This window comes from Lissotriton vulgaris, chromosome 11 (assembly GCF_964263255.1).
Source record: "Lissotriton vulgaris chromosome 11, aLisVul1.2, whole genome shotgun sequence".
NCBI lineage: Eukaryota > Metazoa > Chordata > Amphibia > Caudata > Salamandridae > Lissotriton > Lissotriton vulgaris.
In genome coordinates, this window is record NC_141699.1 from 675,636,488 (window position 1) to 675,708,576 (window position 72,089).

The following is a 72,089-nucleotide window of genomic DNA, read 5'->3' on the forward strand; positions in this document are numbered from 1 at the left end:
GGTACAAATGAAACTCTCAACTCCTTGTTGTGCCCCGATTGCTCAGCCTTGATATCATGAGATAGGTATGCAGTTTTTAGCACATGAATTGATATGGGATAAGACTGATTACACGTTCGAACAATGAATTGATATTAACTTCTAATGCATCATTGATTACTGTATTTATTATTGAAGGTTGGAATTGTCGACACTAATGGTACTTGCTCACAATGAATTATCGATATGATTTTGTTGCACCTGTCGCACTTTTTACTATGAAATCAATGACCACTGACTCTGTTATGTTTTCCACAAATAAATACACCGCCCCCCCCCCCCATTTACAGTTCCAGCCTGCTCCGTGGCCGGCCCACGGGGTTGTAGGCCCGTATTTGGGCACCAACATTTTTATTAAGGGTTTTTGAAAAAGCAAACGTAGTTGTAACGCGTAGATTGGTAAGTTTCGAAGAAATGGCCACTGTTTCCGTTTTTTTTTTTTTTTAAAAAGCAGGTGAAATCAAGCAGCTCAATTAGTTAAGGGTTAAAAAGTATAGTACGCAGAAACATTGAAAATATGAATGGTCCAAGTTTGTTGTATGTGTTTTTCATTTTTGTACAGCATAAAGCAATCGATAAAGATCCTGGTATTTAGCCTCTACTTTATATGCTACCTGTATCAGGGAAGTTGTTTTAAATGCCCCTAAGCCACCCCGAACGAATGTCACCTGGCCCCCCTAGTACGAACGAAAACTACCCTGTACCACTGTAAGTTATCTCTCTTCCTCAAAAATGAAAAAAATTACTTTCTAGGACGTTTTGTACATTGATGATTTTCATATGATCTATTTATTAAAGTAATACTCATCTCTCCGCATGAAATTAATTTTCAACATGCTACACAAGTCAATCTCATCTGCCCAAAGTTCTTTTGCAGATTTGGGACCGTTTCCCTTGCCTCTGACTCACTTATTGCTAAGTCATTGATGGATATTTTTGCCGAAAGGGGATTATCCACCAAATCTCGAAGTTGTGCTTTAGAATAATTAAGAGGGTGCCACCTCTCTATGTGCCGATGCATGGTATGTTTACCATAGCTATATTTTTTTTCGGTCCCTCTCGAGAGTTTTTTTTTTTGCAGATGAGGCAGGTAACGAACCTGGCATTAACTTTCTTTTCATGAGAAGGAAAAGAAAAAAATTGCCAGATAAAATTCACTTTCACATGGAACGTTCTTGGCATTTCTTTCAGAAACTTTTACATCACTGTGTCATTTCTTTGTCTATCCTGGTTAAAGCAATGTCATATAAATAATTGTTTAAAAAGTTTTTTTTTAACGTGTTTACTTTGTTGGAGCGTTGTATATATTTATAAGTTATTAAAGTGTTATAATCCTACTACTTTATTGGAGTGCTATATATTTTTAATGTGACTCATAATTGTGAAGACTTTGATGTACAAAAAGGCATCCCTGGAATCTTCCGCTTCAGGCTAGGTCCCACACACCCTTACAGTGAGAATCCCCTCCCCAATCACAATACAGGATCGTTATCAGATAGTAGGAACGCGTGTGCTGTGACGGATCTCATGAGGTGGCGACCTTGATCTACTGTAACTCCTTTGAACAGGGGTGATTCTTTACAGTTGGGGCCATAAACTACATCCGCAGGGCTAGGTGATAGCCTGGGACCGGCCTGGACAATCAGAGGAAGATGAGTGTCAGAGGGTGCGGTAGTGAACAGGGTGAAAGGGAGGTGTCGGGCGGGCACAGGGTGTGATACTCAGGGAAGAGCAGCGCAGATGGGGGGAAGTTTATGGCCCATGCATGAGAGAGAGAGCACGGGTGACCAGTGCGTGGGGGAGATGCTTGCGAGGGTGGGGAGCCATGCTGAGGATCTGCGGCGTACAGAGAGTGGGTCTGGTCAAGACATCTAAAATGGCTGCCGTACACAACAAAAGTGTGGCATTTTCTAAAAAAGGCAAGATGGCGCAGACAATGTTTATCAATACGGATTAATTTATTACAATTATTTTTAACAATATATTTATTCGCAGTGTCAAAATGGCGGTCAACACTTCCTGATTTCCTTCGAATCGAACGTTAACAGACGTCACGCAGCAAAAAAAAAAACGCTCACGCGCAGCCGCTGGAAGACAAGTATCAACATATATGAACCTCCTCAACCACCCTCCGAAAACATAGGGGGTCAGGATACGTCTCCCGTACCCCCTTATACCCATTTCTCACCTTGTTTTTCCTCCATCTTGTAATTTAATTAAATCGAAACACAAAATGGCGAATTCCCATTGCGTTACCACTTTGCGCTTCTACCGCGAAAAATCTAATTTTTTTTATTTGCCCCACGGGACCCTTTAATAACCCCAACATCATTCCTAGGGGGTCAAGAGGGGTCTACCTTGCCCCCTTTCATTAAATTCCCCCTTCGTTTTTCTCCTCCTCTTGTCTCTCGATCCTACCGAGAGACAAGATGGCGGCCGCTCCGGACTGTTTAGAATGTTGACAGACACCGGAGAGCCAATCAGCTTCGCTTTGCAAAGCTCCGTTACGCGAAAAGTACGCGATCTGGAGCGCTATCCAGGACGCTGTCACAGATATATCTGTTTTTTAAAACGTTAATTTCTCAAAATCCACTGGAGCACATATATTGAGACCCAGCAAAGGCACATCGGGCTACCAGTCCCTACGATTCGCTACCCAGTTCGCGAACCGGAAAGCGCTTCTTCCGCAAAAAAATCAATATTTTTTTATTTGCCCCACGGGACCCTTAAATAACCCCAACATCATTCCTAAGGGGTCAAGAAGGGTCTACCTTGCCCCCTTTCATTAAATTCGCCCTTCGTTTTTCACCTCTTCTTCTCTCTCGATCCTACCGAGAGACAAGATGGCGGCCGCACCGGACTGTTTAGAATGTTGACAGACACTGGAGAGCCAATCAGCATCGCTTCGCAAAGCTCCGTGACGCGAAAAGTACGCGATCTGGAGCGCTAACCAGGACGCTGTCACAGATATATCTGTTTTTTAAAACGTTAATTTCTCAAAAACCACTGGAGCACATATATTGAGACCCAGCAAAGGCACATCGGGCTACCAGTCCCTACAATTTTGCCAAGTTTGGTGTAAATCCATTCAGCCGTTCGAGCTAAAAGTGAGGCCAAACGCCCTATGGAAATTAACATGGGAAAAACGCGTTTTGGGACCCCCCTTTTTTCTCGGCCCCCCCTTAACGAAACCCCCCCAGATTTTCAGGGGCTGCTCAGAAACAAAATGTGCCATTTTCCTGAAAATTTCTGCCGATTCCGTCCACAAACGCCAAAGTTATTAGACATAGAATTTTCAAAAGTCCCATAGAGAAAAAATCCTAACTATATATACCTACTGGCTATCGCCAGTAGGTAATATATATATGTATATATATTGCCTACTGGCAGTTGCCAGTAGGTAGTTATAATTAGGATCTAGTTTCCATAGGAAAAGCCTTTCTTTACTTGCATATAACTTTTTTGTTGTTTGACCAATCTTTAGGAAATTTTTCCCCAAAAATGTCAACGTAGGTTCTGTGTGTCATGGAAAGTTACGTTTTCGGGTGATCTGTGCAGTGGGGACCGACAAATAGGGGCACAAAGAAAAGGGTGAGTTTGTAATGTTAATTCCCATAGGAACACAGGGTCGAACCTACAGCCCAAACCGCTGGACGGAATTACACCAAATTTGGCAGAATGGTAGATGTTGTTATGCAGATTGTGCTTTTTGTTATTTTGTGCAAATCAGTCCAGTAGTTTTTGAGAAATTTGAGCTGAAATGTATGGATATATCTCTGAAAAACTGGAGGGGGTCCCTCTATTTATCAAAAGAATATTTTGAAAGACCTATTGTGTATTACCCCTCATAACTCAAGATACTAATTCAAAAGCAACCACTTGATAGAAAAATATACAAAATGGACATAGAAATGAAACCAATTAAAAATGTGTACAATTTATTACATCAAAAATGTTGTTATGATATCAAAAATACAATGCCATACAATAAAAAATTTTAAAAATGTGACAGTCCACATAAAGAACAATAAAATACACTGAGATAAAAGTTGTCGACGCAGCGTTTCGGTTTTGTTTTATAACACCTTCATCAGGACAAGGTTCTTTGTATTCCTGGAAATCTGTGCTAAAAATGAGGACGAGGGAGCCACCGTCTTAAATTGCAGGATCGCCTGAAGCCAGTTTTATGGTCTTCGGGAGACTTGTAGCTGGATAATTATGATAGACAGCCACTGAATTATATTGATGGATATTCTGGAGGTTGTGATCCATCCAATTTACACTGTAGGTCTCATTGGTAGTACCTTATCGTGTGGTAGCGGCCTCCCTGCTCTCCTCGTACCTCGTCTGTTCATATGGAGTCGACTCCATACGAACAGACGAGGTACAAGGAGAGCAACAGTGTAAATTGGCATCACAGAGCTGGTATTATTGAAGAAATCCAGTCACCTTACATTCATGGGAAGTGGCTACCTCGTCCTCATTTTTAGCACATATTTCCAGGAATACAAAGAACCTTGTCCTGATGAAGGTGACATTCATTGTATTTTTGATATGAAACAACATTTTTGATGTAATAAATTGTACAAATGTTTAATTGGTTTCATTTCTATGTCCATTTTGTATATTTTTCTATCAAGTGGTTGCTTTTGAATTAGTATCTTGAGTTATGAGGGGTAATACACAATAGGTCTTTCAAAATATTCTTTTGATAAATAGAGGGACCCCCTCCAGTTTTTCACATATTTCTCCTGGTCCCTAATTGGACACCAAAGGAGTCCTCCCTCTTCTTTGAGATTTGTAACTTATGGATATATCTCTGGCCATTGATATTTTGCTGTGCTTTTTGCGATTAATCGCGGATGCACACACCATCAGGAATTCTGTGATCAGCTGGACGCAACCTGAACAGAAAGTTGTGGCCACAATTTTATCATTTGGGAATGGTTCCCGGGGCTGATAAATTTGTGTGAAAGCTAACATAAGGGGCCAGGGTGTGTTAGTGACACAAATTATGTGTCCAAAATGTATTATTTTTTTTCATCATGCACGATATTCGCGATAACGACGTGACCGCCATTGCAGCTCCCTGTGTACCATCTTGGAGACATTGTGAGTATCACTTCCACACCTCGAATTTTGGTGGAAATATACAAAAATATATCAGTGAATTAATATTACACATTATATTGAGATTCTGATAAATGTTTTTATAGAGTTATTGAGACAGAGATTTATCAAGTGTGATGGTTAGAATTATACACATCCCAACGTCACACAGTGCGCAAATTAGGCAAGGGGGGTCGACCGGGACGCATACTAGCACAGAAAATATGCACTGAACACAAACAGCACATTGTAACGCAAATAGAGGATGGTGCCGGACAAATGCACTATGACACCTAGGGGATATTAGCCACGTTTGTGGATGCATACAATGATTTTTATAAAACACAACATACAGCCACTGATCCCGAGATCTTGCAGAACATAGAAGACATAGCACTAGTATGGCTATCAGACTCCCATCGTGAATACCTAGCTCAGCTAATAACGGAGGAAGAAACGCAACTGGCTATAAAAGCATTACTGAATGGTAAATCGCCAGGCCCTGATGGGTTCACCGGGGAATTTTATAAAGCATATTCAGAACTACTGGTACCGCATCTCCTTGAAATGTATGATGAGGCCTACAACAACAAGATCCTACCTCAGACACTACGTGAGGCGCCTATTGTAGCGCTGTTAAAACCAGACAAATGTCCTATAAAAGCAGACTTCTATAGGCCGCTATCGTTAATAAATACGGATGTAAAAATACTAGCAAAGATAATAGCCACGAGATTGCAGCCACTTATGTCCACGATAATCCTCCCCGATCAATCAGGTTTTATTCCTGAAAGATCTACCACACATAACTTGAGAACAATATTTGCCCTTTTACACCAGCTGAACCCGGACCTGCAGGCAGTGGCGGTCCTCTTGGATGCCGCCAAGGCCTTCGATTCCGTTGAGTGGGCCCATATGTACACGATTCTACTACGAATCGGATTACCCCCAATGCTTGTGAATTGGATTGGCCTCTTATACACTAAACCCACCGCACGGATCAAAGTCAACAGGTATATATCAGATAGCATACCTATACAGCGTGGCACTAGGCAGGGCTGCCCGCTGTCCCCTCTACTGTTCTCGATTGCGTTAGAACCTCTTGCCTGTAAAATACAGCAGAACTATGCACACACTGCACTGAGATTTTGTCTACGTCCTATTAGTATATCATTGTATGCCGACGATATGGTCTCATATCTCCGGGACCCCGAGGTTAACCTATCACCGCTATTGCGTGAATATGTGAAATTTTGGCGACACTCGGGACTGCAAATAAATTGGAGCAAATCCGCAGTGATACCACTGAATGGGAGCACGAAAGCCCCACAAATGGACTTCCCCCTCGTCTGGCAGGAAGATCCCATTAAGTATCTGGGGATCTGGGTATATAGGGATTCTGAATTGGTACTTAGACACAATTATGGAGTTGCAAATAACGGCATAGAAATGCAGATAAATAGATGGATTACACTCCCTCTATCATTGGCTGATCGTATATCACTAATAAAAATGGTATTATTACCTAAGTTGTTGTATCTATTTATCAATATACCGATAACACCCCGACCGCCATATTTACCAGAATCAGCACAAATCTTATTAACTTGATATGGGTCGGTAAACAAGCCTGAGTGAGCCTCCAAACACTATCCCTTCTATATAGTACGGGCAGTTTTGAGGTACCTGATGTCTATTTATATTATTTATGTGTGTATGCACATTACTCATACTACTGGTACCACCCAGTGAAATATCTGCTACATCTTGCGGTGGAAGATGGTGTCCCATACCACTGTCTAGCATACTTCTACATATGCGGCCCCATCTGACCATGCAGGAAATAAATACAATACAAACTACCTCCCAGGCGTGGCAACGAATTAGCCAATTAGCAAACAAAACACCGATATACGCCCCGAATTTCCCACTAGCTAGTCATCCCGGGTTATCTGTCTGTAACGCAAGAAAAAAATAACATGTCACTGCTAAAACAAGTAGGTATAACTCAATTGGGCGACCTCTACCATAATGGCACTTTCATAACCCCAGATGATCTGTCATACATCAGTAATCAATTGTTGCTCTTTCAGTTCTTGTATCATAGATTGAGAGCTGCCGTTAGGGTATTATATCCATCCTTCCCTACCGAGCCTCCTATCCTACAACCACTACAAACCCTGATAACCACAACCACTCACCTACATATAATATCACAACTGTATAAGTTGGTGCAAATAGAAATTGGAGCTTGACACCCAGAAAGCTCGTGACAGATGGAACAAATTGTTAGACACCCCTCTCACTGACGAAGACTGGACTGCTTGCTGCACACTGCTTACATTGCTCACACTCAATGGCAACCTCCGTCTAATTCATTATAAATATATACACCAAATATACCATACCCCGGCCAAATTATGTAAATATGGTCTGAGGGACAGCGCCTGTTGTAAGAGATGCGGGATGGATCAGGCAGATTTTGCACATCTTGCATGGTGTTGTGGGAAGGTGAAGACGTATTGGGAGACTGTGACTCACCTCTTGGGTTTGATTGTATCTTGCACGTTATCCTGCATGCCACAACTGTGTTTACTAGGCCTACATATACCTTTGCGGTCTGTGAAGAAGAAACTAGTGGCATTAATGTTACTACTTACCAAGCGGAGGGTGGCGATGTACTGGGATAGTAGAGGGGCTCCTGCATTGGAAGATTGGATAATGGACGCAATATACTGTAGAGACAAATTTTTAATGTACGCGGAAGAACTGCCTACTGATTCCAAACCCACAGATAATTGGTAACCACTTACTGTTTATTTGCGTGAACATCCTGATCTGCTTAAGACAAATCGCTAATACTAATATTTGATTGTTTAATACGCTACTGTTCTGTTTTATGACTGCTCAGCCGTGTGATATAGGATATTGCGATGCATTGGACCTCTCAGTTTGATGTACATCATGTGATAGTTACAGATGTGACCATTGTTATGACTTTTTTTTTTGTTGGGCAAAATCAATAAAAAAAAAATTCAAATAAAAAAAGATTAAAAAAAGTGTGATGGTTAAAATTAATTATATAGTTATAATATTTGTATGTGGTGGTGGCTATTGAATACCTGCTTTTGCTTTTTGCTTTCGTGCTATATCTATGGGGATCGTGATTACCAATGTCATCGCGATCTATGGCCTCACTGCTAAAACAGAAAATAGATTTCAGAGATGGTTGTTCTTGAAATACACTAGAAAAACATGAGTTTGAAGTGTACAGTAATAAACCCCTAATGTGTAAAATACTACAATATGTGTGCATATATAGAAAGAGCGTGATAGTCGTGGTTAACAACATGGTCATGACTCCCGAATAACACAGAAAAGGGAAAATAGGTCATAAAGATGGATTTCAAAGAAACTTAGGGGTCGATTATGATTGCGGACGGATTGCTTCCACCGGGCTGGCGGTAGCCACTGCCGGCCCGGCGGAGGCAATCCGTCCGCCATCCTAACTGAAAAGACCCCCCGCCACATTAGGATGGCTGGGGGGTCAGCGGCGGACGGGAAGACCGTCCTCCGCTTTTCCGGCGCGGTCACCTTCCGACCGTGGCGGAAAAGCTCTAATATGGTGGCGGTGTCTATCAGACACCACCAGCCATATTAGGATGTGCTTTGGGACATGCCTTCCCGTGGCGGCAATGCCGCCACGGAAAGGCATACGGTCTTTGATTTGGGGGCCCATTGCGGGCCCCCAGGGTGAAGGGGGGGTGGGGGGTGCACATAGGGGGTACCTATGGTACCCACCTCCATTTGCATGCACAATGCTGCAGGCACCGCGCGGTGCCTGCCACTTTGTGCATGCAAATGCACAGCATGCACATTTAACTTTGCGGCGGGTGCTGCTTAAAGCAGCACCCGCAGCACCCGCCGCAATGTTAAATATAAGGGATGTGACCGCCAGGGTGGCGGTCACATCCTAATTCCACCGGAGGGACCGCCGCTGCCCCTGCGGATGGTCCCTCCACCTCGTGGGTGGCGGACGGACGCAGGTCCGTCCGCCATCATAATAGGACTCTTAGTACAAAAACATGAGTTTAAACATGTTTTTAAAGAAGAATGTATATGGTAATATGTGTAGGGCAATGTTTAGAATGGATTTTTGGATTTCATATTTTTGAATGTGCTGTGGCGGTTGAATGTCTACATTTGTTTTGCGATTTCACAACCTATTCGCGAGCATTGCGACGTCATCGCTAACATTACCAGAATCTAAAAAAAGGATCATTAGATAAAAAATTAACAATATTTTGTGTACTAGAGTGGGTCTGACAAGAGCCTTTATGTTGATTAGTGTGTATATGACAGCTACACATAAGACCAGATGCAGAGTTTCAGGTTACTTAGAAGCACCCTGTTGCCTTCGTCTGTAAAGTGCCCTCCATCCTTTATATAAATTCCATGCATGTCAAAACGCAGATTGTTGTTATAGATACAGCCCATGCGATGGTCTCTGAGGATTGCAGAAAAATTTTTATTAACATGTTTCCTGGCTTTGTCAATCTGTAGACAACATTGATTTTTTCACTTCCATTTCTGTCTTTAGCATATATTAGAGTATACCAAGACAGTGAAAGGGAAAAGCAACATCAGTTCTGCAAAGGCATCTTTCATTAGATTTTCCAGCCCTATCCCAGTCAATGCGCCTAGGTTATTGCCACCACATTGCACAATTAGGAGGTGAGGAGCTTGGCAATCCACAATGGATTTAACCGAAGCCAGCTGCTGATGAAAACTTAACCCTCTCTGGCCAAACCAAGTAATTTCCACATTTGCAAACCCAAGTCCCGGTCAATACCTCTGTTTTTGCAGCCTCTTTAGCCCAATAGACATAGCTGTGGCCCACAGTCCACACTCCAAGCATTTTGAAGTGAAGGAGCAATAGCAGTCAGGAGAAGGATGGAGCTGTATAAGGTAGCTTTCCAAATGAAAATTAGGTAAAATTGAGTTTTTTTTTATTGGATGCTGTCAGGATGAAAGTGAATAAAATTAGGGAATGTGTTGGATGACTTATAATGGAGTCCTATTATTGGCTGTTGTTTAAAAAAAGAAATGTAATACAGACACGGATATGCTTTTGATTCTGTGAAGTAGACCACACCACTGTATCTCATTTGGAAGCAGCATGTTCCTTCTAGACTGTGCTGTGAACTTGTGACCTATTGGTTCCACTGGGTTGCTAGGTACACCGAGCTAAAGGTTTAGTAGTTATGACACAATTTAAGTAATGATAAACTTTAATTTCCAACTGAGGACTATGTAGTAAACTATTGTTCAGTATTTACATTTAAAAAAACTGAAGCTAAATTTCAGTGTGGACTCAGAATTATTCAGTGATGATCGGGAAAACATTGTGCACATGCGGAGACAGGATCTTTGTTTTGAAACAGAGCGAAAGGGTTAACAGATGCTAACTATTTACATTTCAATTTGAGCATGACTCAAGCATATAAATGTAACTCGGGTGTGATTGAATAACAAAGAAGTAAAGAGAATTTGTTGATATACTGGGATTCATGTAACATTAACTAAAGTATTTCAGTTTTGGGAGAAAAATGTTTTAGGTAGTTGTGGTCATCGGGGAATCACTGATGAAGAAGCAGGTTTCAAAGGTCTACTTTGATTTTGCTTGTTATTGATCTATTGTTAGGATTGCCTTTTATCAGTAGAATAGGTATTGAGATGCTCTCAAATCATTGAGATTCTGAGTGGGACGTAGAAAAATGATGAAAGGGTGACACTCGTTCTTCTGAGTGGGACATAGAAAAATGATGAAAGGGTGACACTCGTTCTTCTGAGTGGGACATAGAAAAATGATGAAAGGAAGGATGACACCTGAGTGATTCCACATCGCATTTGACAGCAGTTGTAGTGGTTGATAAATTCTGCTCCGCCAGGGGAGTTGGCAGAGTTTGGGCCACTTTGCATTATGCTTCTAATGTGGAGTTCCAGCCGCACTATACCAATACCCACGTGGAAGAGTTTTTTCTTGTGCACAACCAATGGTAAGTTGGCAAGTGCAAGTGAGAGTTTGCATCCCCTAGCACGATTTTCAGGCACTAGGAGAGCACCCAACTAGATTTTTTAAATATGGGCAGTCACGAGCAGTTGCGACCGTTCGCTGTGAGAAAGCTGCCACTCGGGTAGAAAATCTACTTGAGTGGCAGCAAAACCAACTAGAGAAGAGTGCTCTCTGGCGTGCTGAGTGGTACGGTTTGCACTGATTTTTAAGTAAGGCATGACCTCTCAGGACTGAAAATCAGTGCAAGCTGTAGAAAGGAGGCAGACTCGTAATATGTATATATATTAATAAGTTTATTTCTAACAGCCCCACACCAAGACGGGAGGAATCTCATATGGCAGTTGGGAGTTTCAGAGGGACAGATAGAACTGTAGAATGTTGAGGGGCCAATAGGAGGGGAGAAGGTGTTAGGAATCGCCCTGCCCCCTTTCCATGACCATGTTGTTTTTGCGTCACATGACTTACCTGCCGTGGTTTAAATGCTGTGCACGCCCCTGCCTTGTTGCTTGGTTTCTTTTTCCCGTTTAGGGATTTGTCCAGGTCCTGGTTCCAGTTCTCCTTCATGGATTCCTGCGCTTGTGGCTCACGGGCTCGTGAGTCATTGCTGATTGGATTCGTCACTCCGGTTTTGATTCCTGTTCCTTTTTCACCCCCATTCAGTTTCCCTCGTTGTTTCCCTTGTCAAGCCTGTCCCTTCCTTGTTCCCGTTCTCATGGTCCCTTGGGTTTCCTCTTCTGTTGCTACTTGAGCTCCGCTGTGCCCGTTGTGTGGAGGTTGCTCTCCGGCTCGTCCTGGAACGACATTCTGTTGTGTGGTTACACCGCTGGTTCCCGTTCCCGCACCTTGTAGAGACTATCTACGTCATTTTGTGGACATTTGGACCATTTTCGTTTTGTGCTTCGACCGAGGGCAGCGACTGCTGTGCTTCGGTAATGAAAGGACCTCTTGCATCCCCCATGTAACCCGTGCTTCTTATTGCGATACTGATGGGGTTTTTTGTCTTCACAACTTTTTCCCCCTGAGTGAAGAATTGGGAGCCTGTTTAAACTGAACTTCATTTCTCCTGCTGTGTCTATCATAACTTCTCTGCCTTCAAGGACTACTCCTAGAGAGACGCTGGCCTCAAGGACCGGTAAGGAGGTCTATATTGTGTATTGCAAGTTAACGTGGTCATGGTTGGGGGTATGTGGGTATTGTAGTAATGAGTTTGAAAGGTAACACTGTGTTTTAATGTTCATAGGTGCAGATACATGGTGACAGTGAATGCCTATTCCCTTGACGGTTCTGATGAAGTGAACAGCAGTGTTCTTTTTGTTTTCTTTCTCCCACCCTCTCCCGGTGCTCTATTGCTTGCCCAGTGTGTTACTATCATCAGTGGGCAGCATTAAGGGTATTGGAGGTGGATTGGGCCATACATCGTTCCTGCAGTGTTATCGGCTGAGGTGGTACCTAACAGAAAACCAAGCCCACAAATTATATTACACTGCCTGAACGATTATGGACGATTCACTGGGTCCCACAGGGGGGCAACGAGTCCACCTACTATGCAGGATTTAATGGTAGCCATTGCTTCTCTACCGTCTCAGGTACAAGATCTAAGGCAAAAACATGTGGGGCTTAAGCAGGAATTGGGTTCAGTGAAAGCTTGGGGTCAAGGTTCTGTTGTGCAGCCTGCCACATTTCAGTATGATAGAGGGGCAGGCCAGGGTGCTAGAGAGGGGACTCCGATAGCTGTAACTGTTACCACACCTGTTCCTGTGCCTTTGGCAGCCCCCGAGAGGTTCTCAGGAGATACTGACAAATACAGCACTCTCATGAATCAATGTCATTTACATTTTATGTGTAGGCCCAATGCCTTTCCTGATGATTCGGCAAAGGTGGCTTTTATCATCTCGTATTTGGCTGGCACAGCGGTGTTGTGGGCAGTCCCTCTTGTAGACAACGATGACCGTGTACTGTATAGTTATCCTGCATTTAAAGAACTGATGAGAGGATTGTTCGCCAAGCATGCATTTATGCAGGCCAGCGATGCTGAGTTACTGAAATTACGGCAGGGCAGGCAGGATCTGTTAACCTACATATCCACGTTTAACCAGGTTGTGTCTGAAACCCAGTGGCCTATGGCCAAAAGAACCTAATTGTTTTCTCAGGGTCTATGTGAGTACCTCAAGGACATAGTGTCCCAGGTTGTAGATCCCCCACTCGATTGCGCAGCTTTTATCGATCTTGTGATCAAATTGAATCACAGATTGTCTGAGCGACGTGGGGAACGTAATCGTTTTCTGTCATCACGTGGGGGGTATTCTAGACCCGATGCTAAAGTGGTAGTGGAGCATAAGACAGCGCCTGAACCAATGGAAATTGGTGGAGTCAGAGGATCCTTGACCCCAGAGGAAAAGAAAAGGAGGAGAGAGAAAAATCTGTGTCTTTATTGTGGTCAGGGTGGTCATTACGCTAGGGAGTGCCCTGTGAAGCCGGCTAGTTTCCCAAATTGCAACGGAGTAGCATGTATTCAACAGAACGCTGGGCCCTGTTGTGTGGATGACACTGGGGGATCTTATGAGGTAATAGGTGTGGTGGAAAAAGTCCCCAGACATTTCATAATGTCTGCTTGTCTATTGCTTTCTAATAGCAATAGGGTGACAGTGTCTGTTTTGTTGGATTCGGGTGCTACGGGCAATTTCATCGATATCTCGCTGGCAGACAAGCTGATGATACCTTGTGTGACTAAAGGGCAGCCCGAACCTGTGCGGGCTATAGATGGGACTGAGTTGACATCAGGGTCCATTACTCGACAGACTGAACCTCTGTGTCTGTTGTGCGAGAACGGGCATTCTGAGTCCGTTTGTTTCGATTTAATCGATGCCCCTTCATTTGGTCTGGTTTTAGGGGGGCCTTGGCTACAAAAACATAATCCTAAGATAGATTGGGTCAGACGTTCAGTGACTCTGGATTCGGCATATTGTCTGAAATATTGTTATCAGGAGGCCACTGATTGGATAGCTCCCCTGGCTTGTGCTGTGAGTGATGTGGTGTCTGTGCCCTCACAGTACATTGCTTTCAGGGATGTTTCGATGAGGGTCAGGCACAGGGTCTTCCCCCTCATAGGCCATTTGATTGTAAGATTGATCTGATGCCTGGAGCTGCATTACCATGTAGTCATATTTATGCCCTATCTGAACCAGAAGAACTGCATTTGAAGGCGTACTTGGATGACATGTTACATAAGGGGTATATACGTCCATCTTGTTCACCCATATCCTCGGCTATCTTTTTTATACCGAAGAAAGAGGGTACTTTGAGGGCTTGTGTGGATTACTGGGCCCTTAACAAGGTTACTGTGAAGAAAAAATACCCCCTCCCCCTGATTCCGGTATTGTTGGACCAGTTAAGAAAGGCTACGGTGTTCACTAAACTTGACCTGAGGGGTGCTTACCATCTTATCCGAGTCCGCCCTGGGGATGAATGGAAAACGGCTTTTAAAACAAAATTTGGTCTGTTTGAGTACTGCGTGATGCCGTTTGGCTTATGTAATGCGCCGGCAGCCTTTCAGTTTTTCATAAATGAAGTCCTCAGGGAGTATCTGGATATAAGTGTCATCATATATATCGATGACATATTGATCTTCTCAGAGACTGGTGTTGAACATCAGGGGCATGTGACCCAAGTGCTGCAGATGTTACAAGACCATCATCTCTATGTCAAATTGGAGAAATGTCAGTTCAGTGCCTCTAAGGTGGAGTTTTTGGGCTTCATAGTGTCAGCAGGAGGCATTCAGATGGATCCCCGAAAGATAGAGTCCATTGTCTCTTGGCCTACACCCTCTACTGCAAAAGATATACAGGTTCTTTTGGGGTTTGCCAACTTTTATAGGCGCTTCATTTCCCATTTTTCTGATGCAGTGGCACCCATGACACGGGTATTGAGGAAGGGGGTTCCTTTTGTCTGGTCAACTGAGGCACAGGCCGCTTTCCAGGAGTTACTTGGGAAGTTCACATCAGCGCCTGTATTGGTACATCCTGATCCTGCCCTGCCGTTCTTTGTTGAGACGGATGCGTCATTGTGCGCGGTGGGTGGGGTTTTGTCGCAGAGGGACATTGAGACCGGATTCATGCACCCCATAGCCTTCTTCTCGAAAACGCTCCTGCCTGCTGAACGTAATTATACGGTGGCAGAGAGTTATTAGCCATCAAACTGTCTTTCGAAGAATGGAGGCATTACTTGTGGGGTGCATGGCATACCATCACCATCTATACCGACCATAAGAATTTGGAGTTCTTTCGCTCTGCCCGGGGATTGACTCCTCGACAGATGCAGTGGGTTCTTTTTTTTAACGAATATGATTTCGTTATTACTTATAGGCCTGCGGCCCAGCAGGCGAAATCCGTTGCTCTTTCTCCCATCCATGTACACCTGGGGGATGCGGGGCTTGTAAAAGACATCAGACCTATGATTGCCGAGGAACGGATCATAGGGGTAACGACGGTTGAGGAGTTCACAGATGTAGTAAAGAACAGGATGAGTCAGGTTGATTTGGCCCCTTGGTTGTCACAGCCCCAGTTTGTGGTTCGGGATGGGTTGTTGTATCACGATGATCGAATGTTTGTTCCCCCTGTCCTGAGAGAAATGGTGTTGCAGTGGTGTCATTCATCTGCATTGGTGGCACATCCTGGAGTGCATAAGACGAAGGAATTATGCTTAAGATGGTTTTGGTGGGATTCCTTGGCTCGGGACATTCAGGGTTTTGTTGCTGCTTGCCCGGTCTGTGCCACTAGTAAGCCCTCACATTCTACACCCTCTGGGTTATTGCAACCTCTGGCCGTACCTCAGGCTCCATGGCATACGGTTAGTATGGACTTTGTGACTGATCTTCCATCTATCTTTGGGTATACAGCCATTCCTGTGGTTGTGGATTTATTCACCAAATTGGCGCATTTCATTCCGCTACCTAAGATACCTACAGCTAGAGAGACGGCAACAGTGTTTTTGAATTCAGTTGTGAGGTTACATGGATTACCATCTGCAGTGGTAACGGATAGGGGCGCTCAGTTCATGTCACATTTTTGGACGGAGCTTTGTTCGGTGCTAAGAATGGAGATACGGTTGTCTTCTGCCTGTCATCCCCAGTCTGATGGGCAGACTGAGCGTACCAATCAGACCATGGAACAATACCTTAGATGTCTGGTGTCATCCTTGTCTTGTGATTGGGTAACTGCTCTTCCCTTGGCAGAGTTTGCTTATAATAACAGCATGCACTCTGCATTGGGTATGACGCCTTTCTTTTGTTCCATGGGGTATCATCCTAGGGCGCTATCCATTTAACCGACGGGACATGTGCCAGCCATAGACGACATGTGCAAAGTGATGACAGCTATATGGGATGCTGCAACGGAAAACTTGCAGGAGGCTAAGGTTAACATGAAGGTGCATGCAGATAAACACAGAGTGCCAGCCCCTTCATATAAGGTGGGGGAGCGGGTATGGTTGGCTACCTGGAACCTCAGATTACAGGGATCACGAAAATTGCAGCCCAGATATGTAGGCCCTTTTTCCATCACTCAGGTGATCAATCCAGTTACTATGAAGCTCGAGTTGCCCGTGGAGTACAAGGCCCATCCTGTGTTTCATACGTGTCTGTTGAAACCGTATGTAGAGACTGCGCAGGTGTTGCCTCCTCCTGCCCCTGTGTTAGTTGAAGGTGAGGAAGAGTTTGAGGTACATGCTATTTTGGATTCCAGGCGGAGGAGAGGTCGGTTATACTACCTCGTGGATTGGAAGGGGTATACTCCTGAGGACAGGACCTGGGAACCCGCAGGTGGGGTGCATGCTCCTAGGTTGGTCAAGCTGTTTCATAGGCATCATCCCTCTAAGCCTCGTCCGGTAGGGAGGGTTTTTGGAGGGAGGTACTGTTCGGAATCGCCCTGTCCCCTTTCCATGACCATGTTGTTTTTGCATCACATGACTTACCTGCTGCGGTTTAAATGCTGTGCACGCCCCTGCCTTGTTGCTTGGTTTCTTTTTCCCGTTTAGGGATTTGTCCAGGTCCTGGTTCCAGTTCTCCTTAGTGGATTCCTGCTCTTGTTGCTCACAGGCTCGTGAGTCATTGCTGATTGGATTTGTCACTCCGGTTTTGATTCCTGTTCCTTTTTCACCCCCATTCAGTTTCCCTCGTTGTTTCCCTTGTCAAGCCTGTCCCTTCCTTGTTCCCGTTCTCATGGTCCCTTGGGTTTTCCCTTCTGTCGCTACTTGAGCTCCGCTGTGCCCGTAGTGTGGAGGTTGCTCTCCAGCTCATCCTGGAACAACATTCTGTCGTGTGGTTACACCACTGGTTCCCGTTTCCGCACCTTGTAGAGACTACCTACGTCATTTTGTGAACATTTGGACCATTTTCGTTTTGTGCTTCGACCGAGGGCAGCGGCTGCTGTGCTTCAGTAACGAAAGGACCTCTTGCATCCCTCATGTAACCCGTGCTTCTTATTGCGATACTGAGGGGGTTTTTTGTGTCTTCACGACTTTTTCCCCCTGATTGAAGAATTGGGAGCCCATTTAAACTGAACTTCATTTCTGCTGCTGTGTCCATCATAACTTCTCTGCCTTCAAGGAGTAGTCCTAGAGAGACGCTGGCCTCAAGGACCGGTAAGGAGGTCTATATTGTGTATTGCAAGTTAACGTGGTCATGGTTGGGGGTATGTGGGTATTGTAGTATTGAGTATAGAAAGGTAACACTGTGTTTTAATGTTCATAGGTGCAGATACATGGTGACAGTGAATGCCTATTCCCTTGACGGTTCTGATGAAGTGAACAGCAGTGTTCTTTTTGTTTTCTTTCTCCCACCCTCTCCCGGTGCTCTATTGCTTGCCCAGTGTGTTACTGTCATCAGTGGGCCGCATTAAGGGTATTGGAGGTGGATTGGGCCATACATCGTTCCTGCAGTGTTATCGGCTGAGTTGGTCCCTCACAGAAGGAACAATGGGTAATGTCGCGCAGGAGAGCTCGAGGGCATGTGTTATAACTGTCACGCGCTGGTGGCAGCTCGTGAGGGTAGCAGCAATACAATACAACACATCTTCCTCTCTTGTATGTTTAACAAATAAATAACGCAATGTAACATATTAAGCAATCATGTATGTTCAACTAAACGCAAAATCGTCATAACGTTTGGGTTTGTGGATGGTTCTTCCAAACCTACCCGTGACCCTATGGGGGTCAGGCACACCTTTAGTGTCGGAGAAAGGATCATTACAGGTTCTGCCGAGCCTACCACTGAAGCTATGACTGTCAGACATGACTTCAGAGTCACAGTGTGAGTCACCATCGCAACTCCGATTAAGTATCTGAGCGCGAGGACTGACATCAACAAACTGGTCTGATGAGTGACAATCAGCAGAGTCAGTGATGGGCGGGAGATCATGTGTTGTCTCATTTCTGGGCATGGAACCATGCTCTAAACTAGTTCTATCGAAATCGACCCACAAATCTTTGCTGGAAGTATTATGTTGATTAGTTACGTTGGCTTCATGACGATATCTGGCTAATCTACTCATGTGCCACACTTTCCCATCACTGAGTCTGGCTGCGTTGTTATAAAGGTTGTTGATGTGGGAGGAGCTGTGAATCTGCTTTCTCCTTTTCTTTCCAAGCGAACTTTGACAAGATCACCAACCTTAAAGGAGTGTTCTTTGGCACCATGTTTGGAATCATACCATTCTTTATAGTATTTTTGCGCCTTGATGATGTTATTTCTAATGATGTCCGGTGACCATTCCAGTTGTTTTGAAGCTGGCATCCAACCCAAGTCTATACTCAGGGGCTGTCTGCTTCTCATAAGGACAAAAGGTGCAGTTCGGGTGCTGGCACAAGGTGAGATCCTGAAGGCCCAGATGAGTTTGAATACTTCTTCTTCCCAGTTGAGGTTGGCATTTCTTGACAATTGTATGTGTCCTTTCAAGACACGATTGGAGCGTTCAGTGAGGCCATTGCCTTCCGGATGGTATAGTGAGGTGGTGTGGTGGGTGATGCAATTTCTCTCCAGGAATGATTTAAATGCCTCAGAGGAAAATTGGGGACCATTGTCGGTGAGCACATACTTAGGTAACCCTTCACTCAAGAACAGTTTGTCCAAGAATTAGATGACTGTAGAGCTGTCTTTCTCAGTGACAAATTTCTATTTCAGGCCACTTGGAGAAGTGGTCCATGGCTACTAGAATATACTTGATCTCTCCGTCATGTCCTTCAATGTGTCCAGCGATGTCCAGTCCTAATTTCTCCCATGCCATCATGGGAGGTTTGAGAGGAGAGAGGGGAACCTTGGATGTTTTGAGGGTTTTATCGGAATCACAGCATTCTACACAGTTTCTTATCTGGATTTCAATTTGCTTGTCGATACCGGGCCACCAATAACTGGTTCTGACTCGTTGCTTGGTCTTAGAGATGCCAAGGTGACCAATGTGGCATAGGTTAAGAATTTTGTTTCTGAGTGTGCTGGGGGCTAGGCTTTGCCAATTCTGTACAACACTCCGTTTTCCAAACTGAGTTCATTTCTTATTTCCCAATAAACTTTAGCATTATATTGAAGGTGGAGGCGAAGGTGTCTCAGACGGAACTAAATTGCTTCAAAATGATGATGTTGCACACTGACGTAAAACTGCATCAGCAAGATTGTGCGTGATAATTTAGGGTTGACAAACATGTAATTGCCAAGAAGTGAACGGATGTCTAACCACAGTCAGTAAATAATGCCTCAGGTAGAAGAAAGTGACAACACTATTAAAATTAAACCATGCGGTTCATTTCAACCCTTAACTATTTGGTATATGTGGTGAGCACATCACCGTGAGGAGCGTGCAAAGTGAAGTGTGGCTTAAAATTATCTTGTTCCGATTATTTGAAGTGGTGTGCACATCACCGTGAATGTGCCTCAGTTGAAACAAACTCACGAAGCTGCCGAGTAATTACTGCAAGATGGCACCTGACTCTGCGTTCCAGTGACGTAGGATGTACGTGGGCATGCGCAGATGGTAAACGCAGAGATGCAAGCAAGCGTCTGGAGGTGCGAAAACACGCTGACAGGAAATAAAACAGATGCGCAAAAGGTGAACGGAGGATCAACGCTACTGTGCCAAGTGCTGATGAAGTGAGCAGATGCGTGGGAGAAGCTGCAACAAAGTCGTGGTGCAGCGTAAATCAGCGTGAAGAGGCAGGAAGTCTGTTCGGGTGTTCTGAACCACTCGAAGCAGAGACAGCGCGCTGAGAGAGATTATAGTACCTTGAGATCGGAGAAAGACTCAGGAGCAGTGCAGAGTTCAAGATTCAAAAGCGTCGCTCTCACCCTGGAACTCAGCAGATGGACACACTCTGACGGAAAGAAGCCAGAAGTCCAGTGAACGCCTTCATGCGGCAGGAAAGGCACCATGTACATAAGGATGTAACGAATTTCAAGTAGGCAGGCTGTCTTCTTTTAACTTGAAGTGCAGCTCTCAGGTGATTCCAGAAGTTGACCTTTATGAAAGCAGGAACCCAGAAGAATCCGCGGTGAGGGGCTGTGTGTACATTCACTCTATCCCATCCTCGTCGCCACTTATAGAAAGGAGGCAGACTCGTAATATATATATTAATATGTTTATTTCTAACAGCCCCACACCAAGATGGTGCGTAGGTCAGGGAGGAATCTCATATGGCAGTTGGGAGTTTCAGAGGGACAGATAGAACAGTAGAATGTTGAGGGGCCAATAGTAGGGGAGAAGGAACAATGGGTACTCTCGCGCAGGAGAGCTCGAGGGCATGTGGTATAACTGTCACGCGCTGGTGGCAGCTCAAGAGGGTAGCAGTAATACAATACAACACAAGCAGTGTGACTTGCTGATTTCCGCCGTTTAGCAAAACTCTCTAGAATCTCTCTGAGTTTTCATGTAATTTCACAGGATTCCACATTGTTTTACTCAGCTCATTCTGCCCACCCCTTGAGAGAAGTTGCACTACAATAGGCCTTGACTGGAATCCTTAGAATAAATAGACTTTACAGAAATGGTATGGGTAAAGATGAGTCTGTGACTCCTGTTACCTTAGAAAGATAATAGGAAGAATCAAGTTATCCATAATGTCTAAGGTAACATTGAGATTTAGGAGTTCTAGGAGACATTCCCAATTTTTCTTGGCCTGCTTGTAGGCATATTCCAAGTTATAAGTAGCGCTGTTGTAGTGTGGTACTTCAATGCTTTGAAGTGTTCTGCTGATGTTGTGGTTGTCAAGGTCTACAAGTTATTTTAAAAGAATATTTTTTGTGGTAACCACTCAGAAAGCTATTATTCATCAAAAATGTACCCCTTTTCTTGTGGTCAGTTGGAAGTCCAAGAAATGGACTATAAATATATCACGGGATAAAATAGAAGTGATATCTTATTAGGTGACCATTTATTTTAGATCACAACAATGTAAAAGACAGAAGAAGATGGAATTCTCACTGCTGCTACCTATCCAAAATCTTAAGAGGTGATGAAGAAGGTTGAAACCAATAAGCCACTGATACTTCCAGCACACATGCATCCCAATAATAAGAGGATAATGAAGGTATGGTAATGAGGGTGATGATGAGGGTTGTAAGAAAGTCATCCTTTTTTCCCTGATCATCGCCATTTCCTGCTTGGTACTGGTGGTAACTGAATCTGACTGCTCTCTGAGCTCTGTTTACCAGGCCCAAGGCCTATGCTCTGTTTATACCGATATGCAAATTAGGTGTAATTATAATTGGCACTGACAACCTAGCTGTATATCCCTAGTATACCATAGAATATTGACATTTAGAAGCACAGTAGACTTAATGCACTTAGGTGTGCAGTGCTGTGGTGCCTGCTGTCATTTTAAAGGCAGCACTGGCTTTCAGGCTGCCTTTGCCTTAATTTTATATGGAAATTCAACTTTGGATTTAAGGGTACTTCCAAAGTCTCAAACTACCTTATTGTTATATATGTCACCCCCTAAGGTTTCCCCTAGGCTTTCCCGGGGTAGGATGCCTTGTAACAATAAGCAGAGATGTTTTATAATAATCCTGCTGAGGGAAAAACTGTCAATTACGTTTTTCCCCATTGTAGTTAATGGATCCATAGGCTAACATTGATATATTGTATTTAAGTATAAATATTGTCAGGAGGCACCCCTCAAAATATACTTCAAGGTATCTAATTTATAGTTTTACATCCTACAACTTGCCACTGTTAGATGTATAATAACTATTACAGAAAATAAGTTATTATTCTTTCTTTGCTGGGAGCCAAAATCCAGCTTCCCAGCTGCCCTTATCCTGATTGGCCATCCTTTCCCAGGCTGAGCTAGAGCTGCTTGAAGAGGTGTGAAGTGTCTTGGCAGAGTAGGCAATAGGATTTCCTGTGGGTGAAGAACTTTATCTGCAGAAGCCAAAAGGCAGGAAGAGGGTGGGGGAGCCAAACTGGTCTTCAAAGGGAGAATGCCAGTTTGGGACCAGCACAGGTGACCCTTATGTCCTGCACCCCTGATACACAGGAGCCAAAGTAATAAGATTAATCAGAGTGTTGGAAGCCAGAGCTAACCCCAAAAGAGAAACGTTCTCCATTTTACATTTTGAGAGAATAATACTTTCTGGGACATGAATATGCCACACTTTGGAGAAAGTGGTAATACACCTGGGTGGCTCCCTGCATCCCATTGGTCAGGGGTGCCCTTCCTACTTGACACCCAGAAACTGAATAAATATAGGAGAGCTGCATAGCTCCTCATATCTGCTGTCTCAAACTACAAGAAGAAGAAGAACTGCCCTGCTTGAACCCTGACCTGCACCCCAAAGGAATGAACTCTGAAGGACTGCACCTGCTGCACACTGCGAACTACCGTGTTAAGGATTTTGCTCTGTTTTAAGAAGGATTAAGGAGCGGTCTCTCTGCAAGCTACAGGTTAGCATAACCCACCTGCATCATCTCCACCAAGATGTCTCCATTATAGAGTGCATCAAGTGGACTTTTAAGGATTTGGCCAGTTGCATTGCGGGATTTGTAATCCCAACATCCCAAAGATCATATCGGAAATTCTAGATCCCTGGATTAGTGTTGTGGTCACTTTGAACTCTCAAGGAGACCTTTTGGAAGAAGATCCAGATGTTTGGAGAAGTTTGATGAACATATTGGAAAAAGCTCCATAAAGTGACCGACTCGACATTTAGTGTCAAGCAGGCTTGGATTTCAAGTTTGTCCTGCTGAAAGCTCCAGAGCTCCAGACTTCCAGAATTTTACCTGGCCTTGCAGAAAGTCAAGCCGATGAGCCCACACTGAGCCGGCCAGAAGAGGATCCTAGCTCGGCGTCAAGAAAAAATCCTCCAGAAAGTTTCTAAGTGTGAAGGTAACATTTTGACCAAGGCCTCCAACTTAGTGTATACGACTAGGGATCCATCGTGGTCGGCCTCAAATTTTGACTTTGTCCTCGTCAAGCGAGACCAGGACATCAGCTAGGAAATTACCTTGATAGAAGGTATTTAGGATTTGCACAAGAACAGTATATAACAGGAAAATCTTATATCATGTACGGAGTAAAAAGAAAACTGTTGTTTTTACAGAAAATTAAGAATTTGTTCAGAAAGGATAAAATCATTAGGACAAGAGCAGGGACTATTATTCCACCACCGAATACACCATACATAATGATAGAAAGGGGCTACCACACTTGTATATGGTTAGAAAACTGGATAGAGTATACAAAGAAAGATGGTATATTGGCATTTCCAGAATATGGTCCTTTAATGGTAGGATTTTGTACAGTTTACAAACTCGCATGAATGAATTAGATCCCAGACCAAGATTAACTCAGTATGAAGCACTAGAAGAATGGGAAACTGAAGCTTTTGAGCGAGATGGACCCAGAAGTGACAGGAATTGGAGTAAATTCCATCCCAGATTTCCCCGAGAGACAAGAGATAAGCAAATGAAACAATGGAGATCGTCCATGCTGGTGGAAGGATTATATCCTGTATTAGCCACAGAAGAACCATCAGGAAGTAAAAGTACAGAGAAAACGAAAAATGTAATGACCAGTAGTGATGATTCAGAAGATGATTATCTTGAGAATTTATTGTTAAAGAATCCGCTACCTTATCATGAAGAAACAAATAGAATTAACCCTAGTGCTCCGTTTTTAAAGCTACCCTTGATTCCACAGATAGTACATGAGACCACATTAGAAAACTTGTTACAAGAAAAAGAAAAGGAAGCAATAAATAAACAGAGAAGTGAGTTAATTCAGAAAATCACCAAACTGAATACGAGTCCTGAAGCCCTAACAATACCAGTAACTATAGGTCCTGTTATTCCTTAGTATGGAGATAAACAATTGTGTCCTAAAACTCCTGTTCTAACTACACCTGTAGTACAACCCAGAAAAGAAAATATAATAATTGATTACCAGGCAAGTGAGTGCAAGTCAGTGATTTCCCTGATGGATTTACCTATAAAAGAACCTGTGGGTGGTTCGATCAGGAAAAGCACTCATGGAGGCTCTAGAGAAGTACAGATGGAAACGTCCACATGTACGAGAAGCTGCCACTGTAGTGACCCCAGAAGAAATAGAGAGATGTTCCCGAGAAATTGAAAGGCCAAGATCATAGCCAAAAGTATTGGACATTTTTAAATTAAGAATCGAACTATAAGAAATGATTGCTGGGAATGTGGGGCTGGAAAGGTTAAATACATTCAGTGAAGAAGAGTTATTTTTCATATGCAGAAGTATCACTCGAAATACAAAAATATTTCATGAGAAATTAATCATTCATTTAAAATTCTTTATTCAGCACTTTAGATTAACGCCATAAAAGTACAGCTAAAAATAACAGTAATGTACAATTTAAAAAGGATACACAAGCTATTACTCTTACAGTTCATTTGGCCCTTCCCCCCCACATATAAGTCAGAGTTATGGGGGTATTTTGCTCAACTAGTCCCTCTAGTGTCTCTTAGTTGTACTGCTAACCTTAAAAAGTTTGTCACAGAAAGTAAGGTCAGGGGGTCTTGGACCATTTGTAAGTGCAACTGGGCCTCCTTCGCATGCCTGAATTTGGCCTTTTTCAACAAGCTTACTAAAAAATGGCGCCTGGGCAGTGAATAAAATGGACATAGTAATACAAAATGAAGGGTATTCTGTGGAGATCGTTGATCGCAGCCGCAGGGATCCTTTGACTCAAGTGAATTCGTAAAACCTGCCGGATCGGCTAATAAGTGATGTAAAAAGTTGAGCCTAAAACATGTGATTAAAAATCTCTCCTGGGCGTTATGTATGAGGGCAAGGTAAGGCTCTATTCCTTTGCAGGTCCTCACTAAACCATGGGCATTAACTGATTGTTCCCCCCATCCCTACCTTCTCTGGCTAAAGCTTTGTATTTGAAAAACATCTCCTTAACCCTAACCTGATCCCAACCTATTATGCCGGTAGGCATCAGAAAAAGGTCCTTACAACCAATGCTTTCCAAAGCTCCCTTTATGTACTTCAGCCACCGGATATTCATTCCCCTATCCCTCCCCAGGCAATCCATTATTATTTGCTTAGTCAGCCTAGCTTCTGGGTTGACCCAGATCTTTAACCATGCTAGCAGGGGCCTGATCTCCACCCTGTCCTCTATAAACGCTCCACCCAGTTCTTCATGTACGATATAAGAGGGTGCGCACTGTGGGACTTTGAGGAGCCTTCTCAGGTATTTGTTCATACGTAAATCTAAAGTATTGCAGAAACCTTTTAGAGCTGAATTTTCTGACAAAGATTTAGAAAACATGAATGTGTCAGGATGAAAATTGCGAATAAAATATTTATTGTTATATTGCTAAAATGGGGAGACTTAGATGGAAATCTAGATGGATTAAAAAAAGGAGGAAGCTCAGGCAAATCAAACTACATCTGAATATATGATGAAAGAATCAGAAAGGGTTGAAAGGTTGTGCCCAATGAGAGACGTTCCAGGAGGTGGGTATGTACATGTCCCATGGACTCGACTGGATATTTTATCATTTACAAATGACTTCTCAAATTTCAGAGAGAAACCCGTTGAATGGTACAGGCAAGTCGAAAGGTTTGTAAAGGTTCCAAAAGTATTGTTAAAATATTTAGATGGTTTATTTGACATTGTTGTTCCTGCAGATTTATGGACTGAATGTAAAATATAGTAGATTGTCCAAATGATGAGTACTCTAGAGACCCAAAGACAGGAGCCCCGTCAGATGACCTTGTGAAAAAATACCCTCACGTAATAACTTATTTGAAAGGAAAGGTACCCCCAAAAGAGACAGATTGGACAAGAATGGACAGAACAACTCAGAATAATGATTAATCAGTGCATGCATATTATGAACAGCGTTTACAAGTATTAAAACAGTACATTAGATTGGAGAACATTGATAACAAAGACATGACACATTTTATTTATCGTTTTGTGTCAGGTTTGAGACCAGAAATTTTGCAAATGGTTAAAGACCATAAAATATGTTGGCAGGCAAAGCCTGTTGATGAGATCCTAAAGTATGCAAAATATTGTGGAGATGAAATTGATAATAAACGAGAGAATTTAGAAGAAAAAGTAATATGAGAAGTAGTAAAGTTAGCAGAGCAACAGGAACTCCAGTTAAGTCGGCAGAAAAATAATTGAGGAAAAGGAGTAGGTCAAGGAGATGGAAGTGGGGGCAGACCTAGGGGAAGAATGAGCAGAGAAGAGGCACAGAAAAAGTTTCCCTGTCACGGGTGTGGAAAATTGGGGCACTGGAAAAATGAGTGTAAGTCTGTACAAAGTAATAAAGTCCAAAATGAAAATTTAAATCCACAGATGCAGAATGAGGTGTCAAGGAAACAACAGCAACAGGTAATGTAAAATCAGTTACCACTTGCCCCTATGCCAGATTTTGTGAGTCAAGCCAAATACAGTGTGGATACCACAAATTGGGAGGGAAGTGGTAAGAAAAACACAGTGACACCACAGTTTCTTTTGCAAGACACATTTTTTGAAGACCACTCATACTGATGGTGCCTGAGAGGGGGGAAGAGGAATGCGTATTTGGTGCATCCTTACCGGTAGATCAGTCAGGTCCTTACATGGAAGGCAAGGTTGAAGGAAATTAGATCACCTTCCTGTTGGACACTGGTGCTACCCGTTCTACTGTGAGAAGAGCAGACATCCCAAACCTACCCCTCTCGGGAGAAGCAATCCAATTCATGGGTGTTTCTAATAAACAATTTAGGACCCCTGTTACAGAACCAATGAAAGTATGAATTGGCATTTTTTAAAGAAATGCATATGTTTGTAGTGTGTGATTCAAGTCCAGTAAACTTGCTAGGTAGGGATTTATTGTGCAAAATGAACTGCACAATTTTTTGCACCCCAAGTGGTGTTGAAATTCAGACTCCAGATGAGGATGGGATCTATAAATTGATGTTAGCCAAGCAGGAAGTCGAACTTAAAAAGATTTACCAGAAGAGCTGCAAAATACCATAAATCCTAATGTATGGGATTTTACCGGAAAAGAAGTAGGACTAATGGCAATTGTCGATTCAATAAAAGTGACAGTGAAGGAAGGTGCAGTTTACCCAAATACACGACCGTACAAAATGAGCCCAGAAATAAAAACAGGTGTTGCAGTAGAAATTGAGCGTTTGGTTGAGCAAGGCAGTCTAAAAGAAATAATGAGCAGTCCATGTAATTCACTTATAATTGGCATAAAGAAACCGAGCGGGAAATATAGGGTTGTGCAAGACCTTCGCAAAATAAATAAAATTGTTGTCCCATGTTGCCCAGTAGTGCTAAATCCTGTAGTGATTTTGTATCAGATACCGTGGGTTGCCGGATGTCTCACTGTAATTGATTTATGCCATGCAATTTTCTCCATTCCATTGCATCCAGACAGTAAATTTTTATTCTCGTTTAAGTTTGACAAGCATGTCTATGTCTGGAATCGTGTCCCTCAAGGGTACACTGAAGTCCATCGATTTTTAATCAGATTCTGAAAAACTTTCTTGAATCTTTGGTGCCGCCCCGACAGTCTGTTCTGGTGCAGTAGATAGACGACATATTGCTCGCGTCTAAAACTCGAAATGATTGCATTGTTGAAGGAGGACATAAAGTGTCACCTGAGAAACTTCAATTTTAGATAGAGAGATGTGTCAGAAGAGTGACTTCAGAAGAATCAAAATAATTAGAAACATGAATTTGCCCCAGACACAAAAAGAAATCAGGATGTTTCTCGGAGTTGTAGGATACTGTAGGCAGTGGATTGTGGGATTTGCAGTCCTAGCCAAGCCCTTGATACAAATGACAAAGAAAAGAGCAAGAGACTCAGTAGAATGGGATAAAGAAAGCATGACAGCTTTCCTAAAATTACGAAACTGTCTGTGCTCAGCTCCAGCGTTAGGGATGCCTGATTATTCAAAAGAATTTGCACTATTCTGTGACGCACAAAACAATTGTGCACTTTCAGTTCTGACCCAAACTCAGGGCCTAATGTGACGTCCTGTGGCATACTTTTCTGACACACTGGATCCAGTGGCATCTGCATTGCCAGGATGTCTGAAAGGTGTAGCTGCAACTTGCATGAGTTTAGAACAAAGTGAATCTATCATCATGGGACATCCTGTGACAGTGTATGTTCCACATGCAGTCGTGATTCTATTAACTAGAACACAAACTCAGTACCTGACTCCTAGTCGGCTGACTAAGTATGAGTGTGTCATATTAGGTGCAGAAAATATAACAATTGCCAGATGTACTGTCCTAAATCCAGTAACACTGTTACCTAATTCTCAAATTGAAGAGGTAAGGGAAGAAGTCTAACATGATTGTGTCGACCTCACAGAATACAGTACTAAACCACGTTCAGACATACAGGAAGAACCACTGAAAGATTCAGAGTATGAGCTATTTGTAGATGGCTCATGCATGCGACATGAGGAAGGAGGATTGAGTGCTGCTTATGCTGTGTGCACATTCGTTGGTATAGTCGAAGCATCCTATTTACCAAGAGTCATGTCTGCACAAGTAGCTGAATTGATCGCTTTAATAAAGGCTTGCAAAATTGGAAAAAAATGGAAAGCAAACATATACACTGATAGTTAGTATAGTTACGGGGTTGTGGACGATTTTGGCCAACTCTGGATGCAACAGGAGTTCATGACTTCCTCAGGAACCCCTATTAAAAATGGACAGTTTGTAAAGGATTTAATGGAAGCAATTCAATTGCCAAAAGAAGTGGCCATGGTCAAGTGTGCTGCTCACCAATCTGGAAATGACACAGTGACAGCAGGTAACCGTTATGCTGACCAGGTGGCCCAACATTGTGCCAAGTACAAAATGGCAGTAAACAAGAAAATCGATGCATAAGGAAACAGCTTCCAACTTATGCTGCTACAGGGGGTTAGAACATGGGACGAAGTGAGAGACCTACAAAATGAAGCAGAACAAAAGGAAAAGGAAGGATGGGAGTAAATAGGTTGTCAGAGAAGGGCTGAAGATAGTGTTATTCTTTACTTGGATGGAAGACCTGTGTTACCAGACTGTATGCTTGCTCCTATGGCTAGGATGTACCACGGGGACGCACACATAGGTCGAGATGCAATGATAAGACTGTTCAGACAGGATTGGTTTAATGCGAAGTTCAGGAATGTAGCAGAGAGTCTTTGCCAGAGATGCTTAATTTGTCAACAAATGAACCCTGGTAGGAAAACAGTAGTTTGCCCTGGGAAACTTGGAAAGGCAAAAGGTCCATTCATAAGACTACGACTTAATTTTATTCAGTTACCTGCTTGTCGAGTAATTAAAGTATCTCCTGGTCATTGTCTGCCTCTTTTCAAAATGGGTAGGATCCTATCCAACCAGGAGAAACAATAGCTTATCTGTAGCCAAACTCCTGTTGAGAGAGCTCATTCCACAGTTTGATTTTCCAGTAGGAATTGAACCAGACCGAGGGTCTATTTTAATAATGAAATATTTCGATTGATCTGTGAAGCATTTATAATTGAGCAAATGCTGCACTGTGCATACTGCCCAGAGGCTTCTAGAGTGGTAGAACAACTAAATGGCACAATCAAGTCAAGATTGGGAAAGATGTGTGAGTCCACTTGATGTTCTGATGGGACTCGGATGCATTCCAGACAAAAATACAGGCTTGAGCCCCCATGAGATATTCATGGGAAGAGCAATGAGGCAGGCATGGGTGCCAGGACACAAGCTGTTAAATATATCTGATGATTTGGTATTGGAGTACTGCAAAGAGCTGGCTGACCAAGTGCAATCTATCTCTCACCAGGTTGAGGAAGACGCTGCGGCCAGACAATCGACTCCAGCACACGATTGAATCCTGGCGATTGGGTAGTGATAAAAGATCACACCCGAGAGTCGTGCCTAGCACCAATGTGGGGAAAACCACATCAAGTCATATTTTTTACCACCACAGTTGTGAAGTGTAAAGGCATAGCAAACTGGATTCATGCCAGTCATACCAAAAGAGTGACAGAACCTGATGAAGCAGAGGCTGACAGTTGTACAGCTGAAGGGTCCCCAGAAATCGATCCTGAAGTAGCTGATGAGGAACAACCTAGCACCAGTCAGGATGAATGGATTCCTGTAGTTAACATACCTGAAATAACAGTACGAACAAGAAGTCCAACATATTTATACAGACAGAGTGACAGTGAGGAAGATGCAGGAATAGAAGAACACACTCAGATTATAGAAACCTAAGTCAATATCAAATTTGAGGAGGATCAGATAAGGAAAGAGCAATGCACTCAGACAGAAGAAAATAAAACAATTGTTCCAGAGTATGAGGAGGGACAGACAGGCTTTAGAGCAAACTTTCAGGCAGAAGACTATAAAGAAAGTACAAGACCTGAGCAGGACCAGGTAGGTTTAGAAAAACGTGTTCAGGATGGAAGAAGAAAGTGAACAAAGCCAAAGCCAAAGCCAAAATCAGCAAACTCCTGAACATGGGCAGATTAGTATTGAAGAACCCAACCAGGCAGAACAGGAAGAAGTAACAAGCCCTATACAAGGTCAGATAGAGAGGAAAACAGAAGACAAAAATAAGCAAAGTGTGCCACAACTGAACGAGAACAAAAGAACATCTGAAGAAAATCAAAGCACAGTGCCAACTAAAAGACTCAGAAAAGGTGATACTTGGCCTGGGTTTATCAAAAGACTGAAATATCACCTTAAGACAATAAATGAAGAACCTGACCAAGTAGATGAGATAACAAGTCAGTCTGGACCAGCGACAGAAAAGCCTAAAAGAAGAAGTCCACATTTAAAAAGATTGAATAACAAATTCAAGGGTCCTGAGTGGACATATATAATACTTGAGAACTTTGAAAATCTGGAAATCAGTGATGAAAGTGATGAAGAACTGATTGTTGATCCAATTGATGAAGAAGTGAGATCAACTTGAAATTAACTTCACATGTTATATTCTGTGTAAAAGTTACAAAAAGGGGCTGAGTCTCCTTAAGTCAAAATGGCTGATAATAGAGTTACTGGAAACTCAGAAAGAAATTGTATAAAGACATGCTGTAGAATATGCATATGTAGTATATTGATAGTGATCATAGCATGGCTATGACTGACAGTAGCTATACCTTATTTAATGACTGCTAATCAACAAAATGATAGTAGTATACATGAAAAGGTAGATAACCTTAAACAAAACAGAGTAGATTTAGAAGCACCAGGTGAGATAGAATTACATTATAGTAAAAGAAGAAATAAAAAAAGATTTAAATGTATTTGCTAATCTGTTAGTGCATTATGTAGAAACTATGGAAGTTAGTGATTGCTACGTGTGCATAAAATTGCCCACATCAGTAGCAGAAGGGGTAGCCTATCATCATTTACCACTGACATATGGTATCTCATGAAGTATTTTAGCTAGTCTATTTTACAAAACTGGGAAGTTACAATATTATTATTCTAATTTAGATCTGATCTTTTCTGAAGTTCCTTTACGTAGAAATATGAACCCTATCCTTAGTACTGGAGATTCAACACAGTTTAGCTGAAGCACACAAAGATAATTTAACATTTAAGTTACATGAAGAAGAAAAGGTATTTTTGAATTTAGTTGAGAAAAGGAGACAGAATTTCCATAGAAAAGCCGCTGGACCGAAACGCCAGATTCCTAAATGGGCTGAAAGTAAAGAATTTACTGCAACTGGCAAGACTTGTGCTGCTATGTTATTGGACTTTGAAAAGAGGGGGAAAATCTGTCTCCATAGAGAAAAAACTGATTATTTTCATTGGTTCCAGTGAATGTGAACACAATTTCCTAGTAATTGGGGGTTGGGGTCTAAAAGGGGGAACTGATGCAGTGTTTCCTGGAATCTATTATATTTGCTGAAACAAGGCATATTATAGACTGCCTGAGCATTGGTATGGGAGTTGCTATTTCGGTATAGTATTCCCAAAGGTATACCATGTATAAAGAATCAATGGAAGCAATGAAGAAAATAATGGACTAACACAAAATAAAAGAGCTAGTTTTGCTGAAATTGTAGGTGACATATTTAGTGCATTGATACCTTCAGTGTGAGTGGTTCTGAATACACAAAGAATTTGTAAGTTGTCAACGGTGGTGGATCGCCGATTGACAGACACTGCTGGAGGATTTGTGATGATCAATACTGAACTAGTTGCGGTAAGATCAATGGTTTTACGAAACCGACCGGCTGAAAACGCAACATTGCTGCACTTATATTCCTGATAAAAGTGTTGAGATTGGGAAGTGTGCTGAAAATATTACACATTTGAAAGAAGAATTGAAACCACTGGAGGTTGACAGTGCATGAAAGAGACTAACTAATGGTCTCTCTTCTGTAGGTAGTTGGTTTTCTAACCTAGGAACAAGTATTTTAGGTAGAATACTGATGCCAATAATGGGAATAGCCCTACTGATTTTAGGGATAATGATTTGGTGCAAATGCTGCAGAAACAAAAGGTGGTATGCAGTAAATGATAAGAGGAAGAAAATAACATTTGAAGAAATTCAACTTGAAGAGATGAAGGGGAATGTTTATAAAAGAATAAAAGGGTTTCAACCAAATGGAGAAAGAGGAAATGCTAAAGTAATAGAAAAACTCGAAATAGTAGAGTGCTAAAGTTGACATCTGGTTCCGTAATTAGTGATGGTATAGCAAACCATCAAAGAGGGGATTGATGGAGCAAGGTTTCATAGGTAAAGAAACTTGTTCGGATTCAATCCTCTCAAAATAATATGTAACCTATTAATCAACATGTTTTGTATTATTAATAAATGCATTACACAACATTTTTAGCATCTGGGGGAAGCTTGCCTGTGTGCTTTTACTAACAGTAACCCGAATGTATTAAAATGGCGGCCGAAAACGCGGGAACACTTCTGCGCATACGTCTGCCACATCTACGTGGTGTGACGTCTTTCTGCTTTTGGTGGGAAATCCTTGCAGCTGAGCACTAGCATTAAAGATGGCCACTTCATGTCTCACACACTAATGCACCTGCTACTCCTTGAACTAAACTTTATTTGTTCTGCTTAAATATTAATGCTATAGTTAAAATAAAGTAATGGGGATAGAGTAGAGATAAGTGGTAAACAGTGCATACATTTATTTTCGCATTCTAATGTGTCTCTCTTTTATTTTATTATTAGCTTGTATTTGGGCCTGAAGGGTGACTTGTAACGCCATTGCGCATGAACCAAAAGTGCTGAGAGTCCTGGAGCAGTGACATTGAACCAATGCCAACAACAGCCTTGCCTGCGATGCGCCTGGGAAACCGACCCTATGACCCGCAAAGAGGAAGACAACTTGCAATTTTGATTTTAACATTGTATAAATTGAAACTAATATTGCTGGGTGGAATAAAAATCATGGGAAAGTAAATTATGGGCAGGAACATTGATCCACATTATTGAATGGAAATGATCTCATACTAGTATGGTGTGATGACCTCTTCTCGCCTTTCTGACCAATCAAATCAAGGGAATATATGAATTTGCAAAACTGGGGAGTGGTACATTTTCTTTGGTAATGGTATAACTAATGTAGGCTTTGTCAATTAGATTATCCGAATTGTCACAGACCTGTCACTGACCCAACGTTTGCTGAAGGAGGATCAAGAGCAAAGTGCTAGTCGAGCACTCTTTCAGAAGAATCGGGAATTTGCTGAAGGAGAAGATTCGATGTCCCAGTCGGGGTCCGAGTGTTAGCCGCAGAGAGAGAGGGGTGTGACACTGACGTTGCACTTAGCTGAGGTCATGTCCTGATCAGCATTGGTCCTGATCTGAATCTGTACCTGTCCTGTCCCTTTGGCACCGGATTAGTCGGGAGCCCTGTCTTTGCCCCAGCCCGTGGCCAGGGTTGGTCTTCACACCATTCTAGGTAAATATAATCTGTGTGGTATGTCATTTTACCGTTCCCTTTTCTCACCCTTCCCAGGTACCAATGTCTAAAAGAAATCTCTTAATATTCTTACAGATCATTGCTTTAATCATTATATTCTTACTTGAAAGGGCTTTAAGTGAACTTGTATGGACTCTGTCTAATAACACTTTAACTTTTTTGAGTGCGTGGTTATTTTATGAAGGTGAATGTTTTTATCTACCTATTATGCTAACTCCCTTTGATCCCTTAGGACTTTAAGTACAGGTGACAAGGATTGGTAAGTCAAGGTGTACTGGTATAAGTTCTAAAGTGAATTAAAATTCTGATAGGCAGGAAGGTAAAGCAGGATTACCGGTTCATAGTGTGTATGTTATGAGCCCAGGAGAGTATGGTAAATCGAGCTGGTAATCTCGCGCACCATCACTCCACATTCTGAATCTAAGTGCTAAATTCTTTTTCTACATTACAATGGCAAGACACCACACACTTCCCTCCTCAAATACACAATAACAATACAAGTCCCTAACATAACGTAAATACATACAGAACTGGAATTTTATGCTTCTACATTACACTGTTAGTTTCCACTGTAACACAGTGGCAGGATTACTCTGCTTAAAGCATTAAAAACAATAGACAACAATACTTAAATATACACAAAGCAGTTTATTCCACAACAGCTCCACATTCTCAATCTAAGTTCTACATTCCGTTCCTACATTGCAATGGCAAGATACCACATATCTTCCACCCAATATGCCATTCCATTCTAATCCATTGTGCTTTACACCTGTGGGTTCTCATCCCATCCTCGTCGCCAATGTGACGAAGTAGGACTCCCAGACATAGTCTAGATGAGGAGGTTTATTAAAATATCTCAGTGTACAGGAAACGTTCCATCCACAACAACTGCCTGCAGGTAACTGACCTGCATCATTCCATCGCAGCTCCACATTCTCAATCTAAGTTCTGCATTCCCTTCCTATATTATAATGGCACGATGCCAAAGGTAGCCATTATCATATACTAAAAGCAGAATGTATTTATAAAAACAAAGAACAAAAAAAAAAGGTTGTCTTACACTTGTACCAGTGTCTGCATATGCACAGATACAATAAGCTACAGAAACATGCGCACTATTTGAAGGTTCGGCAGGAGAGAGAGAGAGAGAGAGAGAGAGAGAGAGAGAGAGAGAGAGAGAGAGAGAGAGATTTTTATTTATATATTTATTTATTTGTGCGATTTTACATAGCGCGAACTTTACCTGAAGGGGTCAGAGCGCTTTACATAGGACCCAGTTTCAAACATAAGGACTGACGGTACAAAAAGAATTAGCAAATTTTTGACTTACATAAGAACCAGTTGAAAACATACGGACTTAGGATTACATGCGTTATAAAAAGGTACAAACAGAAAAAAATTGCAAATGTACAAGAGATAAAGTCACACAAGGAGGAGATACAAATCGATAAACTCTAGGCATATACTAGTGAAATCTCTATCTACTTAGGGAGGGGATACACATGGATATACTCTAAGAGTCACATAGGAATGGTAGAGAGCAGAGCGGACTCCTGCATAAACTAGTGATTAGAGTTATCTCTATATACATAGGGAGGGGGTAAGACTGGATATACTCTAAGAGTCACATAGGAATGGAAGAGAGCACAACGGTCTACTGCATATACTAGTGATTAGAGAGAGAGAGAGAGAGTCAGTCGGTGGGAGAGACTGACAGAGCGCCTCGAGCAGCAGAGAGGGAGTCTGCATGGCAGAGGGCCCAACAGCTCGACACTGCTCCTGAAAGTACAGTAATAGATGCTGCGCTCGCGCCCCCCATTCACATCCTGTTAGCTCCCGAAGCAGGGATGCTCTGCTGGGATTCTAATTGGGCCCAGACACAATCCCCGTCTATGTGTAATGCATTTTCCAGCCTGACACCCAGGGCCAGCGTCATAAATCTAGCATTGTTCCTGTCACTTCCACTGGCATTAAGAAAAATTAGGTTTTTGGGCTTGTGTATCCAGCACGAGCCAGGGGTCAGGAGTTCCACCAAATATGTTTTGACATGCATTATCTTCCTCCTGAACCTGGGCTCATTACCAGCTGTGTGGCTTACTCTAAAGCACGCGAAAGCGTCCCTGTAATTACAGATAAATGACTTTCCAGAACCGGCGCGTTTAATCCTGTCCTTTCTTTTTTTTTCTTTGAAAAACACAGTTTTTTTGCTTTTTTCCGTTTGCTCTCTCTTCTGCCTTTGCCTGTCTCCTCTTCTTCGCTCTAATCAATCAAATAACTTCTCTTGCATTTCTTCTTTATGTCCCCAGTCTCCCCCGTGTTCAGTAATCTCAGCGCACACGTTTGACAAACTGCATAATAACACGTTTCTTCCTTTTGTCCATAATGTGAGCCTGTGCTGATTTGAGGCACAAAATCAAAATGGAGATTCAGGTGAGGCTGGTCTTTTTCTAATTATAGTTGACCAATTACCGAAAGCCCAGCCATAGGATAGGACAATTAATTGACTGAAACAAACTCAATCTCCAGGCCTATTTGATTGTCTGGTATGAAGGATTTTCCACGTATGCAAATGGAGAGGCCAAGCCTAGCTTGACTTACAATATGGCAGCCCCAGAAGTGATATACAAAAGAGGTCACTGTGGTATGCTTTTCCTACAAATATGGCCTGGATGTCTGTCAAGCCCAAAGAGGCTGTATTTTAGGGGGCAGTTCATTGCCACTGCAAGACCTGAAGCAGTTACAAACTGCAGTTACTAGTCGGAAGTAAAACCTACACAGGGACACACTGGTATAGGATGCTCATTGAGGTGCCATGAAATGCACCATTTTGCCACTGATGTGCTCCAAAATTCCAATAGTGGCTGAACTGAGGCATAATTAATGTTGTAGTACCCATGGTTCATCAGTGTACCCCCCAAACGAAGCATGGAGCGCGCTGTAGGCATCCCACCACTTCTCACCCACTCCTACAGGCAAGTGATACAGAAGATAGTCTTCTTGGTGGGGGTGCCCTGTGCTAACTGTGAGAAGACTATCCCCTGCACAAAGGTGGGGCTTCATTTGTGCAGTTAATGGATGGATATGGCACTTGAGTTTTTTATTGGGCAAACGGTTTATTTTTCATCGTCAAACTTAGACTTCGTCGCAAAAGAAAGAAAGCCAGAAAGATTGAATGAAGGAACCATTAATAGAAAGGAAAACAGTCAAACATTGAAGTTGTGTTAAAACGGGGATAACCAACAAAATACATGACAGAGTTCAGGAGACAAGAAGTGTAGGGTGTAGGAAGTAGGAGGTATGGGATGGAATTAAAAACAGACAAATTGCATTACTATAACACATCTATGGTATTAAGGACAAGGCAGCTGATTGTTGTTTTTGTATTGATTTGGGGTGCATAGTTCCACCCAGATGAGTTAGCTGCTGACCTCCCTAGGAAAGCTAATGCCAGGGGCTTTGGGCAGACCCCTGCATCTCTTTATTTTCAAAGAATGTAATGTGTGCAATCATTATGAGCAGCAGCACTGCTGTAATATGCATAAGCAAACATGTGTATGTTAATTTGCAATGCAATAGAGGTAGTAGTCCGGTATAACAGGCTTATTTGTAATCTTATGTGTATGGTAATGCTTTGCAAAAACTACTGGTGCACTTGTCACTGGGCCTACTTGTAGCCAATCGCAAACATCTACTTTTGTGCACTGCACCTTCAGAAGCTTTAATGGCAAAACCTACTGGTCTTTTGTTTCAGTTTACCGGTCACCTTGCTGGGGTTTGCTTGTCCTTGATTTACTTTCATCAGTTCTCTCACAAGGGGTCACCTTGTGGTCTTGATGGCTCACACTTTGAGGCTGTAGACGACCCTCTAACTCATGAATTGTGTTAAATCTTTTCTTCTTTTTGTCTCGCTCCCAACAACATCCCTCTATCCCCACTCATCGTTTGGGCCATTTCTGGACATTCTTTGAGCTACTACTTCGCTCTACCAGATATAATATATTTTCCCCCTTCCTAAAACCAGCCATTTTGGGGTCCCTTTTCATGTATCTCCTTTATAGTGCATTAGAAGACTCCTTGTCTACAACCAGCTCTGAGGATCAGAACTGGAAACAGGTGTCAGTTGAAATTGAAGTTCTCTCCCGGAATTTACCAGTGGTTTCAGCTTTGGCTGATTCTGCCCCTGAGGTCCTCAATAATTATGTGAGTATGAAGTTAGTGCTTCATATCTTAACTCCAGAAGCATTCCTGCCTGGGCCGGACTGGCCGTAGCAGGCACCGGGCATTTCCCTGGTGGGTCGGAGGGGTGGGGGCCAGTTTTGTGCCCATGGGGGCCTGAATGTAAAGCATTCTTATCATCAGGTTAATCTACACGATCCTTTCAAAACTTTGACGTGGAAGGCACGGATGCATTTTGGGCTGTGCTCAGCAAGAAGCCTCTTTCAAAGGGTTATGGCGGAGGTGTTAAATGGTATGACTAATGCCATCTATTTTTAAGATGACATATTGATCTTTGGAGACACAGTGGAGAGTCACAATTTTATGCTGATACAAGTTTTAGACAGGATTTCAAAGTCTGGCTTAACTTTGAGAAAAGAAAAACAATCCTTGCTAAAGAAATTGAATATCTGGGTAATACTTTGACGGTGGATGGAATCAAACTTAAGAAAGACTTATTGGATGCCATTAGGTTGGCACCACCACCTCAAGACAATGATCAACTGAGATATTTCTTAGATTTGATTGAGTACTATTACAAGTTTGTAAAGAACTTTGCATCCAAGACAGAGAATCTTAAATTCTTGCTGATAAAAGGTACTAACTTTATGTGGGCTTCTCTGCCAAAAATGAGGTTTGAAAATATAAAAAAAGATGTGTGTGAGGCTGGTATTCTAGTCCCATTTGATACAAAGTTTAAGTTTATTGTCACTGTGGATGCGAGTGCATGTAGCATAGGGGCGGTTCTTTCACAAGTTCAGGGGTCCAGTGCGAAGATGGTGGCATTCTCATCACAGCCTCTAACATCTATTGAATGTCATTATTCAGTCATCGGGAGGGAGGCGTTGGCAGTGGAGTGGGGCATGGAGCACTTTAGGACCTATGTCTGGGGAGGCCAGGTCAAACTGTGTACTGATCATAAGCCTATATTGAAAATGTTGTCTCCAGGTGGTGTGGGTAAGTGGTCAGTTAGATTTGCCAGATTGTCTGCCAGGTTGCAAGTCTATATTTATATGCTTCAGTAAATTACTGTTTGGAGGAATGTACATGCTGACTGTCTTTCCCACCTGCAAATAGACTGGGAACTGGCGGATAAGGAAGTAGTGATGAGAAGTGAGAGAGAGGGTGCAGTGGCAAGCATGAATGATGTGGTGCAATGGTCATTGGGTGCTGTGAGTAGTGAAGAGTAGAATGAGGCTATGTTACATGATGAAGTTCTAAGAGTAGTAGTCAAAATGGTTTTAAGAGGTGGATGAACGCAAAGTACATTACCTAAAGCGTTAAGGACGTATGGTAAGGTGTTAGATAAATTGTACTTAATAGTTGACAGGGTTTTAGTACTAGGTAAAAAGATTGTACCACCTTTTGGAATAAGAAAGAAATTGTTTTCTACAGCCCATGAAGGACATCCTTCTTGGGCAGGCAGGGACAAAAAAAATTAATCATGGCAGACGTTTTGTAGCCAGGAATAGATAAAGATGTGGTTCATTGAGTGGATAATGTGCAGTAAGTGTGAATGTGAGAAGAGGTTGATGGTGGGAAGCCAGAAGGATTTTGCCAACATTTTGTGTGATCCAGGTCACATGTGGCACATGTTGTGTGGAGATTTTTTAGGCCCTATTGATGGGGTTAGAAATGATAGGTTTGTGTTGTTGTACGTACATTCAAGGTTGTTGGTTGTGAAGTTCATGTATGAATTAACAACACTTCTAATATAGGGGTGCTATCAGAAATCTTTAGGGATGAAGGTTTTCCAGAATGTCTCATTAATGACAATGGGATACAGCTTACTTCTCATGAGATGAGGAAATTATTTCCAGTGTGAGGGGTGAAACATTTATGCATTGCCTTGTACAATCCCCAGGCAAATGGAATTGTGGAAAGGGATACCAGAATGATAAAAGAGGCCATTCAGATGGCATTGGTCAACAGGATAGGTGTGGAGAGTATGGTTGCTGATCTGGTGTGGGCGTATTGCACAACGGAGAACTTCACAATAAAATATTCACAGTTTTTGTTGATCTTTCCTAAGGGCCAACAAGTTGCCAAGCCTAGCACTAGCCACTTTAAGCTACCCAAATGAGGAGAGAGGGTTAGCTCTCCCAAACCTTGAGGGAGTACTACTATGCACATTTTGCACATAATAAGCACAGATTTCATAACCATCCTAATTTGCCAGATATGGAAACTGTTTTCATGATAAAAATATTGAACAGATCCTATGAGGATAGTAAAGAACTCTACGAAAGTACAATATAAGGTTCTCCAGTGGTTTCTAAAACAAAAGGCCCAACTGTTAAAGTATTACAGAATTCTTCGGATAGATGGCTCTACATGCTTAGCCGATCTATATGCAGGGGAAGACAGGTTGTAGCAACCTGGCGTATTAAAGAAGTGGGAGGAGAATGGGTACAGACTTTTGGGAGACTTTCATAACTCAGATTCCTGGAAAAAGTGGCCAGAGATAGAGAATGGTCTTGTTCATTCTATAGATATGCTTAAATGGTCGTTCATACAAATCAAACACTTCTTAGAAAATATTGGTTCAATAGAAGAGCAAGACTAGAACTAAATGAGGTGCTACCAGAAACAATGAACAAGTGGTCAATAAGCAGCTGGGTGGAAGCTTTCATGGGAATAAGATCTCTACTGTTTATGAAAAACCCGAGATAAAATGGCAGGAGAAAGAAGACCTCCTGATCTCAAGAGTGGTCTGGATTAGAATCAACAAATGTAATTTTATTTATTTATTTATATTTATAGAGCGCCTTATCACCCAGGGATCTCTAAGCGCTAGTCATAGGGCAAAATACTGGTTCAGTAAGAGAACAGGAGCTACTAGGACATATCCCAGGCCTCCCGAAAGAGTATAGTTTTTAACTTCTTCCTGAAAGAATAAAGGTTTGATTCCTTACGCAAGTTTACTGGCAAGTTATTCCAGGCCACACGAATTGCATTAGAAAAGGCTCGCCCTACCAAGGCAGCTAATTTAAAGCGAGGGCAGACTAAGAGGGTCGCATCTGCTGATCGCAGGGTCCTGCCTGGAACGTAAGGAGCTAAGCGTTCCCTAATATACTTTGGGGCTTGCCCATACAGGGCTTTATGGGTGGTACAGAGGCCCTTGAACATAATTCGCCGCCTGATTGGGAGCCAATGAAGCGCACGTAGCAGTGGTGTAGCATGTTCTCGTCTAGGTTTTTTAAAAATTAATCTTGCTGCATCGTTCATGACTATTTGTAGTCTGGCCAACAGTTGTTGAGTGAGGGCAGCATACAACGAATTACCATGATCCAGGCACGACAAGATCATAGCTGATACTGCCCGTCTAAGAGTGGTCGGGGTCAGGTGTTGTGATATTTTCAGTAGTTGTCTTAATAGACCTACGCAAGTACCAACGACTGAAGAGACTTGTTTGCCATTGAGAGTTTGGCATCTATGAGAATGCCCAAACTTTTCAAAGCCTCCGCTGCTTCAGGAGAGGGCCCTAACTCTTTTGGCCAGAGAAGGTCTTTCCAAGGGCTGGACATTATCATGATCACTAAAACTTCTGTTTTGTCCGGGTTTATCTTTAGTGAATTTGTTAACATCCAAATAACCGTAAATTTTAGTATATTCTGTAACCTAGTATGTGCCGATGGTAAATTATTGATTTGAATGATAATTTGAGTATCATCGGCATAGTTATAATTCCGGCACTCCATCTGATTTAATGCTGAAATCAAAGGTTGCAAATAGGCGTTAAAGAGCAGAGGGGAGAGTGCAGAGCCTTGAGGCACTCCACATGTAATACCTGCAGGGTTGGAAACCAAGTTTGCCAGCTGGACCCTCTGAGAACGTTTTTTGACAAATGAAGTTAACCAGGCGTGCGCGGTGCCCTGAATGCCGAGGTCCCGCCACCACAACAGTAACAGGTCATGATTGACTGTGTCAAATGCCGCGGAGAGGTCTAGCAGCACCAGGGCGCACAGTATCTTTTTATCTGCCCTAATTCTCAGATCATCCAGCACAGAAAGCATAACCAATTCCATGCTGTGATGGGCCCTAAAGCCGGCCTGATTTGGTTCCAGCATGTGGTTGTTTTCAAGGTGGCGAGAGAGGTATGGAAGGTTATGCTGTTCCATTACTTTGGCTAGGTAAAGCAGCTGTGATATAGGCCTAAAGTTTTTCAAGATCTTAGTATCTGCACCAGGCTTTTTTAAAAGTGGAATCAGGTGAGCCTCTTCAAAATCAGCAGGGACCTGTCCTATTTCTAAAGAGCTATTAAGGAGAGATAGTACATCATCCTCTATTCCTGGCAGGGCTAGTTTAAATATCCTATGAGGGCAAGGGTCCACTGCGGACCCTGATTTCACTCACTCCATCAGGCCTGCCAAATTCTCTTTTGTAAGTGGGGGAAACATACTAAGAGGGTAGACAATCAAAGGAAATGTCAATGGAGGGCTTTCAGGGCAATTAAAGCTCGGAGTATGGTGGATTTCTGTCAAGAGATCTGATATTTTATTAGTAAAGAAAGACTGGAATTTATGACAGTCTTCTTGAGTAAAGGAAAGATTCTGCTCTTTGTTTTTCCTCAGCTTAGTCAAGACCTTAAAGATATCTTTTTGGGGATTATTTGCCGCAGAAATTCTGCCCTCAAAAAATTCAGCTTTCCTGGAGATGAGCGCCAATTTATAGGTGGCAAATGCCAATGTATATGTGGCCCGGGCGCTAGGATCATAATCCATATGCCACAATAATAAGAGGCGCCAATTTTAAGAGAATACAATTCTATACAAAATTGTTAATATACAGAACTCCATCCTTTCTGCATAATATATATCATTAGATTGAGGATAGATGTTTCCGCTGTCCTGAAGAGGGAGGAGGTACCTGGAATCATATTGTTTGGGATTGCTCAAAGATCAAGCAATTATGGGAAGCAATTGAGAAACACCTCATAACATTTATAGACCATGCACTGACCATCAACAAGCATATTGCAATTCTGGGGTTTTCACCAAACATAGCAAAAAATAAAACACAAGAGGAATGTTTATTTATTTAGGCTCTTGTGGCAAGATCATTTATTCTACATAATTGGCGAAGTGATGATATACCCACTTTACATGCTTGGCAGGCTAAACTACATAAAGTTAAAGAGCTGGAGAAACACTATGCCTTAAGATCAGGTTCTGAAGGACACCGGGTCGCCCCATTACTTTTTCCAATCCCTTAAGATCAGGCACACTCATCAAATTTGAGAAACGCTGGAAGCTCATAGAAAGCCAGTCAGCGAATTAGAAAAAATTGAATGTTAAAGGGAAATTGTGCAATATGTGGCTTTACATTTTTATATGTGCTTTTATGTACTCTATGTATTTTGTAATGACATTATTGATATTGATAGGGATATGTTTTTGAGGGAGGACCATATTTGTATGAATGTGTCAACCAAAACTGAAATTGAACATTGAACACTGCATGCACTTTATTTTGTATATGAACAACTGTGAATTGAACTCTCAATAACACAAAAAAATTACAAAAAAGGTTTTGTTGATGCAAGTAGGAAGCCGAATACCGAGTTGACACCATTCTGGTTGAAAGGGTGATAGTTAAGTCTTTGGAGACAGTGGCAGAAAGAATGAGACTGACATGACTGTCAATGGGACTGACTTAACTGTGAATGAGAGCAAATTTTTGCCTGGTGATTGGATGAAGGTTAAGCCTGGATGGATGGTCAGAGGCCAGAATAAGTTTAGAGCACTATTTCAGGTTAAAGAAGTTCATTTGTGGCATGTGGTGTTATACAATTGGGAACGATGGAATTGCTGGAGAGTGGCAATGCTTGGATACAGGGACAGTTTGCATGGATACAGTGAGAAAGAGAATGATGCAACAGGTTCTTGCTGTTGGATGAGGAAAATGTTAATGCTTTAGCTCCTTTGTCTATTCCTGCTTCTCCATCAGTTGATGTACCTACTCCTTCTGAAGAGATCAGATAGGCGAGGAAAGCAATTCTGTAAGTGAATAGTGTGATTTCCAGAACTGTAAGAACTCAAAGAACAAAAAGAGCTCCTATGTATTTACAGGGTTATGGAACAGATGTATCAACGCAATTTTTAGTCGCAAACGCTGCGATTCGCAAAATAGCAGCGTTTGCGACAAAAAAAATCGCTAAACGGTATGTATGGAGGAAATTGCATAGCAAAATTAAGGAATCGCAAAATTTGCGATTCCTTAATTTTGCGTGAGCATTTAAGGAAGCGCAAATTGCGATTCCTTAAATGCTATGCATCAAGCATTAAATTATTGCGATTTCTCCTTAAGAAATCGCAAATTACCACCAACTTCAAGTTGGTGGTAATTTGCGATTTCTTTCACAAATGCACTTTTTGGCATTTGTGAAGGTGCCATATGGTGCACATACATGCCCTTAGGGCATGTATGTGCGCCATATGCGCACACATGTAAATTTCAGGGGTGCATCAGGGTGTCCTTATGACACCCTTGCACCCTTGAAATTATTCTCAATTTGCGATTCTCAAATGGCGAATCGCAAATTGAGAATAACTTCACATTCATTCCTATGGGCCTCCCGGCAAATAGAAATGAATGGGAAATTATTCCTTAATTGCGATTAGCAAATTGCTAATCGCAATTTGGAATTTTAAGAAATCGCTAAAAAATTTCGATTTTTTTATATACATACCATTTTGCAATTCTCAAATAGCGTTTCTCAAAAATTGCTATTTGAGAATCGCAAATAGGTATTTTGATACATCCGTCCATATGTAACATAAGATGTGTTCGATATTTTGTTTTATGAGAGAAGTTTAATTTATTGATGGGTGGGAAGGGTTGATAAGTTTTTTATGTAAGTGACTAAATATTTCTCATTTTATTTGATTAAGATACTTTGTATATGAAGAGAGGAGGATGTGTTGTAATGTACTTGTACATTTTATATTTTGTTTTTTATATTGTGTTGATTTGCTTCATCGAGGGAGGCTTAGAATGTTCTGAGGTTCTCTTTGCTGTCATGAGAGCGATGACAGTCGATCTTTGTCATTGCTCTGAGCTGGCAAAAAGATAAGTCACAACTGATCTTTAAGAAATAACTTCACGATTCAAAATATACTAGTAGTGATGACTCTTATTACAGCACACTTCAATTGAAGAGAAAAGATAACATTAAAATCACACCTACTCACAATTTAAAAGCACCTCACACTAGAACCAAAAGGGCAATCGATACAGCAAACAACTATTTAACTTCTCATTTCACTTGATCATAAATTGTTTAGTCTAAATGAACAAACACAACTTTATCAGAGTTCAAACCGTGGGGGATTTTGTATTCAAATCCATTATATAACATGACATCCAAACCTTATTACACACACTCAGCCCCCCTGCCCAAGCCTTTTTAGGTCCTGGAGACCCCATCCCCCAGGCCACTAATTTCAAGAAAGTGAAGGGGAGCCTTGTGGCCCCCCTCCCTGACCCTAGTCAGGCCCTGTGGACCATATCCCTCAGTGTTATTACTAAAATAAAGGAAAGAGGGGGCCGTGTGGCCCTCCTTCCCGAGCCTTGCTAGGCCCCAGGGACCCCATCCTCCAGGGACACTCAATTCAATAAAGGGCCGGGGGGCCATTTGGTCTCCGTCCAGAGCCTTGTTAGGACTTGGGGACCCCATCCCCAAAGGACCATTATTCAAAAATAAGGGGAGGGGGGCGCACAGCTTCCCTCCTCAAACCTTGTTAAGCCTGTGGGACCCCATCCCTGAGGGCCTCTCAATTCAATAGATGGAAGGTGGACCACGCAGCCGCTTGCCCAGATCCTTGTTAGGCCCTCGGGACCCCATTTTCCAGGGTCACATATTTCAATAAGGGGAAAGGGGAAAGGGGGCCATGTGGCCCCTTCCATGAGCATCATAAGGCCCTGGGGTCCCGATCCTGTGATGTTACTGACCATGTCATGAGGGATGTAATATGTGAGGCCTGCATTGTAGGGCCATAAGTTATAGGTTGCTCAGGTACATTTTACTGCTGAATTGTGCTGGTTTTGTACAAGTGACAGTTTTCAGTGAATTTCAATGTTTTTAAAACATTCTATTTCCTAACTATAAGGTCCCTGTAACCTTTGTTTTTCTGTGAATTTCTAAGGTTCTTTAAATGTTAAGTGGGGGGAGGGTTGAATGCATTTCCTGGCCTGCCATTGTGCTGCCGCTACCCAAGCTTGCTGCTCCTGCCCCCTCCTCCTTTCCAACCTTTGTCCAAGTCCATTACCCTGCTCCCTCATTACAGCCATGTGTGGCTGTTGTTCTGCCACTGCCCTTCCTGCTGGTCCATCCACCTTCTCGCTACCCTCTGTTGTCCGAGTCCAGGCACCATCCTTTCCCTCTTGCCCTGCATGGTCTGGTCTGCTCCCACTTCCCTCCATTCTGATATCTGTATTCAAGCCCCTGCTCCCTCTTTTTGCCCACCTTATTCCATGGAACTTCCACTCTCCAATCTACTCTTGGAGTGTTCTGTTGAGTGGCCACTGCCCTCCTACCTGCCTAGCATGGTCAGATAGCTACCTCCTGCCCCTGCTACCTCCACCCTACCTGTCCAAGTTCCATTCCTCTATGCCGTCCCTCCTGTCCTCCATGGTCCATTTTGCTAGCACTCCTTTCTGCCCTCCATGCTCTGTTGTGCTGCACCTGCTCCTCCTGCCCACCATGGGTAGTCTGTTGTGAAGCCCCTTCCCTTGCCCTCTTTTGTCTGTTTCGAGCCCCTAGCACTCCTTTCTGTCCTCCATGGTGCTTTGTGCATGCCCCAGCCACCTCCTTCTTGACAAGCATGGCAGTTGTGCTGCCACTAGCCCTCCGAATTGCCATGCTTAGTCTTCTGTGCTGGCACAGTGCCTCCCATCTGCCTTGTGTGGTCAGTTTTGCTGCCCCTGACCCTCACCTACCTTCCCTTAATTGTCTGCATGAATGCCATTAAAGTCTCACTGTTGTCCTCCATGGTGTGTTGTGCTTCCAGGGCCCATCCCACTGCCCTCCATGGTCAGCCTGCTGCTCCTGCCCTTCCCCCTTGCTGCCTGCCCTCTGTTTTCGAAGTGCAGACCCCTATCCACTCCCTCCTGCCTTGTCTGGTCCATTGTCATGCACCTGTCCTCTCTCCTATCCTTTATGGTCAATTATGCTCCAGCTGCCCTCCTGTCTATCCGGTAGGGTCAGCTTGCGTTCCTTGCCTCTTCCCCTCTGCTCTCTGTTATCCATATGCATGACACTGTCCCTTTCCTATTGTTTTCCATAGTTCATTGTGCTGCACTGCCATCCCACTGGATCTATGTGGTATACTGAGCTGCTGCAACCCCTGACGCTTGCCTTGTAAGGTCAGTTTGGTGCCCATGCACATCTCCCTCCTGTCCTCTGTAATGTTATGTTATGTTATATATGCTTGTAAAGTGCTTGAATCCCATAGGCATCTTGGCACTAGCTGATAAATTAGAAAGAGACTCAGCAAAGAACACTTATAAGTGGAAAACAACCAAGTTTTCAGAGACTTCTTGAAGAGTAAAAGACTAGGCATAGATTCGATCAAAAGTGGGAGTTTGTTCCAAGCTTTCGAAGCATTCAGCACAAAACCTCTGCCACCCCAAGTGGCGCATTTAAAGCTTAGCACTATGATTTTTTTGGCAGTAGCTGAATGTAGAGATATGGATAAAACATACGAGGTAAAGCTTTTTTTTAAACGAATCAGGACCTTGATCATGTAGTGCTTTTCAAGTATTACAAAGTCTGAGTCCATGTCCCTACCCCATTCCGCCTGCCCTCCGTGGTCCAATGTACCTTACTTTCCAGCATTTTGAAAACGGTAAGAGGGAGATTTTGAATAAAAGTTGGGGAATTGATATTCCCCATTGACTTACAATGAAAAAGAGGAGGTTTTAGGCAGCAGACAGATAAAATAAAGCCCTTTGGGCTTAAAAAATGTTGTGAGTCTCTTGCCTGAATGGTGTCTTTTGGCATGTAAAGCTGTACTATCACTGCCTTTTCCTTCAAGATGGTACAAACTCACACCCAGTCAAAAGATCTAGGTTTAATCCATCACCATTCTTTAGCCCACTCTGCCACCCCAGTTCAGACATGGCTATTTGCAAATCAGTCTGACCCTGTGCCTCATGGGAACAGTCCAGCCCGAACTGCCAAGCCATGTCTTCCCTGGACCGGAAACAAGCTTCCGAAGACCGGTTTCTGGCATTCCAGCCGTCTTCGGCCCGGCTTGCTTGAATCCAGTGGCAAAGTGAGCAAGGGACTCACGTCTGAGCATACCCTGTCACACTTATGGCGGCCAAAAGCGGTACAAAAGGGGGTGGTGATGGAAGGAGCATCTGAATCAATCAAACACTCACATCCAGTGAAAAGATCTGGGTTTAATCCATCACCGTTCTTTAGCCCACTCTGCCACCCCAGTTCAGACATGGCTATATGCAAATCAGTCTGACCCTGTGCCTCATGGGAACAGTCCAGCCTGAACTGTCAAGCCATGTCTTCCCTGGACCGGAAACAAGCTTCCGAGGACCGGTTTCTGGCTTTCCAGCCGTCTTCAGCCCGGCTTGCTTGAATCCAGTGGCAAAGTGAGCAAGGGACTAACGTCTGAGCATACCCTGCCACACTTATGGCGGCCAAAAGTGGTACAAAAGGTGGTGGTGATGGACGGAGCATCTGAATCAATAAAACGCTCACACCCAGTCAAAAGATCTGGGATTAATCCATCACCGTTCTTTAGCCCACTCTGCCACCCCAGTTCAGACATGGTTATATGCAAATCAGTCTGACCCTGTGCCTCATGGGAACAGTCCAGCCCGAACTTCCAAGCCATGTCTTCCCTGGACCGGAAACAAGCTTCCAAGGACCGGTTTCTGGCATTCCAGCCGTCTTCAGCCCGGCTTGCTTGAATCCAGTGGCAAAGTGAGCAAGGGACTCACGTCTGAAAGAGAGAGCTGTGAAACCTTTCCCCCTTGCTCAGAGAAGAATTTCCATCTGTTTCCTTGTCCACTGTCAAGTGGGCAGGGAATCAGGCAAAAGGATTGCTCTCACAGAGAGGGAGCTGCACGTTTAGCAGCTTCCTGTCTATGAAAGCAATGCTGGTTTCCACAAGAGGTGAGGATATGGCTGGGACCAAGGGGGTCTTGGGGCCACCCAGGAGACATGACCCGGTCCTGGGGTATGTGGTACCTGTTGATAAAATTGACGAAGGGGGACTGTGTTGCCCCCATTCCTCAATTGAATTAAGGTCAAGCCCTGGGGGATGAGGTCCCGGGGTGAAATCAGCCCAGGGAGGGGGGCCGCATGGCTCCCCTCCCCCTTTAAAGAAAGTATTTGGCCCAGGGAAGGGGTTGATCCCAGGGGCATATGAAAGACCCAGGAGAGGGGTTCCATGCGGCCAACCTCCTTTGGTTAAAAAAGCCCCCGGGAGGTGGTGGTCGCTTGGCTCTTAGAGGAAATAGGAGGGGGTGGTCCGTGCTACCCCCTCCTCAATATCAGTATAGCCTTGGGGAGTTGGTGGGCCTGGGCTTTCAAGTGGGAAATCAGAAGGAAGAAAAATGAGCTTTAAAGACAAAATAGAGGGCAGAAAATGAGCAGGAAATGCAAAACAGAGGGCTGAAAACATTGTAGAAAAAGACAAAACAGAGAGCAGAAAAACTAGCAGAAGAGGCAAAACAGAGGTTATACAAACTTACAGGAAAGCCAAAGCAGAGCAGAAGAGGGCAAAAGAGAGGGGAGAAAAAAGAGCAGGAAAGGCAAATCAGTGGGCAGAAAAACAAGCAGAAAATGCTAAACAGTCTACAAGAGGCTAAAACATAGAGTACGCAGAGTTTCACATACCCACTCATAGACCTACTCAGAGATTCACACACTCACTCACAGACCCAATTAGACACTCATGCATCCACTCATAAACTCACTCAGAGACTCATGTACCCACTCACAGACCCACTCAGACTCATTCACCCACTCACAGACCCACTCAGAGAGTCGTGTGCTCACTCAGATCCCCACTCAGACAGTCACACACTCCCTCACACACCCAGTGAGACACTTATGCAGCCACTCTCAGGCCCACTCAGACACTCACATACCCATTCATACATCTATTGAGACACTCACACACACACTCACACACCCACTGAGATACTCATGCACTCACCCAAACCCTCACTCTCAAAGGTTTCAGGTTAATTTTAGGAAATACAATTTAAAGACCTCGGAAATTCACTTAACAAACCAAAGGTTGGAGGGACGTTATAGTTTGCAAATAGAATTTTAAAAAATCCAAATTCACTGAAAAAAACAAAGGTTACAGGGATGTTATAGTTAGAACATAGAATATATTTTTAAACTTAGAAATTCACTGAAAAAAACATAGGTTAAAGGGACATTATAGTTAGGCTAAGATTTTACCAAACATAATTGAGCAGCAGTCATAGTTACCTGAGGAAACTTTAACTTATGCCCCAGTAATGCACTGCTTATGACCTCACATATTCCATCACTCATGGCATGGTCAGTGACAGCACTGATGACTTTTCAGATGAGCAAGACATGTTAGTTGAAATGCTTTGGTCGAGGTCTATGTGACAGATGTGCATCCACCAATAAAATCTACTTCACAAGACTCTCCTTGAGTTCAGTGTATTAATCCTTGTTTGCTGATATTTAGATAAATAGATATACAGATATATATATTCCACAAACAGTCTCCATGGGAAGCAAAAAGAGCCGCAAACTACAGCCACGTTTTTTTCTTTTTGAAAGTTTCAATTTATTCATCAATCCATTACGTAGTCTCCGCACAGGTTTAACCAACGCGTTTCAGTAGCTCTATACTACCTTGATCACGGTTAGTTAGTTTGGCGGACAAACATCATTTAAAATCATTTACAAACAGGGAGCCATCATTACCCAGCTTGATGTGTGTCCCGGGAAGAGAAAGGGGCTGCCCCACGAAATAAATAAGTCTTGGGAACTTATCGCACTAAGAAAATATCTAAAAGTTGAACGAATCCCAAGGGGTCTTCGTAGCATGTTAATGCCGAGCCAACAAGACGCCACCAATGATCTGCTACAAGAATGGGGTACAATAAATTAATCTCTGGGACTAATAAAAATATTGGTTAAACATATTGAAATAGCTTTAGAGAAAGTAAAAGAACAATTAAAGGAGGTTGAAAAGGATTTGGAAGCGCTAAAATTGAGTACTGAAATGACAAAATTCAAAGAAGATCTGGATAAACAAATAGACAAACATGAGGAAATAGTAAGTCAAAGGAAGCACAACAAATTCGTGAGAGATGCCATTGATTATTTGGAGGGAAGGATATTCACCTTTACCCACAAATTTGACCCTTTCACGCCTTCGTCAGTATCCGGCGGCCGCCATGACGCTGCAGTATATAAACATGATTTCAATGACTGTTGCTGCACAAAGTCTTGCGGGATCTGTCAAATGCAAGCACCATTTTAGGATTAGGCAACACATAAATATCGAAGCGATGAAAGAAAATTGCACACTAAATAAAGTATGTACATTTTCAATAAATTTAGCCCTCGAATGGGCTTTCGTTAAAGTGGTGCTGCGGTGGAAAATTTCATTCAAAAATCACATAAACCACACAGATGTAAAGATCCACAAGTAAAACTGTACTCAATCAATTGCAAAATAATTACTGTGATTAAATAAAGCAAAAGCACCTTTAGTGACAATACATGTAACATCGATTCACGCCTGAAGTTTCATAGTGCAGCAAAAAATTGTGAATAAAGACAAATATTATATACAGTATTTACTTGTGTACTTTCAGTTCCTTCCCCATGTTGAGTCCCAAAGGTGTTTTAGTAGCTAAATCAATAATGTATCGGGACTCTAGTCTCCTTAAGCATTTGGCTCAATCTCCCTCTCAGGGATCTCAAGGCACGTGGTCAAGGCAGAAATAACTCAAGAGTTTGCGGTCACTGTTGTGGTGAATTAGAAAATGACTGGCTACTGGATAATTACTATCGTTGTTTTGTATTGCCCTCTGATGTTCTAGAATGCGGATTTTAGCAGGGTGTATTGTGCTCCCTATATATTTAAGTCTGCACGGGCAAGTAAGACAATAGACCACAAATGGTGTCAAGCAATTCATAAATTTCTTGATGGCAACTGGATCGTGCTTCCCTGGTACGGAGTAGCTGACAACTTTCTTGCTACCCGCACATGCCTTGCACTTATTGCAAGGATAGAACCCACCTATACCTTGTATGCCTCTGGCAGCAGGGGGCAAATGGCTCTGTACCAAATGATCTTTAAGTGACTTGCATTTACGAAATGTTATAGATGGTTGGGCAGGAATGTCACGTCCAATGACAGGGTCAGACTTCAAGATACTCCAATTAGAGTACATAATCTTTTTGAGGCTCTTTGCTGCATTAGAAAAGTTTGTGATGAGCCTCAGATTGCTGGTACCTGTGTTTTTATCTATTTTAGGAATCTCTTTAATCAAGTCGGTTCTACTCTTGACCTCAGCTTTCTTCCATGCTTCACTCAGTACCCTATCTTTATAGCCTCGTGCCCTGAATATATCGAGGCTAGCCAGCCCCGCTTCATTGTAGTCTTCAGGACGGGAGCTGTTGCGTTTGATACGCAAAAGTTCTCAATAGGGGATACTGTTTTTAAGGCTTGTGGGGTGACTGCTGCGTGCATGGAGCACTGAGTTGCCCGCTGTGGGTTTCCTAAAGAGAGCCGTCTGTAACTTGCCATCTGTTATGAATACTCTTACATCTAGGTAATTCACCTCAGTGTTGCTAATTTCACCTGAGAGTTTCTAATTAAGGGTATTGTCGTTAAGATGTTTGATATAATCTTCAACTGACTGTCTACTCCCTTTCCAGACCAGAAAGAGGTCATCAATGTAACGCCTCCAAATTATGGTCTTGTTAACCCAATGGTCACAGGAGTCCGACCAGGCCGCCCACTTCTCCCACCAGCTGACGAAAAGATTTGCGTAGCTGGGGGGGGAAGCAGGCTCCCATCGCCGTCCCCCGTTTTTGTCGGTAGATCTGGTCCTGAAAAATGAAAATGTTGTTAAACAAGCAGAAACGGAGAAAGTCAATGAGCATTTCACTGTGCTCCCTATATTTTGCTGATCTTTGTTGCAACACCTGATTGATTACATCCAAGCCTTGTTCATGTGAAATGCTTGTATACAAGCTGGCTATATCTAAGGTCACCATTAGGTAATCTGATTCCCATGGGCTCCCATCAACATAACGTAGGAAGTCCTTAGTGTCTCTCGTGTAAGACGTCATTTCCTCCACAAAAGGAAAGAGATAAAAGTCTATGAATTTAGACATGTTCTCCAAAAGGCCTCCAACAGATGAAATTATTGGACGGCCTGGCGGTTTTTCCGAGTCTTTATGCACCTTCGGCAGGTGGTAGAAGGTGGGTATTTTAGGATTACAAACTGACAGGAATTTGAGTTCTTCAACTGACAGCATTCTTCTTGTGTGCCATTTGTGTATCAGTTTTTCATATTGAGTGATACTCTCCAGATATTCTTTCATAGCAATTGGTGTATAGTTGTCACAGTTGCTGAGGTGGAGAAGTGCTTCAAAGCAATAGTTCTTACGAGTTTGCAAAACTACATTGCCGCCCTTGTCGGAGGGTTTTATTACAATGCTCTTGTCAGCTGCCAGATCTTTTATCGCTTTCCTTTGTTGAAATGCCAGGTTCCACATGGATCTATGGTTCTCTGCTGGATTCTCTCTCAAGTTCCGCAGGTCCATCATGACCTTGTTGTGAAAAACGTCAATGGCGTCCGAGTTAGATGGTGGGACAAACTTCGAGACTGGTTTAAAGGGGCTTGGTTCTCTTAACTGGATGTTACTAGAGGATACTCCAGAATTAGCCATGTCCGGTGCTTTTTGGATGGCTGTAGCACCTTCTGTATTAAGATCTTCCAAAACTGCAAGAAGCTCCAACTCCTTTTCATTGATGGGGTTGGACCCTGATGTTTGGGGAGTACCAGGTGAGTTGATGCCTTTTAGTTTAAAGAATTTGTGTAGTTTCATTTTACGCACTAGTTTGAAAACGTCAATGCGTGTCTGTACAAATTCAAAGTTACTTGTTGGGCAGAAGGTAAGTCCAAGTTGTAAAGCGGATGTTTCTGAGGGTGTCAAAATCTTAGGAGTCAGGTTAATGATAGTTAGATTTTCGGTGTTTCTCTCCAGGGCATTGGGCATCACTTGTGTTGAGTTGTTTTCTTCTTCGGTTTTCCTGCGCCTCTTTTGGGGCCCGTGCCCCCCACCTCTCCTGGTGCGTCTGTGGCTATTTCGGGCGGTCTCTCTTTCCCCCTCTCAGCCACGTTTGCCTGGTCGGACTCCTTGTGAAAATGGGGAGGTGTCGGTATGTCAGGTATATTTACGCTGGATGCTCCTCTCGTGTCGTTGTCCGAATGTTCAGCGCCTGAGACCTCTGATTCTGAAGTTTCAGGGGCGGCAGATTGCTGTTGTTGTAGCGATCTGTTTTTTCTTAGATCTCTCCTAGGGGCATCATACTTGCGAGCAAATGTTAAAATTCTGCCCTGCTCGTAGTCTTGTGCTTCTTTTTCAAGCTTTTGTTGTTTTCTCTGTTTGATTTTACCCTCATATGTTACCAGTCTTTGCTTCATTGAAGCTCTCAATGCATCATGCTCCTACTTTTCTCCTTCTTCAGCATTTTTAGTTTCAAATTCACTTATAATGTCCAAAGTCTCTTGTCTGTCAATCCAGGTGTATTTGACTAGAAGAACTAGCATGCCGTTAGAGGAGTTTGCGGTATATTCAGCCCACTCATCTAAAAGTTTTGGATTAGGGCTCTCATACGCTGGTATTGTATAGATTCTGAGTCCACGTGGAACTCTGTTCACATCTATATAGTTCTCAAGCGATGTTGCCTCCCACCATTTCCTTATCTCACGTTCATAAAGCCGTTCTAGTTGTTGGTATTTAGCTTTAAGACCTGGTTGGGGCAGGTTCTGAGTACCTGTTTGTACTGTTGGACGAGAGCCAGGTCTCGTCTTGTAAATGTCAGAGGCTGCGTCACGGCGGTCCGCCTAACTGTACATAGGATTCATCAGTGACTGAAATCAGAAGTGCTTCCCCCCCTTGCTAAGCTCGTGAATGTAGAAGAGTTCGACGGCAGGACGCGTAGAAATGCCAGATGCCCAAAGAGATTGACTCGCACTCACGGGACGATCAAATCCAAGTCAGATTTATTGCACAGAAATCAAAGAATAGACGCGTTTCGGCGGTACGCCTTCGTCAGTATCCGGCGGCCGCCATGACGCTGCAGTATATAAACATGATTACAATGACTGTTCCTACATAAAGTCTCGCGGAATCTGTCCCAGGCAAGCACCATTTTAGAATCAGGCAACACATAAATATCGAAGCGATGAAAGAAAATTGCACACTAAATAAAGTATGTACATTTTCAATAAATATATATATATATATATTTATATATATATATATATATATATATATATATATATATATATATATATATATATATATATATATATATATATATATATATATATATATATATATATATATATATATATATATATATATATATATATATATATATATTGAAATCCCAAGGGTGCTCAGATATGAAGCCGCACTCCGCTGACAGGTTGATGCACAACACCTTTTATTTTCCAAAACATGCAGCTTTTCATCTCGCAAGTGAATCTCCCGGCCTGACGCGTTTCAAAGCCCTTCTGCTTCTCATCAGAGGCCAGCATTCGGAAAGAGTTTTTTTCCCACCACATGCTCCCAGCACGATATCAATTATTTAAATAGGCCTCCGGTGTGCCTCTGCAATTCGAGTTCTTTTTCCTTGGTGCATGCTGGGGTATGTAGTAAATTCGGAATGTTTTTTACCCTCCAATGGGTTTCTTTCTCCCCTGCTCAATTTGAGATTAATTTTGTAGCCCTCCAGTGGGCCCAAGATGAACCTTTGCATGCTTTATTAATTTGAAGTACCTGCAGCGCTGTTACCGAGGGGATGGTACCTCTCTGCCAGACCTTCGTTTGTTCTCTAGGCGGTGCAATGCTTCCACGGCCGGAGCCGCCGTGATAATATTGAAATCCCAAGGGTGCTCAGATATGAAGCCGCACTCCGCTGACAGGTTGATGCACAACACCTTTTATTTTCCAAAACATGCAGCTTTTCATCTCGCAAGTGAATCTCCCGGCCTGACGCGTTTCAAAGCCCTTCTGCTTCTCATCAGAGGCCAGCATTCGGAAAGAGTTTTTTTCCCACCACATGCTCCCAGCACGATATCAATTATTTAAATAGGCCTCCGGTGTGCCTCTGCAATTCGAGTTCTTTTTCCTTGGTGCATGCTGGGGTATGTAGTAAATTCGGAATGTTTTTTACCCTCCAATGGGTTTCTTTCTCCCCTGCTCAATTTGAGATTAATTTTGTAGCCCTCCAGTGGGCCCAAGATGAACCTTTGCATGCTTTATTAATTTGAAGTACCTGCAGCGCTGTTACCGAGGGGATGGTACCTCTCTGCCAGACCTTCGTTTGTTCTCTAGGCGGTGCAATGCTTCCACGGCCGGAGCCGCCGTGATAATATTGAAATCCCAAGGGTGCTCAGATATGAAGCCGCACTCCGCTGACAGGTTGATGCACAACACCTTTTATTTTCCAAAACATGCAGCTGGAGGGCTACAAAATTAATCTCAAATTGAGCAGGGGAGAAAGAAACCCATTGGAGGGTAAAAAACATTCCGAATTTACTACATACCCCAGCATGCACCAAGGAAAAAGAACTCGAATTGCAGAGGCACACCGGAGGCCTATTTAAATAATTGATATCGTGCTGGGAGCATGTGGTGGGAAAAAAACTCTTTCCGAATGCTGGCCTCTGATGAGAAGCAGAAGGGCTTTGAAACGCGTCAGGCCGGGAGATTCACTTGCGAGATGAAAAGCTGCATGTTTTGGAAAATAAAAGGTGTTGTGCATCAACCTGTCAGCGGAGTGCGGCTTCATATCTGAGCACCCTTGGGATTTCAATATTATCACGGCGGCTCCGGCCGTGGAAGCATTGCACCGCCTAGAGAACAAACGAAGGTCTGGCAGAGAGGTACCATCCCCTCGGTAACAGCGCTGCAGGTACTTCAAATTAATAAAGCATGCAAAGGTTCATCTTGGGCCCACTGGAGGGCTACAAAATTAATCTCAAATTGAGCAGGGGAGAAAGAAACCCATTGGAGGGTAAAAAACATTCCGAATTTACTACATACCCCAGCATGCACCAAGGAAAAAGAACTCGAATTGCAGAGGCACACCGGAGGCCTATTTAAATAATTGATATCGTGCTGGGAGCATGTGGTGGGAAAAAAACTCTTTCCGAATGCTGGCCTCTGATGAGAAGCAGAAGGGCTTTGAAACGCGTCAGGCCGGGAGATTCACTTGCGAGATGAAAAGCTGCATGTTTTGGAAAATAAAAGGTGTTGTGCATCAACCTGTCAGCGGAGTGCGGCTTCATATCTGAGCACCCTTGGGATTTCAATATTATCACGGCGGCTCCGGCCGTGGAAGCATTGCACCGCCTAGAGAACAAACGAAGGTCTGACAGAGAGGTACCATCCCCTCGGTAACAGCGCTGCAGGTACTTCAAATTAATAAAGCATGCAAAGGTTCATCTTGGGCCCACTGGAGGGCTACAAAATTAATCTCAAATTGAGCAGGGGAGAAAGAAACCCATTGGAGGGTAAAAAACATTCCGAATTTACTACATACCCCAGCATGCACCAAGGAAAAAGAACTCGAATTGCAGAGGCACACCGGAGGCCTATTTAAATAATTGATATCGTGCTGGGAGCATGTGGTGGGAAAAAAACTCTTTCCGAATGCTGGCCTCTGATGAGAAGCAGAAGGGCTTTGAAACGCGTCAGGCCGGGAGATTCACTTGCGAGATGAAAAGCTGCATGTTTTGGAAAATAAAAGGTGTTGTGCATCAACCTGTCAGCGGAGTGCGGCTTCATATCTGAGCACCCTTGGGATTTCAATATATATATATATATATATATTGTCGCTCCAGGTTGTCCACTTTTGAGCAGCACACGAGCAGCAGCTTGATTTATGTGTAGGTGAGGACGGGGATCCGCTTGTGGATGCCGCTTCGTAATGGATCTGCCCGGCGCGTTTTAAAGCTCCATCTGCTTCTCTTCAGGGCTTTAACGGAAGCGGTGTGCGCAACCGCTAACCCACTTCTCCATTTTTCATATGACACACCCACCGATGGGAGGCTCAAATGAGACTGTGTATTATGGGAAGTGTGGTGCGGAAATATATATATATATTCACTGAAACAACCATAGGTTTTAACCACGTTATGGTTAAGAATTAGCATTTAAAAAACCTTAGAAATTCACTGAAAAAACCATAGGTTTCACACATGCTATAGTTACCGGACATTTCACTCATACAAAACCATTGGAATTCCCCCGTTATAGTTAGTTCAGCTAACTATAACTCGTGTGCCGGCAATCCACTGCTGATGACGTCACATATTACATCACTCATGACATCACTGATGACATCTCAAATGACATCACTGATGACATCACTGATGAAATCATCCAGTGAATGTGTGTCTTTCTGAAAAATAAATATTTTTTATATATGTATATCTAAAGGTCGATGGAAGAATAAATGGATGAATAAGTATCTAAATGGATGGGTTTTTTAAAAATTGATTGTATAACTGACTTATTAAGTGTATCTTAGTGAATACATGTATAAGCAAGTAATGTTTAAATATTTAAATATCTGTATCAGTGTCTCACTTTGTGTATAAGTGGCTGCATGGGTTGTGAGTAGCTACATGAGTGTGTATATGGGTTATAAGTTGATTTTTGAGTATCAGTATGAGTGTCTATATGGTTCAGTAGGGGATATTACTTAGCGCCATGATGCATGAATGACTGACTCACTGTTTGTATGTGTTTTGAAGACAGCATGTGTGCTGGACTGTATGGGTAGATGAGTATGTGTATGGGTGTGTTAGTGAGTGAATGACTGTCTCATTAGTGTCTTTATGAGTAACTACACATGTTTTAAACTAGTATATGTGAGTATTGATGTATATAAGTGAGTATATGTGAGACTGAGAGATTGGAAAGGTTCCTTTATGAATAAGTATAGGTTTCTATAAGTGATTGTTTTAGAGAGTAAGTATGTGTACTTTCCTGTAGAAGTAAGTTTATTTCCATGTGTGAGTATGTGTGCGAGTAACTATATGGATGAGTATTAGTGTGTAACAGGATGTATAGGTGTATGAGTACATATGAGTGAGTACATGTATGAGTGACTATATAAAACTGTTGGTGAATGAATGGATGTGTCCGTAGATTTTGTAATTACTGAATAGGTTCTTCTAATTGGTATTGGTATCGCCATTGTTTTGAAAATTGTAGTTTCTATTTTTCAATGTGTTTATCAAAGGTTATATTAGGGTGAGAGGAGTCTGCCACTCTTTCACAAGGATGCTGTCATCAGTGATGTCATTTGAGATGTCATCAGTGATGTCATGAGTGATGTCACTGACCATGTCATGAGTGATGTAATATGTGATGTCATCAGCAGTGGATTGCGGGCACGGGTTAGCTGAACAAACTATAAAGGGGGAATTTCAGTGGTTTTGTATGAGTGGACTGTCTAGCTAACTATAACACGTGTGAAACCTATGGTTTTTTCAGTGAATTTCTAAGGTTTTTTTAAATACTAATTCCTAACTATAACGTGGCTAAAACCTATGGGTTTTTTAATGAATTTCAAAGGTTTTTTAAATGATAATTTCTAACTTTAACTTAACTGAAACCTATAATTGTTTCCAGTGAATGTCATAAGGTTTGTTAAATGTCAATATCTAACTACAATATTCCGATAACCTATAGTGTTTCTTAAGTAAAATTTAAAAACACGTGTATACTTTTTATAGTAAAAAAAAATGAACAGTAGTGTTTTTTTACTTATAATTATACCTCCAGGTTTTATGGTATTTTTTGGGGGAGAAATTTCCATCTATATTTATCCATATTTTAAAAAAAATAATTGTATTTCTATTTACACATGTATATTTCGGATTTTGTAAAAAAATTCATCTGAAATTAGTATATTTCCACATTTATTTTACTGATTAATATGCACTAAAGGCTGAAAGACCGAACATTTTCACTCATGTTAACACTCTTACATGATAAACTATACACAATCTTCATAATAAAATGTGCAACTTTTATTACACGAGGATATATATTGCTCTTTAAGGATCTTTTCTAAAAGTCTTTTATTGTTTTGACCCTTTTACTTTTAGAACAACAGACCTTTTGCCCTACTACTCATCATTGATAGCATTTACAAACGCTTAAAAAATAATCCAATTTCCGTATTCATGCACAGTTTAAAATAAATACAAAGAGGAAAATAAATAATTGTATTTATCTGTAAACATCAGTAAAAACATAAATCAAGCAGCCCTACTTATAATTTAAGAATATTTTCAACTTAATTAGCAGTAATTAACATATAAGTGTGGTAAAAGTTTGACACAGCACCTATAATACCTGACTTTCAACAACACCGTTCACAGTTCGATTCAATACTCCATCAGCATCTTAGCCCACCACTATTCCACTGTAAGTAATACCTTGCTTAATCTTCACAGCGCCCCAAGCGCCAGCACACCTTTCCGAGGGTAGGTTTACGATTTACAAATGCTAGCATTTTGTAAGTTAAGAAGCATAATAATAACAAATATTAATCCATTTTTTCTTCTTCTAATATTTACGATATTTTTTTATGTCTTCTATTTAGATGTTTTTAATCATGAAAATGCAAAGAACACAGTTTACTGAGTAACACTTTTTAAACTCTCCAACGTATGTAGATAATAATACCTTATACGTGTTACTATCGAAATCGAAACCTTTACAGCTTCACAGTTTGTAACTTTTCCCAACAAGTGCAGAAGTACAACAGTTAAAACGTGAGCACGTGTAAACTGCAAAACGTGCCATCTAAATAGGCAGAGCCACATCTTCCTTCCGTAGACTACTAAACAAACAAAAACTATATAAACAACACCTACGGTGCAATTAGTTTCATTTTCGGGAGATATTTCTGAGTCGCCAATCTGTGTTGCAGGTTCCATTTTCTAGCATCGGATTCTCTTTTTGCGTCAACAAACATATTTCGGAGTTGTAAGTTGTTTCAATATGGCATACACATAGTACTTAGTTATAATTTGTTACTATTTGTCAATATTGAAACATTTGTATCTAGAAGAAAATGTTATTACATGTTTTTTGCTTTTTCTCTGTAACATCAGCAGCTTGTTTTTATAAATAGATAGATTATAACAAACATTGCTCCTTTTCTGACTCCTTTTAGCCTATATTTTGTGACTTTTTATAATATTGACACTGTACTTCGCTTGAGAGGTGTTGGTGACCCGTCAATGCAAACCCTAAACATTTACAATCAACGTCACCATCTTCCACTTGTTATTGTGTTTTCCCCTAGAGATTACATACTGTTAATATGTATATTATAATATAAACAGTGATGGTGTTCTTAGTGGAGTTCATGATCCGTTGTAACAAAGAGTTGTAACTCCTAAGATCATGTGCTGTAAAAATATATACATATTATTATTCTCACCGTCATGATCTCATAGGAGTTTATGACCCGTCGCCCACGAAGTTCAAACTTTTTTACCCCCCGGAGAAAAGAAGTTTAGCAAATAATTATCGCTCGAAAGTATTTCATTATGGATGTTCTGTTAAATGCCTAACTTTATTTTCCTTTTCTTTTTACTGTAACAATGGTATCAATCATTATATTATAATAGATTGTCCTATTGCTACAGAAGAGGAATGGGAGATTTTTCAGCGCCATCTATAATATACCTTTCAAATATTAAAAAGTACTTGATCGGATATTTTTTTCAATAAACCTATTTTACAAAACTGCAGACCAAAAAATTATAGCTATCATGCATACTTTGTTACTTCAAATATTTATTAAACCCTACATTTCTGAATAGTATTTTCTAATTCCTATTCTTATTTGCGGTTCCTATTCACCTTCTCCGTAAAGAATAACTAGGACCTGCACTCTATATTATAAGAGTACCATCCAATATATTCTTTAGTGAGTATATGATTTGTTAGTGGAACAGTCTGCAACCTCTAAGCACTATGACAGCACTTTCCTGAATTTTACAGAATACACATTTGAAAAATAATAATGCATACATTTCTATGTAATATGAAGTCACTTGTATTTTACTTTTTTTACTAGTTCTCTTGATCTCAGATAATTGACATCATCAAGAATGTGGGAAAACACTTTTACAAACTGTAGCAGAAAAAAGAAGGATATAGCCACGCTTAACTGATATTTTATGAAATTCCATTTTTAATTGTCACCCCTTTCATATATACAGCGACAGTTTGTGGAGAAAAGTTTATTTGTATCTGCTTAACAAAAACTGTTTCAAACCTAGACTGAATTTTTTGCTGCGCAACCACACCTCCCCATCAGGAAAGTAAACACCACATTATAAGTAAATAGTACTCCTAAGAACTATGTCACCCACAAACTTGATTAAATAAAAACAGCGCAAGACACTGTCATTTTACCGCTGTGATTTATACACCACACGGCAATTATATAAATGGCCCCTGAAACATATAAAAACAATTTTTTCCCTCATAATCCCTCTCCAACACCTTATGGGGACTGTACAGAGTTATTAATGTTCCTAACCTGCCCTCTACTACTTTCTTTTCACATACTCCTTTGGAGATGCGTCACAATATCACTGACAACAGTGAACCGTTCCCACCCAATAAGGAGCAAACTTATGCTCGGAACACTTTAGCCAATAAAATGTCCATGTTGTTCCGCAAAGGAGGAAGGAATGACTGCCTAAACTTCTAATTTTAATACTTTACAGCCAATGAACATTAAGCTTAGTAAAGTCCCGCTTGGAGCACGTTACCCTAATACTCCCCGAACAGGAAGGAATAGCTTACAAAACTTTTCCACTGACTTCTTCTACAACTAACGTTTCCTATGAAAAAAATATAATTCTCCAGCACAGTAACTATTTAAATTAGCAACATATTGTGGTGAACTTCTAACCTCTGTGTTCACACAAGTGTTCCATGAACTGTTACTATGGTAACAGGCAGTAAGCCGTTTGAGAGTAGCGTTGAAAGGTACTGGCTGTACAAAAAACGCTATATTTACCCAGGATCCTCTACAAGACAGAAAGGAAAGCAAACTAAAACAAAACACTGTGTACCACATTTACAACACCCTTGCTCCATGTGTGTGTCTAAGCCCCCCTATAAAATTAAAGGTGTGCGGACCTCAAACCCGGAGATTTCTGTATTGTGTGACAGGGGCTCGGTGGCCCCCCGCCTGGTGCCCTCGAGAGCCCTGGAGACCACCACACCCAGAGCCAGTTCCTACAGTGTCTGAGGTGCCTACCCCCGGGATACTGCTGTTTGCAATGAGAGGGCGGAAGTCTTGCGGCTCCCACCCTCCCATAGCAAACTTAGTTTGAACTTTGAAAGACACAGCAGTGAAATCTGTTCTCACTTTCAAAATCCAAACAAGATTGGATTTCCACATGCAACTTAGCATCTCCCCATGTGTAAAAGCAATGCCGGCTCCAGAAGGACAGGAGTAGTCGGCGGGACGGTGGGGGCATTATACGCTCCGTTTCTTTATAGATAAGGTCTTGTATATAGTGACGGATCCGCTGGATGGGTGTGGTGTGGGTGTATATCAGCCATGAGGGACTGTGTATGCCGATCTGACAACTAGACCTGGAACTAAGAAATTACTACAATGGAAATCTGGGCCATATAGTGTTGTTGTGATTTCCTGGTAGTGTAAGCACAGTGGGCTGTACCAACGTATTCAGTTTCGATTAATTTACACCTCCCCCGGGGCTTTTAACTGTTGGGAGGGGGGCGGCGTGGCTCTGGGAAACTGCAGGAGCTGGTCTTTGGGTGTGACAGTCTCCATGGCCTTCCAGGGCTCTGGACACAGGGTCAACTAGTCTGCCACACACAATACACTAAAAAGAAGAGAAAGTGATGAGAGATGATTTTTGACGTGTTTAGGCTTCAGAGCCTGGATAATCATTAAATGGGGTCTTGAATGAATGAATGAATGAAAGCCGTCTTATATTGCGCAACTTAGCCCGGAAGGCATCAAGGCACCTAACAAAAAAGGGAAAAACGGACCCAGATGCCAGATTACAGATATGCCTCGGCAAGGAGACATGTTTTTAATGATTTCCTGAACAGCAAGATAGAGGGTTGGGTCTTTAATTCCTGGGGGAGGGAGTTCCACAAGTTAGGAGCCACGAAAGAGAAAGCTCTTTCTCCCCACCTGACTTTACGAATTCGGGGCACCGATAGCAGGTTCTTGCTGAAGGAGTGAAGATCTCTGCTGGGGACGTAAGGAACCAGTAGGGCTCTCACGCCCTCTGAGCTCTCGCCATACAGGGCTCCAAAAACCAGGCACAGGATCCTAAAAGAGATCCTGGCCTGGATCGGGAGCCAGTGCAAGTTCTTCCTAGCTGCTATGGCGGATGAGAGCCTGGGGACATCCAGCACAAACCTGGCGGACTCGTTTTGGACGGTCTGCAGGCGTTGTATCAGGCCCTTATTTATGCCAGAGAAGAGCGCGTTGCAGTAGTCAAGCCGTGAGGCGACCAGTGCAACCATGATCTGTTTGCGGGCTTGCAGAGATAGATAATGAGTGATTTTCCTAAGGGTTCTGATAACGCCCCAGCAAGTAGCAGGGGGTCAATCATCATGCCCAGATTTTGGGCTAATTTTGTGGGTGAGGGGCAGGCTTCAAGCGAAGGAGGCCACCACTCGCTTGACCAAATGCCCTGATCTTCACCGAAGATCAGGACCTCGGTTTTCTCTCCGTTCAGCTTCAGTAGTTTCAAGATCATCCGCTGCGCGACTGCTTACATGCATTTCCTGAAACTGACAGCAAAGGTACTCACCGAGTGGGAGAGGGACACCAAGATCTGGGTGTCATCGTCGTATGACACCACATCCATCCCATGAGATCTTATTGGCCTGGCAAGTGGGGTCACATAGATGTTAAATAGCGTGGGGCTCAAGGCCGACCCCTGTGAGACCCCAAATTGCACAGGTGTAATCGGGGATAGGAACTCTCCCAGTTTGACCCTTTGTTCCCTTTGTTTAAGGAAGGAGGCCAGAAGGCTCAGTGCCGAGCCCTCCACCCCTATCTCCTTGAGACGGTCTGTTAGAATGGAAGGGGACAGGGTATCGAAAGTTGCAGTTAGGTCGAGCAGGACCAGAAGGGTGGTCTGGCCCTGGTCGACCCTAGTGTGGATGTTGTTTACAACTACAGTGAGAGCCAACTCGGTACTGTGGAACTTTCGGAAACCGTGTTGAGACAGGTCCAGGTGACCAGAGGTGTCCAGGAAGGCCGTCAAGTGCTTGTTAAGGTGTGTCTCAAGCATCTTTGCTGGGGCCGGGAGCAGAGATATAGGGCGAAAGTTCTTTAATATCTCTGGGTCTAACATTGGCTTTTTCAGTAGAGGCTTGACCACTGCCCTTTTCCAGGAGGACGGGAAAATTCCTTCCGTCATTGCGCGGTTCATCACATCGAGGAGAGGGGGTAGTAGGACTTCCCTACAATCCTTCAGGACTTTAAGGGGGCAAGGATCCAATGGAGATCCCAATTTAGTCCTACTCAGAAGCAGGTCTAGCTGCTGGAGGGTGAGGAGAGGGAAATTGGACAGGCTCACATAGGGATCCGTAGTACGAAGTTCTATGGAAGAAGAAACCCAAGGGAGAGGAGAAACCAGCAGGTCCATTTGTGATTCAAGACTGGTATAAATTTCCGCTATTTTAGTATGGAAAAATAGGGAGATCTTGTCACACAGCTCTTGAGAGCCTACAACGGGGTCAGGGGTTTGAAGGGTGCACAGGGAGTCGACAATTTTAAATAATTCCCTAGGGGCGGTAAGGGAGGCTGTTAAGTTGGAGAAATAGGCCTGCTTTTCCATGATTACCCTTGATTTATACTCTCTAAGAAGGAGTTTGTGCTTTTCCCTATCCCCGCTATCCCAACCCATCCACCGGAGCCTCTCCTGTTTTCTACAGCCCTGCCTTAGGAGCCTGAGGGTTACTGAGAACCAGGGGGCCGAAGTTCTCTTCCTGGCAGAGTAGCGATAGGAACCGGGGGCCAGGAGATCAACTGCACTTGCTATAGAGTTAGAAAGCTCAAGTGCGGCCACACTGATATCCCCCAGTGGGGCTGTCCTAGTATTGAGTATAAGGGGAGCCAAAGTGTGTTAGATATTTTCCTATAATTCCGCTTATACTCCCCATTCCTAGGGGCACTCGGTGTAATGGAGAGAGGAGAAGATTTAATTTCCAAGGGGACAGCTAGATGATCGGACCATACCAGGGGGCTAGGGGGACCAGTCGTAAGTCTATGGTCGTTAGAGAATACCCCGTCTAGTGTGTGACCAGCCCGATGAGTAGGGCTATCAACCAGTTGCCGAAGGCCGCATGCGGCCAAGGAATCCACTAGGGAGAGGGTTTCACAAGAGCCTCAGTCCTCTAAATGGAAGTTCATATCTCCCAAGATGGTCAGGTTAGAACAGCCAAAATAGGGTTCTAAGATATTCAGTAGGTTCTGGCTAAAATCAGATCTAGGTCCCGGGGGTCTATAAATCAAAAGACCGGCGAAAGAAAGAGAGGGGGAAAAAGAAATTGAAAAATGGATGGCCTAAAAAAGATCAGAGGGAGAAGAAAGGACTTTAATGCGACATGTAGAGGATGTCCTGTACAGGATACCCAGTCCTCCTCCCCTATGGCCCACTCTGTCCAACCTGGCCAAAGCATAGCCCACAGGGATAGCGTTCGCCAGTTCAGGACCAGATGGGTCGGTGGCCCATGTTTCTGTAATGAAGACCCAAGAGGGCTTCCTGACAGTAACAAAATCACTGAATGCAATGTTATTCTTTATCAGTGATCTGGAATTAATAAGGAAGCCCCTCTCCGTTATGGCAGTACGCACAGTGACAGATTTAACAGGGAGCCACAAATCCAGACGTTCCTATATTGAAGGCTCCGACTTGCTAGAGTGGCAACGGCAACTCGGGGACCAAAGAAAGGCTTCTGGGGGGGAGGGAGTGATGGCACATACGACTAGAGGGCTTCAGTGAGACTAAGTCCTGCAGCGTGTAGGTGAAACTTACTCGAGAGACAGCAGGCATTTCAGCTTCCTCCCTACCTGCCCCGTCCTCCAGCCCGTCCTCAGAGCGGACGGGCGCAGACGGGCTGGACTTTGGCGAGACTTCGGCGTGCGCCCGCTGGGCGCGTCCGCTGGACGCGGAGAAAAATATCCGGGTTAAGTAGCGGTGCGCCTATGGAGCAGTGCCCACGAGACCCTGTGCAGACCAATCAGGGCAGGGGTGAAAGATATTTGCCGGCGCCCTCCACAACAAGCGGGAGATCCCGTGGTGGACCGGGGCACTGCCAAGGGGGCGTAGAGGCGGTAAAGAGCACGATTTTACCCACAGTTGCAGTATTGTCAGATGGCTTAAACAATTACAGTACTACATAGCAATCATGCAGCATGTAGAAATTCACCCCCAAACTAAATTTACAATGTGGTCAAAAAAGGATTACAAGTGATAATTGGGACATAGCAATCATGCCGCACGTAAATTATCACAGTATCGCTAATAAAAACAGCCTAGGTATACCAGAAATATTAAAAACAAAGCGAGATACAGAGCATCTGACTCCTGCACCCAGCACCATTAAATCAACCGGCCGAATTCCAAACATCCGGGTTAAGTAGCGATGCACCTATGGGGCAGGGCCCATGAGACCATGTGCAGGCCAATCAGGGCAGGGGTGAAAGATATTTGCCGGCGCCCTCCACAACAAGCGGGAGATCCCGTGGTTGACCGGGGCGCTGGCAGGGGGGCGTAGAGGCAATAAGGAGCACGATTTTACTCATAGTTCCAGTATTGTCAGATGGCTTAAACAATTACAGTACTACATAGCAATGATGCAGCACGTAGAAATTCACCCCCAAACTAAATTAACAATGTGGTCAAAAAAGGATTAAAAGTTACAATTGGGACATAGCAATCATGCTGCTTGTAAAGTATCACAGTATCGCTAATAAAAACATCCTATGTATGCCAGAAATATTAAAAACACTGTGAGATACAGAGCATCTGACTCCTGCACCCGGCACCATTAAATCAACCGACCGGATTCCAAACATGCGGGTTAAGTAGCAGTGCACCTATTGAGCAGGGCCCACGAGACCCTGTGCAGGCCAATCAGGGCAGGGGTGAAAGATATTTGGCGGTGCCCTCCACAACAAGCGGGAGATCCCGTGGTGGACCGGGGCACTGGCAGGGGGGCATAGAGGCGGTAAGGAGCACAATTTTACCCACAGTTGCAGTATTGTCAGATGGCTTAAACAATTACAGTACTACATAGCAATCATGCAGCACGTAGAAATTATCCCCCAAACTAAATTTACAATGTGGTCAAAAAAGCATTAAAAGTTACAATTGGGACATAGCAATCATGCTGCATGTAAAGTATCACAGTATCACTAATGAAAACAGCCTAGGTATGCCATAAATATTAAAAACACAGCGAGATACAGAGCATCTGACTCCGGCACCCGGCACCATTAAATCAACCGGCCAGATTCCAAACATCCGGGTTAAGTAGCGGTGCGCCTATGGAGCAGGGCCCATGAGACCATGTGCAGGCCAATGAGGGCAGGGGTGAAAGATATTTGCCGGCGCCCTCCACAACAAGCGGGAGATCCCGTGGTGGACCGGGGCACTGGCAGGGAGGCGTAGAGGCGGTAAGGAGCACGATTTTACCCACAGTTGCAGTATTGTCAGATGGCTTAAACAATTACAGTACTACATAGCAATCATGCAGCACGTAGAAATTCACCCCCAAACTAAATTTACAATGTGGTCAAAAAAGGATTAAAAGTTACAATTGGGACATAGCAATCATGCCGCATGTAAAGTATCACAGTATCGCTAATAAAAACAGCCTAGGTATGACATAAATATTAAAAACACAGTGAGATACAGAGCATCTGACTCGTGCACCCGGCACCATTAAATCAACGGACCGGATTCCAAACATCCGGGTTAAGTAGCGGTGCACCTATGGAGCAGGGCCCACGAGACCCTGTGCAGGCCAATCAGGGCAGGGGTGAAAGGTATTTGCTGGCGCCCTCCACAACAAGCGGGAGATCCCGTGGTGGACCAGGGCGCTGGCAGGGGGGCGTAGAGGCGGTAAGGAGCACGATTTTACCCACAGTTGCAGTATTGTCAGATGGCTTAAACAATTACTGTACTACATAGCAATCATGCAGCACGTAGAAATTCACCCCCAAACTAAATTTACAATGTGGTCAAAAAAGGATTAAAAGTTACAATTGGGACATAGCAATCATGCCGCATGTAAAGTATCACAGTATCGCTAATAAAAACAGCCTAGGTATGAGATAAATATTAAAAACACAGTGAGATACAGAGCATCTGACTCGTGCACCCGGCACCATTAAATCAACGGACCGGATTCCAAACATCCGGGTTAAGTAGCGGTGCACCTATGGAGCAGGGCCCACGAGACCCTGTGCAGGCCAAACAGGGCAGGAGTGAAAGATATTTGCCAGCGCCCTCCACAACAAGCAGGAGATCCCGTGGTGGACCAGGGCACTGGCAGGGGGCGCAGAGGCGGTAAGGAGCACGATTTTACCCACAGTTGCAGTATTGTCAGATGGCTTAAACAATTACAGTACTACATAGCAATGATGCAGCACGTAGAAATTCACCCCCAAACTAAATTTACAAAGTGGTCAAAAAAGGATTAAAAGTTACAATTGGGACATAGCAATCATGCTGTATGTAATGTATCACAGTATCGCTAATAAAAACATCCTATGTATGCCAGAAATATTAAAAACACAGCAAGATACAGAGCATCTGACTCATGCACCCGGCACCATTAAATCAACCGACCGGATTCGAAACATCCGGGTTAAGTAGCGGTGCGCCTATGGGGCAGGGCCCACGAGACCCTGTGCAGGCCAATCAGGGCAGGGGTGAAAGATATTTGCCGGCGCCCTCCACAACAAGCGGGAGATCCCGCGGTGGACCAGGGCGCTGGCAGGGGGGCATAGAGGCGGTGTGGAGCACGATTTTACCCACAGTTGCAGTATTGTCAGATGGCTTAAACAATTACAGTACTTCATAGCAATCATGCAGCACGTAGAAATTCACCCCCAAACTAAATTTACAATGTGGTCAAAAACGGATGAAAAGTTACAATTGGGACAGCAATCATGCCGCATGTAAAGTATCACAGTATCGCTAATAAAAACATCCTAGGTATGCCAGAAATATTAAAAACACAGTGAGATACAGAGCATCTGACTCCTGCACCCGGCACCATTAAATCAACCGACCGGATTCCAAACATGCGGGTTAAGTAGCAGTGCACCTATTGAGCAGGGCCCACGAGACCCTGTGCAGGCCAATCAGGGCAGGGGTGAAAGATATTTGGCGGTGCCCTCCACAACAAGCGGGAGATCCCGTGGTGGACCGGGGCGCTGGCAGGGGGGCGTAGAGGCGGTAAGGAGCACGATTTTACCCACAGTTGCAGTATTGTCAGATGGCTTAAACAATTACAGTACTACATAGCAATCATGCAGCACGTAGAAATTCAACCCCAAATTAAATTTACAATGTGGTCAAAAAAGGATTAAAAGTTACAATTGGGACATAGCAATGTAAAGTATCACAGTATCGCTAATAAAAACATCCTATGTATGCCAGAAATATTAAAAACACAGTGAGATACAGAGCATCTGACTCCTGCACCCGGCACCATTAAATCAACCGACCGGATTCCAAACATGCGGGTTAAGTAGCAGTGCACCTATTGAGCAGGGCCCACGAGACCCTGTGCAGGCCAATCAGGGCAGGGGTGAAAGATATTTGCCGGCGCCCTCCACAACAAGCGGGAGATCCCGTGGTGGACCAGGACGCTGGCAGGGGGGCGTAGAGGCGGTGTGGAGCACGA